At 43.3% G+C, this 54,307-nt stretch overlaps 1 protein-coding gene, 1 long non-coding RNA gene and 1 other non-coding gene across 4 annotated transcripts in view; all 3 read right to left on the bottom strand.

Annotated features, from left to right (window-relative positions):
* Window positions 1-3,391, bottom strand: part of LOC142047739 (uncharacterized) — an 87,584-nt gene extending 84,193 nt beyond the window's left edge. Inside the window, exon 1 of the long non-coding RNA XR_012657012.1 lies at window positions 3,382-3,391. This is a non-coding gene — a long non-coding RNA (uncharacterized LOC142047739). The remainder of the gene's footprint in view (window positions 1-3,381) is intronic.
* A 5,472-nt stretch (window positions 3,392-8,863) lies between these two features.
* On the bottom strand, window positions 8,864-8,946 carry TRNAL-CAG (transfer RNA leucine (anticodon CAG)). The gene has a single exon. It is a non-coding gene; the product is annotated as a tRNA-Leu (tRNA).
* Window positions 8,947-12,947: 4,001 nt separating this feature from the next.
* Window positions 12,948-53,381, bottom strand: TTF2 (transcription termination factor 2). Of its 2 annotated transcripts, none has more exons than XM_032783077.2 (23): window positions 53,264-53,381; window positions 52,868-52,979; window positions 51,511-51,597; window positions 47,277-47,343; window positions 44,914-45,945; window positions 43,575-43,701; window positions 42,548-42,748; window positions 40,769-40,926; window positions 38,193-38,274; window positions 37,748-37,864; window positions 35,654-35,804; window positions 35,271-35,376; window positions 34,062-34,252; window positions 32,781-32,934; window positions 30,252-30,343; window positions 27,503-27,588; window positions 26,655-26,782; window positions 23,665-23,835; window positions 22,341-22,399; window positions 19,238-19,391; window positions 16,582-16,664; window positions 13,996-14,070; window positions 12,948-13,311 (listed from the first exon to the last, which is right to left on the bottom strand). In XM_032783077.2, the coding sequence occupies exons 1-23, from the start codon at window positions 53,289-53,291 to the stop codon at window positions 13,167-13,169; spliced, it is 3,606 nt and encodes a 1,201-aa protein (XP_032638968.1). In that variant the 5' UTR covers window positions 53,292-53,381; the 3' UTR covers window positions 12,948-13,166. The 2 variants fall into 2 exon arrangements, with proteins under 2 accessions (XP_032638968.1, XP_074928478.1); XM_075072377.1 differs by having other exon boundaries at window positions 26,655-26,779; window positions 53,264-53,347.
* Window positions 53,382-54,307: the final 926 nt, after the last annotated feature.

The raw sequence follows: 54,307 nt of genomic DNA, 5'->3' as shown, positions 1-54,307 counted from the left end.
TAAAAGTATCCTCAGTGAGCATTGCTCAGCTTCTTGAGACAGGACTATTCTCAGGTAAAGAGCTCATTAAGAAACACTTAACTGACAATGGACCCTTGGGAGATGGCAATCATAACATCTAGAAGCTTTCCTGCGAACATTCAAACAGCAATTAGACACAACTAGGTAGGTTGACTGCAGAAAGCTAAACAATCATGACAATTTGAACAGAACCAGTTGTGAACAAAACTACCATCTTGTATTGCTGGTGATTTTTGCACAGGAGAACAAAGAGGGTCCGCCAGCTAAAGAAAGACATATAGAAAGGGCCCTGGAGAAACACTCTATTTTTGTTTTCAAGGTGGCTTAAAGAGAAGGCCAATCAGTCCACCCAGGCAGACAAATAGCTGAAACACCCACGGAACAAGGGACAGTGAACTAGGCGGTTGTGAACGTGATTGCTGGACACCACACATCTAGAAATCGAAGTTCATCAGTTCTAGTGAAATGGAGCTTTCTGAAACATCTTGGGTGGAGACTTTCCATTCTTATAAATCAGATTTCTTTGTGTAATAAGCTAGACTTACTGCATAGATATATACGGGCTCAAGAGAAGTCGAGCACACAGGGGACAGTTCCAGGGGGGTCACTCTGCTAACCCATACCCAAAACACCTGTCACATGCCAGGATCCTCACAGTCTATTACTATGAATTATTAACCATGGAAAGATCATCCAAGCATACAAAGAATCACACCGCACGCGGCAGCCTAAAGAAATACAACCCACCGATAAATGCCCCGACTAATCCAATTACATATAAAATAGATAGCGGGTCAAATTCTTTTCTTCCACGTCACAGACAGACGAGCATGGAAATCTGAGATCTGATTTGGACTCAAGTGTTCTCCACTGAAACAACAATCCACCTCCCAACATGCCAGACAGCGACAAAGACAAGCGAGAAAGATATGTTAGAACATTGAAGAAAAAGGAGATTAGATATAAAACAGAAAATAAATCATATGCCTCTATACTAGAAATCACATGGTCCCCTCACTATTCTCAATATGTTGTGACAAGAATGTCCATCAACTCATCCTCAAAAAGATATACCACTGGGAACTGGAAAGGCTCACAAAAAGGCAAAAAAATCTAACCTAGGGTCCTATGGCAAGATCTCACATACTTAGAGGCACGAGAATTCTAAAACTGGACTTATTTCAAACTTGGAAAAGCCCAGAGGTAAGAACCCGAAGCATATATTTCACGCGATATGTCTATAAAAATCAAGACGCTGTTAGGAAGAACGAAATAAGGAAATGTTATTTACTCCTACAACCACCACAGCAAAACTAGGATCCACCATGAAACCAGTATACTAAGCCAGTATCCCTAAACCCTCAATGAGAACTAATAATTACTCACACATTAACGCACAACTCAACCGTGTCGACACCTCCTCTTGCTAGAGGCAATGCTTTAGAGTGAGCAGGCCCAGGATCTTTAATCGGGTCAAAAAAAAGAAACAAGATTAGACACTCTTGATATCCGGAGGCACTCGGCCACACCTAATACCGCAATGAGCCATTAACCACCAGCGACGAGACCAGTCCTAGAATTTGTCCCTAGCCCAGCGGATTACCCACACACTAGGGCGCGTAGAACACGAGAGCGCGCTACAGGATTAGAAGTGATAATGACCACACCCGCCTCAAAAGACATTATAGCGAGGCGAATGAAACAGCATATTGACGAAGAGAAACGGCCATGAGGATGGAACACCAGAAGATTTGCGAGCCAATGCATCAGCTAAGAGCGTTAATTGTATAAAGCTGAGGAGAGTGCGCGAGAAAGAAATCCCAAGATAGGAGCGAACTTGCGCAAAGAGAAAGGACAGACCCTGTGCCGCTACTACGAACATGGAAGAGTGGAACGAGAAAGCAAGTATCTGTTCACCATGTGGACATACAAAGCTTCACTATAACTACTAGGCCATTTTCACATGCTGGGTGGCGATCGAACAGAAGACAGAAGAGAGTGCGTAGTACATCCTCGTCATCCACTGAGGGATGAAAATAACTTTCGCGAGCACCTATCGAGCAGCACAAACCAATGAATACTGAGCATGACCCTCCCCACAACCAGCCATTCATAAGAAAACCACTGAGTGTCTGGGACATTGGTAACTCTGGATCAGCAAGCAGCCCTGAGTCCTGCAGCACATCGCTTTGATTACACCCTAAGCACATTCGGAAGCCTTGAGAGATGGAGCACAGAGAGCGAGACTCTCTAATAAGGGTACAAAGACAAAATTGAGGGAATGCCAAGAACTAGGTGACAGAGCCTAAGAGAGATGGCACATCGTGGAGAGGAACCAGAGGCAGAACGGAACTGCTTCATTCACTATCTAATAAACGAGAGGCAAAAGATTCACGATGACATACACACTAAGAGAGAGGTAACGTTACTCAGACCAGATCGACTCTAGACGATCCTGTATAGGCCACACTAGACAAGACGACTCCAGCACCGATGCCCCTCCTCTTCCCTGGTGAAACCTTACTACCCACTGCTCTCAGATCACCCTCCGATACGGCCACAACCCGAGAGGAGCTACCTCGCAAGAGTCAGGAATCCAACCACACCAGTACCTATACTGCCACTTAAGTCACAGCCCCTAATTCGTTGGGGGAGACGATGGAGCCCACCACAAATCTCTCTGGGTCGTACTCGACTACTGGGAGCGAACGCCCACACGCGGAGCGAGAACTGGGTAAACCATCCCCTCTACCTCTCGCGTCTTTGAGAGGCTCGAGGAGACAGAAGGAGCCTTGCTCTCCAGCAGATAATCCGAGACCATACCAACCACTCATAGCAGAAGGGCAGCAACACTCATACAAGAGATCCACCAGGGAGAGGTCCGGACTAGCCACCACCTTCACTCTATCTCCGAAGCCATCTGGAGATGAAAGGGAGGGGAAATTCTCTACTTCATACGAAACTGGAGGCAGCACCACTTATTCATATCGCACTTAAACCCACGCAGCTTCTCTAAGGATTCGTTGACAGGCTCCTGACACCTGGGACGATCTCGGTACAGATATATTCACTGCCTACATAGAAGGAGTTGATTTTTCTGTAATCTCAACACGATATTTAGCGGATTCACCCCCCACACCTATCGTCGTTCAACCAGCCCATCAGTTATCTAGAGCAAAACTACAAAATAAATTAATACACACTCCCACATCATGGATTTGCTGCGTCATTCCACAGGCCTCCATCCCTTCCCCACCCCAACCAACTGTGAATTTTCCCTATCCCGGTATCAACAACACTACCAAACCAGATTGGTGCAAAACACATTCTCCATCCTAAACCAGTGTATTTGCCTGTAACCTCTCGTCCCGCCAGATACAAGGAAAAAATCCACCCATCACCCAACCCACACTACCCAATTAAATAATCCCTACGACCCTGGCTCCTCATGCAGCCATTCTCTCCCTCTCCCATAAACATGTGATGGCCGCATGAGCTGGACCACATGAATCGTACAATTTCTGTGGAGCCTGGACAGGGATGTGAAAAGGAAGTGGCTGAGAAGGATGTAGATGGTTTTAGTCATTTCACATCATGCATGCCCCCTAGCATCTTTCCTGCAGACAGGAGAATCACTACACATTCTGCCAATGCTGGGAATGCTCAATCTCTTTATACAGTCGTAGACCTGAACCCCTCCTGCCAGGCTAAGCCCACAGACACATTTTTAACCTCAATTCTCCCATCCCCACAACAAAAGTCTCTGAACACAAGGCCTAGAAAAGAGCAACAACCCAAGGAGTTCCACTGTGGAGGATTCTCTCATCCACTGACCTGTCAACGAGAACAACTCCAAACACACACACATCAGCAGGGAGGAGGAGAGAAAAGTCAGGAAATCGGAACCTCTGACCATCCTATTTCTGTTCACAGGGCCTGGCAGAGAAGAAAAGCTTAACATTAAAAGGTCACTGATCCACAGCACAGAACCCCACTGGGATAAAAAGCAGAAGAACATGCTAAGTCGCCACGGTCTCCAACCACGCCAAACACAAGGACGCTGCCACACCCGAAAACTCCAGGACACACAGAAAACCCGACAATATCACTTGAGATCTAATATAGTAGCCACAAAAGCGTTTCGAGCAGCACACTACCTTCTTTTAGCTCACTCGTGGAGAAGCAGAGCTAATGAGAGCCCTCCTCCGAGGGAGACATTGCTAGATCTCATTTGATCATCTGGAATCACACCCTTGTCTTCCATGCAGATGAACCTCTGGATTGAACAAATGATCTCAATAAAACCAGAGTTTCAGAAAAAACGAGTCTTAATGCTGTGGAAGAGACCACTGTGATAATGCTGATCCCTTCTCACTCCTTCACCTCCCCAGCATCATAGGACCCACCACGGACTCGAGGCAAACCAGCCATTATACAAAAAGATATATTTATAAAACATACCCAAATCAAAATAATTTCCCTATGGAACAAGACTTCCTGCAAGTTCTTTCAAGAGCATGGAGAACGCAAATCATGTTGATATCACCCCATCACAGTGTTTGACATAGTCGGCACACAGCCAACCGTCCACCATAGCGTCGAACCTAGCACTGCCGCGGCCGGAATCGCCCGGGAGAGTGACTTAGCGAGACAGGATTCTGGCAAAGCAAGCACAGCGATCGAGAAGAAGCGAGGGTCGAGAGCAAACCCCAGAGGCCCGCGCCATCCACGAGGGCCCACCCAGATTACCCATAGGGACACCATCCGCCAACACCACCACAAAAGAAGCCCCACACACAGACCAACCAGAGACCCATTCACCTACCTCCCACAAAGGCGCACCCCCCTACGAGAACTGCAAGTTCCCCACCGAGCCATCAGCTAAAACCCACTGAACCAAGCCCTCACTATACAGAATCTGCCCCAGCCACATCCTACTGCTCTTTGGGCATCCACCACCCTTGAAAACTCCAAGCCACTCCAGAAAGATCCCTCCTGATGCTTTACCCAGCTCAAGAACGAAACACACAACAAACACAAAACAACCACCCTAGGCCTACACAGGATTTCTCACATACATAACCTGTGACACTGGGCAATCCAAGCAGAGAAGACACCCACACAGGAATCATTGCAGCCGGTGAAAAACAAGACAACTCCCCCTGCGGCACAGGCACCAAGCCGATCTCCATCTAACGCCATCCTTGTTGCACCACCTCCCCAACGCAGAACACCCAACAAAACACATTCGCCGCCAAGTTCCTACACACGCACAGGCCACACACAGAAGCAATACCCACCTCCAGGACCACAACACTCAGCTCAGGGCAAGGCACCATCAGAACACCCCAATACCTCAAATCGACAAAACCCAAATCAAATAATAACAGGAGTACTCTGCCCTAGATCCACACAACCTCAGAGACCACCCAAACCCACCTACCCCAACACAAATAACCAAATAACCGGCCTATCCAGCCTCAGATGCACCCACCTTAAACACCACACCCAACGACATGCCCCCTTCCCTCCTCCCTCTCAACAACAGTGAGTTAGCCCCCATAACAAATCACAAGTGCGATGAAAATAATGGATAGGAAAGTTATCCACTGGCCACCCTAAGCTAAGAGCAAATACACTCATAGGAGAACAGAGCAATCAACTGGGAAGTGTTCTGCTTTTAAACAGGTTAGAATGGAAGCCACTGGAAGCGGACCAAATAGCAAGCATAGGTAAGAAATGGACCAATTGCCCCACTGTCACTAGCAAATCAAATGGCATCCTATGCGATCCCACCCAAGGTGGCTAACACTCTTAGCACATTGGGAAGTCCAATCAGGAGGGGTAAGCCTCAGTGGTTTGAGCATTCTGGTCTGTCTGAGAGCAAGTTTACATACCTAATGAGGGAGCCCACATAATAGAGATCTGCGCGCGCGACAAACACACCAAGTACATCATCCGGTTCCTGCTAGTGAGGAGCAGAGGCAGCGCACTGGAACTCACAAAACAGTCGACCGTATTGCAGGAGTCCCCTCCAGTCCTACAAACAGGACCGATCAGGCTATATCTACACCCAGCCATGCGATATTATATATACCATTCAACCATATCATAAAATTAGAACTAGACACAGAGAAAAAGTGGGAGACAAAATGTCCTAGAGGTATTTTAGAATCGACCTTTGAAGATTTGCCAGAGAAAACCAATATGTTCACAACTACGTAAAATATATGACCAAGCCCATAAGACACAGCAAAAACCACCAAGCCAATGATGGAAAAATTTTACAATTCTTAGACTAATGAAAAATAAAACATAGAAGCGGGACCAACGTGGGGAACCGCTATATCAAGCACTGGATTATTATGTGAACTGTCCAATACTAAAACACACAAGAGTGAAATCGAGTTCTCCTCCACTTCAAGACCACCCATAATCACACCGGAGCACGCCTCGGAGGAGGACCCTTATAGAGAGGAGCTGAATTTCAAAGAAGGCACCAAGGGAGGGGGAGCGATGCAGCACGAGGCAGACTGGAGAGCAATCACTGGACAAATGAAAGGGCAGCTGCGAGGGCGCCGATGATTGGAGTAACGTCGATTTCCGTCCACACTAACGGTAATCCGATATGTTAATATTGAATTTAGCGCTACTCCTCTCTTCGGGAAGGAGTGCAGAAATCGATTTACAGAGCCCTTTATATCGATATAAAGGGTGTTGTAGTGTGGACGGGTACAGCGTTAAATCGATTTAACGCTCTTTAAATCGATTTAAACGCGTAGTGTAGACCAGGCCTGAGCTGCTTCACTAGGCATTTTCAAATCAGACCTTGTCTGGGAAAGTCAGGTGGTCGCTAGCACTCAAGCAAACCCTGAGCTAGAGAACGAGCTACTGAAGTGCTGTTTCACTGCCTGATGATCATTTGTATCCCAGCCAAACGTTACTGAGATAACGTTTCTCCTAGCCAAAGGTTTCCTTTGTCCTTGAGGCAGCAGCAGGGGCTTGCCCAGCTGTGACTATTGTCTCCTTACATAGCAGGCTATACATAGCTTAAAGCAGAAGGCGAGAAAGGAATGAAAGGTGAAGCTAGGATTGTGAACCTAGGAGGAGACTGAAATTGTGTTTTGGTCTTTCCCAAATAAAAGACAAATGAAATTTTATTTCCTGCTGTAACCAAATAACACAAAACGTGCCCAGCGGATCAAACCCTCGAGTCATTATTAGCACAACACTTTAACTAATCGAGTTATCCAACACGTTTCTGTCGCTGCCCTGTTCAGCTCGCAAGAGGGCAAAGCTGTTTCTGGTCTATTTGCTTGGAATCAGGAGTGATGTCACAATGGTATCTGCTGGGGATTTTCTATTACTTTACTAATCATGAATGGTGAGAAGAAAGTGAATACGGAAGGGTTATTTTTCACATCACATAACACAAGAAGCCAGAGCCACCCCCTGAACTTAATATGCAGCAGGTTTAACGCATACATAAGGAAGTACTTCACCCAATGCACAGTTAACCTACGGAACCCATTGTCATGGGATGCTGTGACAACCAAAAGTATAACTTGGGATCAAAAAAAGAATTGGATAAGTTCATGGAGTCCACTGGTGGCTATTAGCCAAAATGGGTAGATAGGCAACCCCCCACTCTAGATGTCCTACTGACTGCTAGAAACTGGGCCTAGATGACACAGAATGGACCACTTGAAAATTGCCCTCTTCTGTTCACACCCTCTGAAGCATATAGCAGGATACTGGTCTGGTTGGATCATTGGGCTAATCCAGTGTGTCCATTCTTATGTTGCGTTTAAAATGCTCAGACTTTTTAGCCCACAGTTCACAACCTGAGTGAAAACATTCTCACCTTTCATGATGTCATAGGCGTGACCACTCATTGTTAACTGCATTTAACTTAACAACCCTCCCCAGCCCATGTCCTCTAACGGTGGCAGCAGGTCAGGCAGCCATTATCTCATAACCTTTCCCCAGCATTCCCTAATACCAATGACCTCGCAGAGAGCACCAGTGGATTATGAATAGCCATGGCTGCATGCTGCGTTCCCTGAGCACAAAAAGCTGATCCTGCTCCAATCCCTCACCTAGAGCTACCACTGTGTTTCTTAATGCCTCTCTCCATAATACAGACGGTCTTACCCTCCCACAGCCTATTCTCTTGCCTTAATGCAGAAGTCACACAGCCCATTTGGCACAAGCTAGCCTTCCAAATACAACCCTGCTGCCAGGGTTACACTGCTATTGTTATTTGAGAAGCCAGCTCGGGCATATTTACCTGATCTGCAATTGCACCTCCTGACTTCTGTGTAGACATAGCCTCAGAGACAACTTTTTCCATGCTGGTCCACCAGCTTTAGCTACCGTTGCAAAATAAGAACCCATATTTTAGCTGATGTACCATTGGTATAAGTGCCAAAGTAGGTAGCAATTAGCAGATGTGCCTGAGTCCCTGGTGAAGATCTCAGGGAACTGTCAACACTAGTGGATCAACAGTGGTCCAACTTACACCATTAATGGCCAGTGTAGAAAGACAGTTATTAGTTTTGTTGTTGTAAAAACGCCAACTGAGAGCTAGGAAAACCTATAATTCTACTTCACTTGCTTGACTTAGATTGACAATTAAAAGTTCTCTCTCTCATTCTTCTTATTTTACATCAACCATGTTCCTTCAGCCAACATTCTTGATGCGAAGATTTTAAAGAACGTGGAGGAAAATATTAAATCGCATTTCTAGAGTGACAGATTTCTATATTCAAAACATTTGAAATCTTATAATATTGCTTCAGAGAGCAAATTCAAGGAAAAAAAAAAAAAAAAAAAGTTCTCTTGTCAGAAGTGGGATTCGAACCCACGCCTCCAGAGGAGACTGCGACCTGAACGCAGCGCCTTAGACCGCTCGGCCATCCTGACGGCTATGAAACAAACAGTAGCTCTACAGGTAGAAATGTTTAATCGGTTCCTGCTAATTATATTTTTCTTAGCACGTAGATTCCTCAGCGAGCTGTGTACTTTTTTCTAAGCTCCCTCCCTCAGTAGAAAATTCTAGCAGGGCAGATTTCTGGGTGCTGCTGCCACTTTGTGACCTTCTCCTCTCACACATTTCTATACGTCTTCTGGAGTAACATACAGTGTAGATGAGCTAAGAGGTGAAAAAATTATCTTAAAGATGTATCGCGTCGTAAAAATAAGACAGTTCATTGTGGGTTCCTAGCATAGAAGATGTTAGGGTTGGTTTTGTCACTCACATAATTCATACAGGCATGTTGAGGGCCCTACCCGGCATGATTATAGCTCACGGGACTTAGATACTTGGGATGTGAAACATTCAGTGACATTAGGAAGCACTTTTCCTTTTGGGCTAGATAATTGAGTACTTTCTGCCGTTCAGAGCACGGGGGATTCAATTCATCCTTCAAATACAGTAACCAGTCACTTCCTGGCACATATTCAGTCATTGCCACCTGCAAATCGTTACTTCCTATAAGTTTTGGTACTGATTTAAGGCGTTTACTTAAGACCTTTAGTGATTGTGGCCCTGGCATGGACTAGTGTGTTCTGTATTATTTCTAGGTAACTGCAGAAAAAGATTCCAGGGGAGTACTATCAGGATTTTTATTATGAAGAGATCACTTATCGACAATGTAGATAGAAAAATGAAGACAGCCCTCAGAGCCATTTCAAACCTACAATTAATTGAGCCTTTTGTTTTACAAGTAATAAAAAATGAAAGCAAGATCACGTTCATAATTTTTCCACTACTATTCATTAGAATATCTAGATAACATCAGGGTTCCTATACATGGACTGACATTTGTGTTACTGACAGTTTTAGAAAATAAATATCTTGCTCCTACCCTTTGTGCCTCTAACATAAAAACCTGTTTTATGATGACCATTACTGAGGACAAAATCTAAAAAGTTAGGATTTGATTGTTATTGCCGAGTCCCATCACCATTGTTTACTCTCTACTGCTCCTTTAATGATATTCAAAGGCTGCATCTTTTGCCTGCTTGTTTTTTAAACTGAAATATAAAGAAAATCACATTCTCAAGTTTCTTGTTGCTGGAGGACTTTGGCATCTTGGAAAATATCACTACAGATCAGGGCTGCCCAGAGGAGGAGGAAGTGGGGCAATTTGCCCCAGGCCTTGGGCCCCGCAGGGGCCCCCACAAGAATATAGTATTCGATAGTATTGCAACTTTTTCTTATGGAAGGTGCCCCCAAAATTGCTTTGCCCCAGGCCCGCTGAATCCTCTTGGCAGCCCTGCTACAGATATCAACCATAGCTCTGACTACACCTGAAGGCTTTCCAGCCACTAGCTGAGTGGGGAGAGGGTCTTTCTATTCACGACTCCCCCAGCCAGTTGCTAACCTTGTCAGGCAGGTCTTCAGTGGCTCAACCCTCTAGCTAGGTCACATGTAGTCAAAACAAGACACATGAAGGTGTAAAAGGTCCAACAGGGCCTGTCCCTGTGCCCTTGTTACTGTCTTTACTCCTGTTTCTGGGCTCAAGCCTCAGCCTCTTCTGAGCTAGCATTAAGTCTCTGTCTGCCCTTGTATAGAGCACTGCCCCCAGGGCTTTCTCCCTAGAGATTCTCTCAGTCCTGCCTTCACTTGGGCCTCTAAACAAGTCTTATTCCCTTCTTGGGGCTTAGCCCACCGTCAGTGGCTGGTGGAGGGACCTGAGCCTGCCCAGCATTCCAGGTCCACATCCAGGGACTATACAAGTATTAGCCTGTGCTGCTTCCTTTAACTTCACTGCTGCTTCTGCACTCCCTGAGCCACTTCCTCTTCAGCCTTCCCTCAGGGCTAAAGTTCTTCCTGACAGAATGCCAGTGTCACCAGAACCCATCTTCTGGTTCTCCCTTGAGCTCCAGCAAGGAGCACCTTCCTCACTCCTCTGGTCCCTGCCAGGAACTGATTTACTCCTTTTACCTCAGCCTACTTCTTTGCAGACTTTCTAGGCAGGCCTGGAGCACCCACCTTCACTGCTCCTTTTTCTGAGGGGTGTGGCAGGACTACATTGCTTCCAGCAGGGGGCCTCAAAGGGGAGGGATGTGGTAGGATCTGCTCAGGCCCTGCAAGGCTTCCAGCAAGGTACACCCCAAGCCATCACAGTTTTTAAGAACAGCCCAACTAGGTCCTAGATAATCAAAACAGGATACAATGTAACAAAAGAATGCTCAGTGTGTGTATCTAGAAACATCCCTTAAAAAGGTGAGGCCAATTACACTAGGGTAATAACCTCTCCAGGGAAAGGAATGGAACTTCCCTGATTGGATATTTTTAGTTTACCCTGAATACACCCTTGGGACCCTATACTGGCAGGAATAGAATCAGACTTTCCAAGTTCCTGTGATTTTAATCCCTATCTCCCCACTTTGCTGGAGAGCATACATAATTTTAAAAATGGAAACATTTTCCCTGAAGACTCTGGAAAAGTCAAACAAGAGATGCGCTGTACTCCTTGTAGGGGATTTAGGGATCTTTACATGAGGGGGGTTATATAAGCCATTTACCCCTTTCTAACCCTACAGCGACCCCACAGCCATTCTGCAGACAGGTCAGAGCTCTTCCCCTCTGGATGGAGCTCTGGCCATGCATTCAATGTGCGTGAATACTGATAAGGGTTTGCCCCCATCCCCTCAGGTAGCTATAGGGAGGGGGGGATGGAAAAGCACCGCAGTTTTTTTTGCAAATCTCATATTATATGGGAACAGGTGTGGCGGTGGCCTTTTCTAGTACCTCATAGGTTCTGAGGACTCTACAGGCTGATCCTCTAGAAATCTAAGGATCTAGAGAAGGACTTGAGCCAAAGCCAACCCACACAGCTTCTAACAGAGATCATTAGAGACAACAGATATTGCTCACTGTCATGTGACGCGGTATTCATCTTTTATCACTTTGACCCATCCATATGAGATGAATGTGAACAGGAAATGAAATGCCAGTTTCATATCAGTGCTCCTGTGCGCCACTTATTACATGGTATGAGAAATAAACTATGTCTTTGGTAAAAGTGGAGACAAAATCTGCTGAATTCTTCAGTCTGTAAGGACACTTGTCAAGAGAATTGGTGGTGACGGTTGCAGGCGTCTTTGGAAGTTGGATGCCAAAGGAAACGTGCAGTGGAGAGGAAATCAAAGTGTATGCTGTGTGCATGGCTTTGGAAGTGGGAGAGGAAGAACAAGTGTAATAAGGTAGGAGGGTTTGCCTGAAAACCCCATTCTTTAGCAGATGATGATCCTAGTAGAAAACACACAGCAAAACACACTATTGCAAGTAGCTTATTACTGCATCTGCTATAAAGTGGGAAGGACCTAGGATGTAGGCTGATCAGTCCTCAGGGAGGAACCCTGTGAGCATCCAAGCCTGGTCTGAAGTTTACATTTCATTTTGATTTCTTTGTACGAGTGTAACTGAAACCCAAGGAGGGGGTAAAATTCCTGCAACTTGCATGTATTGTGTTTGGAGCAGGGAGATGCTACCTCTCACTTAGATATAAAACAACTGCTTGAGAAGTACAAAGGAATATAAATAAAATTTGTTAAGTTTTAAAAAGACAATTTTTAGTTTAGGTCTATTGCTTTATTCTCCTCCTCCTCTTCCAATTTTGAACCATTCTACTCACTTCTGTCATTTTCCTTTTGGCATTTTTCTCTGAAAAACATTTTTCCTTCCTTCCCATTCATCCCATCCTCTTCTCCACCCTCTTGCTCTTCCCTACTTCACACTCCTTTCCTTTTTGCTCCCCTCTGCTATCCCATTTGCTCTCAAGCTCTCTCTCATTCTAATATGGGGAAAAAGAAAATCTTCTTTAGTTTGGGGGCAGGGATGGGGGGGAGAAGGGAAGGGGTTAAGCACATTTCTCTATAATTAAAGAGAAAATTTGACTCATAAGTATTAAAAGAATCTATTTATAGTTTTATTGGTCTTTACTGTATACTGCTTCTAACCTGAATATAAAACAATTCAAAAATCCAGGAGCTTCTCCTCCTGGAGCAGTTATAACAATTCCAGTTATTGTTCCCATAAGAACTAGCTACTTTAAATACAGGCCCTTTGTTGAAAATTCCTTGGTTTCCTCCAGGCACTGGACTGTGTTCAAGCTATTTGCTGTAAGAGGCAGTTAGATGCCAAAGAGAATTTTGAGGTCGGCCAGGGTGAGTTTGGTGATGGAGTCTCCTGTGCCCGACAGGACTTGTTGAGCCAGATCTTTCTTCTTGGTTTGGAGTTGTGAGATCTTTTCTTCCACTGTCTGCTCACAGACAAACCTAAAACCCAAAGCACCAGATCATCCTAATTTCTGGAAACATCAGCATTTCAAGCTTCCACCCCCTTTCAACTTCCAATTACTCACCTTGTTTTCAAGAAAAGGGGAGCAAATCATTTTCATAGCACCTCTCATCCAATGTCAGACGCACACTGCAGCCACCACCATTTATCTTACTAAATGTTTATAGGTTTGTAATTTGAAACTTAAATTTTTTAATTATAAGGAAAGAAATCTGCGTCCTGACTAATCCCTCCTTGAATCATCGTTCTTATTGATATTAAGAATTTCCAAAAGTAGAGGGCCACATTTGGAATCAAGAGTTTGAAGACCATATTAAACACATGGAACTATATTTGTCCACATAATGAGTGTCTTGATGAATGCAAATGGGCTGATGGCTGAATTGCACTCAGCAGTGGAGAGACTCAAGGCATTCATCAAGCCATTAAAGGAAAAGAGCAGTATTGGGCTTCCACTTGTTGAAAATCAATTTCAGATCAGCAAATCAGGAGGCAAATTCCAGAAACATTCATACAACGCGGCCTCTGTATCCTGTGCACAGCCCTGAAGTTCAGAAACAAACATCAAAGCAAGCCCATGTCACCCTTCAAAGCCAAGACTTTATAAGGCTGTTGTCTGTCACGTGCACTGCTAACTCAAGTTTAGAACAGCTGACCCTGACCTGTGTATCACCACATCATTCTTCTGCCCCACTCGGTATATACGGTCACATGCTTGATCTTCAAGCGCAGGATTCCTGCAAGGTAAGAAAACTGCTCAGATAGTCTAGTGGCTTGTTAATCTTAGAAACAATGAAGACAAGTCCTTATCCTCAGCTCGTGTGTCCCTCTCCCCATTATTCCCTCTATACAAGAAACGTGACCTCCTCCCTAGCTCCCTTACTGTTCTGATTACCAGACAATGCACTGCAAATCAGATTCTCCCTACACTTCTGCTGAAGGTCTACCACCTTCCTCATTGCCGTTTGCATTACACACAGGAATTGCTATACCAGAAATCAGACCAGTGGTCTATCTAGTCTCGTTTTTCTGTCTGATCATGGCCAGTACCAAGTGCTTCAAAGGAAGGTACAGGAAACTGCATAATAAATAATAAGGCTGGTTATAAATTAATAAATCCTGATTTTTTTAATATAAAAAACGGACAATTTTTTCAATAATATTTTAATGAAAAACGTATCCCTCTGTTTCACCAACTCCAGTGGACAGTTAAAGTATAACCTACCCATGATAGAAATGTCTTCCTTACCTTTATTGCTTAGTAGTTGGCTTATATCCTGAAGATTAAGAGGGGTTTTGTTTGTTTGTTTTTTTAAAGCTAGCTAATGCAACTATGGATGCTGTAATTATCCACATAAATGTCAAACAGTTTGGCATCCTTAGCTCTTGCCTCAACATCTAGTGGCAAAGAATTCCAGAGGTTAATTGCACATTGGTAAAAAATATAAGTACTTCCGTTTATTAATTTTTAAATTTGATGTCTTTCAATTGCATCGACTGCTCCTTTGTTCTTGTATTATGAGAGAGGGTAAGCTGGGACAGGCTGATTTACCTTCTCCGTACCATTCTTTGTTGTGTTTCTCTCTACTGCATCCACTCATTCTTCTCTCTAAACTGAAGAGTGCAAATCCTTCCAGTCTCTCTGCACCCAGGATTTTTTCTATGCCTTTTATCATTTTCTCTCTAGGTATCTACAAGACCATTCAGTTTGTAAACTAGCTCTGAAATCCATTTATTTCTTCTCTATCCCCCCCACCATACACTTTTTTTTTGGAAATGGTATGGCCAGAACTGACCAGTCTTCCAGAGGAAGCTATACCACTGACTTACATAACAAAATTTTAATGTTCCTAGGGTTGCTCTGCATTCTATTCCTTATACGTCCTAACATTTGGTGGCGTACTTTCATTAGATGTCACTGTGGCAAGCTTAATTCTTTTTCCCCCCCAAGCAGTTAGCAACTTTGGAACCCTGCAACTTGTCTGAGTTGTTCAAATTATGCAATGCACGTTACCTCACACTTGTCAATATTAATGTTCATCTATCATTGAGTTACTATTCATTTCACTGTGTTAGATCTCTTCAAAGTTCCTTAAAAAAGTCTTCTCTAGTCTTAGGTAAGGATCATCTCTCACATATTTGTACAACACTTAGCAGAACGGGGCCCTGATTCATGACTGGGGCCTTTGGGCACAACCATAATACAAACAATAATTCTACTAAAAGTCAGAATGATAGGTCCCCTACAGTCCTGCAATATAAGCAGCTGATTTATATGAAAGATTGCATATTGTGGAAGAAGCGAAAGAATTGACAAGGATTTGTAGGGGATCTTAATGCACGTCAGTCTGTTAACAAGAGTTAGGCCAGCTGTAACCCTAACGACGTGAGATTTGTAGAAGCGAGGATAGTGTGAGGCGAGTAGGAAAGAACTGTGTGAGAAGTTATCACAACCTTGCACTGATAATCAAATACGTAGACTGGCACCCAGAAGTGAGGAAAATAAGATAGCAGGATGGCCTATGCATAAACAAACTGCATCTGTTGCTCATCACTGTCTGTAATATTGCTTGCTATTGTCTGTAACAAAGGTATAAATGCTTGCTGTAATTGTTTACCTGTTGAGAGACCTGTCCGGGACTGGGGCAACCCAGTGTCCTAGGGCACTCCCTCCCTCTACTGCAATTGCTGGAGAAATAAAGTATTTGCTGCACCCAAACAAAAAGCGAGAACTGAGTTTTTCCTCCGACAATATTTTTGTTAGTAGCTCTGACACTCCATTCTCACATTCCTACAGACCTCTCCAATCATGGTGATTGGCTGCTTTCTAAATCTGTCACTTATCAATTTGTTCCAAAACAAGCCCCCTGGCCTCAGATATTTTTATTTTCAGAACAGATTACTTCTGGAATTGGCACCTCTCTAATAGCTTTTGCGGTAAAGACTAAGCATTTATCCTCTGTACTGTTCTTATCCACTTAAATAGTTTGTTTTAGCTATCAAGTGGGGCTTTACTGCCATTTTTCACAGTACTGGGTGTCAGACTGGCCATGAGTTGAATTGTTCTTGAAAGTTTCATTTGAAAAACATTTTGCCTTGACAAAAAAGTAATTTCAGGAATGGAAAAGCAGGACTACGTGTTTTACCATTCAACCAGATACATCCTTCTCTTGCAGTTTGTGAGCACTCATGTTACCCATGCGGAAGTAAAGAGCCAGTCTACCCTCAAAGTTTCCATCTCACTTTACCAGTGCATGTCAAGAAGGAAGAGGTGGTTTCCTCCAATTAAGTTAAGGCCAACGCCTCCAGCCAGGAGCGAGATCAACATCACCTTCAACAAAGAACAATAAGTCAGAAAGACAGGTTACTTTCATAGATTCGTAAAAGCAGCAGAGAATTCTGTGGCACCTTATAGACTAACAGATGTTTTGGAGCATGAGCTTTTGTGGGTGAATACCCACTTTGTCTATTAGTCTATAAGGTGCCACAGGATTCTCTGCTGCTTTTACAGATCCAGACTAACACAGCCACCCCTCTGATACTTTCATAGATTCATCTATTCCAAGGCCAAAAGGGAATGTTGTGATCATCTAGACTGACCTCTTGTATAATAGAGGCCATTGAACTTGCCCAAATTAATTTCTAGAGCAGATCTTTTAGAAAAACATCCAATCCCGATTTAAAAATGGCCAGTGATGGAGAATCCACCACAACTCTTGGTAAATTATTCCAATGGTTAATTACTCTCACTGTTCAAAATGTACAGCTTATTTCCAGTCTGAATGTCTAGCTGCAACTTCCAGCCATTGGATCCTGTTATACCTTTCTCTGCTAGAATGAAGGGTCCATTATTAAATATTTGTTCCCCATGTAGATACTTTATAATAAAGCCACCCCTTAACCTTATTTTTGTTAAACTAAATTAAATAGACTGAGCTCTTTGAGTCTATCACTATACGGCATGTTTTCTAATCCTTCAATAATTGTGGCTCTTCTCTGAGCCCTCCCCAACTTATCAACTTCCTTCTTGAATTGTGGGCAACAGAACTGGATACAGTATTCCAGCAGTGGTGGCGCCAGTGCAAATATAGAGGTAAAATCTCTCTGCTTTAAGGGGTCCATTCACAAACAAGTTAATGCCCCATTTAATCTAGATTTTGGTTCAAGACAGATTACACCGACTGCCTTGTCTGTGTATATTTAGTGCAGCAGAACTTGGATTGACAACCCTGGAGACTGACCCTATCTGCAAGACTGAACAGCCTAGAGAGCACTAGGGCAGGCTTCCCCCATGCATCACTATATTTCTCCTGATTGGGAGGGATGACCTCTAAGTGTGAAGGAAGTTCTGTTACCATCCATTTTGTGAGTTTTGGCAATGTGGATCTCCTGTGCACTAAGAAATGGATCAATACCTCCTCTAACTCATCTCACTGATGACACTAACAGTCAGATGGTAGAGATTAAGAGACGACTGCTAGATCGGGGGACCTAATAACTGCTTGTCTGAGGGAAGCTGGTATCTTGCACTGCTTTAACATCTCCACCAGCAGGGGACCCAGTACCATTTGGTTTGAGGTTACAAACTGCAAGGAGCAAAGATCCATTTTGCAGATATCAGCCTGTGGCTCTCCCAAATCTCCAGTAAGACTGTCTCCACTAGCACTTGTGGGTAAAATTTTTGTCAGTTAGGGGTGTGAAAAAACATCCCCCAGACTGACCTAAGTTTCACTAACAAAAGTGTCGGTGTGGAAAGTGCTATGTCAGCGGGAGATGCTCTTCTGCTGACATAGCTAACGCCGCTTGTTGGAGATGATTCAATTATGCTGGCAGGAGAGCTCTCTCCCATCGGCATAGAGCAGCTACACGGGAGACCTTACAGTGGTGCATCTGTGCCACTGAAAGGTCTGTAGTGTAGACATGGCCTTAGACTAGTTAAAATGTCATCAGATTCATTGTGGCATTTGCCCCTTCCAAACACGGATTTACACTTGAGGGAACAGCCAGTCCAGTTTGAATTGCAGAAACTTCCACAAAATGTTTAGAAAAAATAATCTGCACAGAGAAGTGTTCAACCTGCACTCAGACTACCCAGCCATCTGAAGTTCCAGTAGACAGAATTTCAGAAGCTGTCATAGATGAAATGGAAATCTTCCTCTCCCAACTGCCATGGCATTGGATTTTTTTTTTTAAATTTTGGCCCAATCTGAATGAACCAGTTACAAATGTCTCAATTGGGTCACTCCATTTTAGACAGAGATGAAGTATGAATTCTCCCCCACCAACTTAGCATCCTTGTCCTCAGACTTGGATCAGCACGTGAAGTCTAACAAACACTGTAGTGTTCATTTGGCTCTGTTTGTAAGTGAACCTAATATCCACCTCCCTTCCATAAATCGGTGGTAGGTGACTGAACAACTGAGGTTTTGCATGAAGTACCACATGTACTGGGAGAAGAGGCTGTAGGGAACAATCCTACAATGGCTCCCATGTCATGGGAGTAGCATGACCCAATACATCTTTGATGTCATCAATCTGCGGTGGGGTAAGCTAGGAAGAGTTTCTGCCTGATGTGAATTGCCTATCTCACAGGCTCCCAATCTTGCAGACACAGTTTAATGTTAACAGAGACTTTGGTATGATTGGGTACCAGCAAGCCTTTAACTTGCCTGAGAGCCAGGCATTCTTAAAATGGAAGATTAAAGAATAACACAGAATAGTGTCTATAACAGAAGTGCTCCCATTCACAGACATCTGGCTTTTAAAGGTACATCCTCCCACCACAAACACACATCTTGATGCCTGATATAGAATCTGGCCCAGCAAATCCAATCATAAAGAAAAGTAACTACCCCAGCTATTAATAGCTGCATTGAACACAGCTTTCCTGATCCCAGTTCATACCCGAGGCCCTTTGGGATTGTTATTGAACTCTTCCACCAAATCCATCCTTTGCTTAGGATTGACAGAGCCATCCACTGTAGCATACTTCAGCCCTTGACGCTCGAGGTGCACTGCCACAATCTTCAACATGCTAGTCCACTGAGATACAATGACACTGAAGAGAGAGAGTCCAAAACAAGCATCAGATACATTGTAACAACCCTATAACGGTAGTGTCTTGCCCCCAACACATTAAGAGTGAATTAAATCTGTTTATCTTAGGGTTTAACCTATCACCATAATGTGAGTGTTTCCCACCAAAATCAACAGCAAAGTCCCTAGAGGGACTTTATGGAATCAGCCTCTTTCCTTTTTGGGGTCAAAACTCTGCTTGGAGTAGGTCAGCTTTTTATATTTTTTTTTGGGTGGGGGGGGATCTAATGGTAGAAAGGTGCTTGTTGCATGTCATTCTTATACTGGAAAAAGCTTTTTGAAGGCAGATTTGCAGTGTTCCCTACAAGACAATCACACTCAGGATTCACCTGATCTAGTCTGGAAATTTATTCTATAAGTGGCTTAGGCCTGGTCTACACTACGCTGTTAAATCGATTTTAACAGTGTTAAATCGATTTAATGCTGCACCCGTCCACACTACACTGCTCTTTATATCGATTTAAAGGGCTCTTTAAATCGATTTCTGTACTCCTACAAAACGACAGGAGTAATGCTAAAAATCGATATTACTATATCGGATTAGGTTTAGTGTGGACGCAAATCGACGTTATTGGCCTCATTATTTTACAGTAGCTACCCACAGTGCACCGCTCCAGAAATCGACACTAGCCTCGGACCATGGACGCACACCACCGAATTAATGTGCCTAGTGTGGACGCACACAATCGACTTTGTAATATGTTTTATAAAATCAGTTTAAGCTAATTTGAATTTATCCTGTAGTGTAGACGTAGCCTTACATTCAAGATGGAGATGAGGTATCTGAGCAGTGACTGCTGCTGTGCATTCTAGAAATCCAGAACTGTATTATCAGACTAGCAGACACTTGATTTGCATGTGCCTGCTGCTGTGCCTGGAAGTCAGGTAAGCACATGGGCATACACAAATCAATTTCTTCCTCATACATCGGAGTGTGCTTTTTGCACACAAATTGTCAAAAAAAAAAATAATAATAATCAGGCATCAGTTTCCAGCTGGAGCAGGCAGTGACTATTCCTTTTTAGTAACAACCTGACCAAACAGCAAGAGTGACTAAATGGCAACCTCACCTCCAGCAAGTGGCCATTGAGCACAGTGTGTTTATTCTGAGACAGAAAGACTAAGCAAGCTGTTTCTCATTGCAGTCAGAGATCTGTCCATAAGACTATTCTGACACACAGTCTAGAGATTTCCCCCTCCTCCCCCCAAGCCTGCACCAAACTGTTCTAGAACAGTCCATTGCAAAGAGTTTCTCCGGTATTTTCAGATGTGTGACCCTCTTAATAGAATGCCCAAATCCTGCATTTAGATAAGATCTTTGGCGCACCAGTCAGGTATTCAGAAGCACAGGTGCTAATCTCAGCATATGAATACATATTTCTGAAGAACTGTTACGATTGCTCCTACATTCTATTCTAATGGGTTCTTAGAAGGCACACACCACTGTGGGATCTGAACACTTACATGCACCATTTAGGGATTAAACTGAACCAGTCTTCCCTTCTCCCACCCATACTTGCTCTTTGGCACTTCATATAATAAAGAAAATTATCTCCCACGCGTTATAGATCAGGGAGTTCCTCCCTCCCTAAGGTCTCTTGTGAGAGAATCAGATGGCTTACTTGAAAGATTCTGCCCCGCCATGTGTCAGTCTTGTGTCCTCCCACACACCAGACCTCCTTGCCTCACATTGTAAATCACCATTTCCCAATGTGAGATACATGTCCCCCTGGGAAGTGGGGAGGACTGGCTGGAGGGCCATGGAAGACTTACACATTAAGATTTGTAGCAGTTCAGCAACAAGATTATTTTCATTTTCCTGAAGTGGGGCTCAGCTTTCAAAAGTTTGGGAAATGCTGACTTAAGCACAGATTTACTCCATCCCAGGATTTTTTAATTTTATAAGAATTTTCTCCCAGATTCTTCGGTATGACCAAAATAATTCTATTATACCCAAGAGAATATTGCCCACCTGGTTTTCAGATCGCCTCAAATACTCTCCACACACATTAATCCTGAATTCACATCCACCTAGTTCCCCAATCACTTTCAAAGTCTCTTCTCCAAATCTCCTCTTTGAGCTTCCTGCGTGCTTTCACACATGGCTGACAACCTGAAATGTTGCAATACTGGGGTGTAGTGGGGTGGTTTCCCAACTCCAGTGGAAAAGGGTCAAAGTCAGCCCTGGGAGAAGGTTGGGGCTGAGAGCTGCTAAGCTGGACTGCTTGGGGAAGTGGCCACAGCTGGGCCACGCCTCAATCAGGCCACAGCTGGCCTGTATAAAAAGGCTGTGAGACAGAGACCCAGAAGTCTCTCTCTCCAGGCTGGGGGAGAGCAGGGCCTGGCTGCCTGCAAAAAGGGTACTGGGAGTGAAGCAGTGCTGGGGAGAGCCAGAGGATCAGGGGAGCTCCAGGCTGGCAACTCCCCTGGCTGCAGGGCATAGTCCAAGGCCCACAGAGGTACTTGGAAGCAGGCAAAGGCAGCAGGTCCGAGCCCCCTTGCCTATGAGGAGTGGCTTACACTGCAGTCTGCCCCAGGGAGCAGGGGCTTAGTGCTGACTGGCAATAGCCCAGACTGAGGCAAGGTGGAGATCAGAGGGTTGGGGGTTCCCCAAAGAGAGGAGGCCCTGAGACAGTAGGGGATATTCCCAGGGGGCAGCCCCAGGGTAAAGGGGCACTGGGGTCCAGGAGGGACACAGGACCAGCTACAAGCAGGACACCAGCCTGCAGATGGCACTCTGGGTCAAAAGAGCCAATTCCCTGAAATGACCAGCAGGAGGTGCCGCAAAGGTGAGTCCTGCACCTTTACATGGTGACATTTCATTTTTGAGGGGGTTCTGTATCAGATCTTACCCATTCTTCCCCATGCCCACAAAAATGCACCCCAGAAAGAGAGGCATTATCACACTTACCTCTTCTGGAATTTTGAGTGACTTTGGATAGTCTTCAGTTCAGCCAAGAGATGCGATAGCTGCAGGAAAAGAAGTTAGTCTACTTGCTGTGGAGCCAGAAGGCAGCCTGCACTTTAGCACTGGATACACAGAAAAGGCTAAATCCAGACTTAAGTGAGGTCTTCCGCTTGGCTGCCTGAGATAGCTTCACAGGATGTTAACTGATGCTTTGTAAACCTGATTTTTGCCTTCATATACAAACTCACACTATTTTAAAAAAAGAGTCAGTAATCCACAGACACTTGGTTTAGGTAAACCAATGGCTCTCAACCTTTCCAGACTACTGTACCTCTCTCAGGAGTCTGATTTATCTTGTGTACCCCCAACCTTCACCTCACTTAACAACTTGCTTCCAAAATCAGACATAAAAATACATAAAGTGTCACAGCACATTGTTACTGAAAAATTGCTCACTTCCTCATTTTTACCATGTAGTTATAAAATGAATCAATTGGAATAGAAATATTGTACTGACATTTCAGTGTACAGTAGAGGACTATAAACAAGTCATTGTCTGCATGAAATTTGAGTTTGCACTGACTTTGCTAGTGCTTTTTATGTAGCTTGTTATAAAACTAGGCATATCTAGATGAGTTGATGTACCCCTGGAAGACCTATGTACCCGTATTGATATGCATACGCCTGGTTGAGAACCACTGAGGTAAGTTACATTGAGTAAAAAATGTAAGTGTTCACTATATGATGTTGCAAAAGGGTAATTTAACTCTGCAAAAGCAACTAAGTTGTAATTCGCCTCTGTAACTTTTTACTATAGCTACTGTGACTTTTAGAGAAGTCTTATCTAGTAACAGTAAGAAGACCACAAGACATGGAAACCATGATCAGAAATCAAGAGTTACAAACATTTTGTAGCAATCAAACTTCCCTTGTAGACCCAGGCTAATATTGCTCCCCTTCTCCCACCCGTTATCTAAAGGTTTTAGAGACCACTTTGCTGCCACCTCCTTTCCTCTGCCTAGGAGCTCTGTACTGTCTCAAGGGTCTAATGTTGGAGACAGGCATTGAGAGTCCACCAGCATGGTAGATCCTGTGTCCCCTGGTGGCTTTGTTGCGGTACTCTTCTCTTATAGCCTCCTATGCAGTTTAACAGGATGGAAGCTGCCAGAAAAGGGTTCATCTGTATATTCATCTACCCATGCCCAAACTGCTGACCCACCCACCTAGACAACTAAACATATCAAGGTATCAGAATTCACTTAAAAAAATACAGGAAAATGCTGAAATCTAGACCTCCCAAGATGTGACAGAACCACAGCCAGCATACTTTGGTGCTTTCTCTGGTGATGTCAAAGAGATCCATGCTGAAAGCCTTGCCATTGAGATAGACGGTAGATTTTGGGTCGGGACCTTGGAGTTCTGACAAAGTCAGAGCACTGAGGTGTTCTTCCAGGGAAAGAGAGAGGCCTTCACCGTTCAAGTTAGCTTGGTCCAGGGCCTGCAAAACAGTAAATAAGCAGATATAGTAAGGAATGAGAGCCACATGCACACCAGCAGACAGTAACCAGAAAGCATCATCATCTGCATACTATTAGCAGAACTTCAAGCATCGCTTAGGGACCATTCTCTTTCCTGGGCTGCACACCCACAAGATGGAGCTGCTTCTTAGAGCATGGCTTTATCTTCTGCTTATATCTCCAAATCACAGTTGAAATACATAGTTTAGAGCAGTGGTCTCCAAACTTTTTTGATCGCACACTATCAGTAAAAAATTTTTTTGAGCACACACCCCTTGCTGCGCCGGCTCTACTGTTTTTGCCAAAGCTCCCTCCCCTCCACCCCAAAAAGCAGTGCTCCTCCTGCTATACACCCCCAAGGATCCTCTTGCGCACTCCACTTTGGAGACCACTGGCTTAGAGGGTGGTGAAGCAGTCTATAGCACTTCACCCCTGAAGCCTCCCTATAAGATGGGAACGCTTTAGCCCCATTTTACAGATGGGGAAATTGAGATGGAAGAGAACTTGTCCAACGTTCAAGGGGGTTGGTGTTGAACCTGGGAATGGAACTCATAAGTGTGGCTTACAGAACTTTACCATGTGATCTGTACTGGCAACTTTTATCTTAAATCTGAAAGGTGAAAACCACAAGAAATTATGGCCTAACATGAAAGATGCTGCAATCCGCTCCATATTACACAAGTCAGGTGTGGCGCCTGGCCTCTTGGCAAGTTGTTCAGTTATGGAGGCCACATCTGCAATGTTCAGTGCTTAACCAGCTCTTTAATGCAGCCTATTGCAGACCTAATTCTTTGTTTTAGGAATTCCTGGTAACAATGCCCCAACTTCATTTTGCATACATGCCAGTACCAGATGGCGCACACGCCCCCACCAGATCAAGGATTGTGGCGTTCACAAGCATGACACTTCAGTAAGTGACCAAGGTCAGCAAATAAAAGATCAAGTCATGGATGGGGCAATATGACTCAATGTGATTCTGGTAAGACTGCTTCTACAAGAAAGACTAACTCAGGTAGATTCAGAGAAGAAAAACAAAATGATTAGTTTACAGAAAAAAATTAGTAGCCAACTAAACTGGCTAAGACTAGGAGCGAAGAGAGGACACAATAACAGTGAAATATTTGCCAAAACACACACCAAGGATAGAGAAGAATTTAAGAGAAATTTAAAGGAAAAAAGTATGGGCTGAACATCAGGAAATGTTTCCTATTAGGTTGTTGCTAGTTTCTTTCAAATATTCTGCAAAAACTGGTTTGGTTCAAAAAAGAGCACACTTCTCTACCTTATGAGTTTACTGTGATACTGGCAGACCAGGTGCCAGCTCATGGCCAGGCCCCTACACTTCACTGAACACTGACAAGTGCATAGTTGGAATCAGTATGGCTCTCCTGTGTGTTAGTATTGTTAAAATAGGAATTAGATTCATAAGCATGTGTTTAGAATTACAAAATGTATACATCTTATTTATAACTTCTGTATGCCATATTGTAAGGTTATAGTAAGTGTTTGCATTGTAATCCTCTGGAATTGTGTAAGTCAAACAGGAAAGGAGCATTAATTAATGTAGAAATACTGGCTTCCTACAGAAGGTGTTAGGTCCTGCCCCCGAAGAAGGTCCATTGAACCCAAATGAGCCATTGTGAAACAAAGAGGGGAAGGAAAAAAAAAAAAAAAAAAACAAAAAACTTTGATTGCTCCCCTCCACCCCCATGAAGAGGAGATTTGCAGGTGGATTCGTCCCATCAGCTTGAACTCTGGGGGAAGGGAACAAAAACCACTGACAAGAAAGAACTGTCTCTGTATGCTGCTTGAACTTTGAGGGGTGAAGATTTCTAAGCATAAGCAAGAGATCCACAGCTGGGTTAGCACTAGAGAATTTATAGAGCTTGCTTATTACCGCAGTTTCTATTACCTTGTGTAAGCTAAGACTAACTCATTTGTGTGTGTATATTTACCTGCTTGTAAATAAACTCTTATTTTTCTTAAGAAATCTTTAGTTAATTAATTATAGGATTGGCTACAAGTGTCACCTTTGATAGAGGACTGACCTGGGGTAAGTGACTGGTCCTTTGGGCTTGGGAGTGTCCTGAATATTATTGTGACTTTTGGAGTAAGAGACCATCTATCACAAAGGCAAGTTTGCCGGTGTGACAAGACAGACTGGAGTACCCAAGGACACTGTCTGTGACTCTTAAGGCTGTCACAGCACTTGAGGAGATTACACTTGATACTTGGTTGGTGAAATCTAACTATAAAACTCACAACCAGTTTGGGGTTGGTGCCCTGCTTCTCCAGTGTCTGCCTTGAGGTTGGTTCTTATGATTGTGAGCCACTCCAGCCAGCTTGGATATTTGTATATTAATATGAATCGCCCATAAACTTACTCAGACAGCCCCCAATCCTAATCCTACCGCAAAATCCTAAAGTCGTTACTTACCGATAAACTAACCACTGAAACGCAGCCACCTCTGGGTTGGACAGCAACATGATAACATTTTAATACATAATGTGGCCAATTAAAATGAAAGGAAAATGTGTAATCTGGCCAAGATGCTGGCACTAAAGTCCACCCCCCAGCCAACCATGATGGGGAACTGGACTGACCTCAGAGGGAAGAATGCTCCCAAATGAGTTACCAACATAAACCTCCTCCTGTACTTGAGAGTTCTTTGGAAGTTCCATTCAAGGAATTAGAGATCTGACATGTATAGGCAAAATTGCTCTGTGCTCTAATCAAGTGCTTCTAAAAATGATTCATTGTACAAACCACATTAATCACAGTACAAGACTGCATGATTACCACTTTTAGTAAAGAAAGATGGCAGCAGCACTGGCGGAGTCTCAACAACATGGACAAGACATGGACAGTACTTGAGACGTGAGAGTCACTTTGGGAATCCTTTCGACTGGCTCCAAATTCTTGTACTACTATTAGGAAGGAAGAAAATACAGAAAGCATTCAGAGGCATATCAAAGCAGCAGCTCTACCAGTCAGTCATATTTCAACAAGAGGAAATGAAAAGTAACAGCAGTTTAGCATGAAACTTGTGTTTTGCTGGGCTTGGGATGTTCCTACACAAGAAGCAAGAGATTACATAAATTATGTTTACACTTCTGTTAAACTTTTCATTAATCTTCAGCACCCTCGTTGAGTGGATATTGTACCCATTTCAGAGAGGAAGAAATGGAGGCCCAAAGAAGTTAAGTGACTTGGGCAACACCACAGTGTGAAAAGGACATGGGAGTCCTGAATCAGTCCCCAGGTCTAACCACTACAAGACATTGCTCACACCATCACCTGCCATACCAGTTCTTTGCTGTAACTTGCACCACACCTCCTTTTTTTACCCAGAGCAAACAGATATGCAGCATACAGAGAGCCCTATAACTTAAAGGTGAGCCTGGCAATAGCACTGCCAGAAAAAGGCTTTGCAGACACACACCAAACCTTCCCCCTGCATATTCTATAGCAACACTCTTTACAAGGGCAGCAGTCAAGCTGTTTGCCAAAGAAGAGCCCCAAGGTGCTGAGAACTCAGGAGTCATAGCTCTCACTCTCTGCTCTGCTGTCTCTTAAAATTAAGAGAGAATTTCCTCAAATTTAAAAAACCACTCCCCGCAGAACATTTCTGCAGCCTCTATTCTAACCTTTATCAAATGGGTTAGCACCAGAGTACTCTTTGCAATGATTCTTCTGCTCTTCTTGTCTCTTTAAGTAGGACTGAAGTGTTGACCTGGCAAAAATGAAATACAGCAGAGTTACGCAAGGGAGAAATTAGAGATAGGCTGTGTCTAAATAGTTGTGTCCCACAAACAATTTACAATCTAAGCCAGTGGTCCCCAAACTTTTTACCTCATGCCTCCCCTTACCCATGTCCACTGCCCGCTCTCCTAAGCTGGGGCTGAGTGCAGGGCCACGGCTCCAGGAGTGGGGGATGCAGACAGGGGTAAGGGGACGAAGTTGGGATCACGGCGGGGGGGAGGGGGGGAGAAGGCCTTGGGGCCAGGAGCAGAGCCTCAGCCAGCATCTAGGGCCAGAGGGCACTCCCTCCCCACCCCCTGGGGAGGCTAGCCCAGGCCCCAGCCCCACCCCAGAACATTCCTCTAGACCCCCCTCAGGGGGATGGGATGCGCCCCACAGTTCAGGGACCTCTAAGAACTGGAGTGAGGATGGAGAAACAAGATGAGCTTCACCAGCGAGCAAGTTATCACGTCTCTAGTTAATGCTATTATTTTGTGGTTCACCTTCAAGGGAATCCCATGTCAGAGTTTCAGACAAACAAGTAAGGCTGGAATGGAGATCTGCTTTATAAAGCATGAGAGGAAGAATGCTCACCATCAAAAAATACTCTAACCTCATTTTTCTAGGAATGCAAGGCCCAACAGATAATGTTTTGTGCAAAATACAGATGAACATACTCTGGAGAAAGATACTCAACTGAAGGGAAAAACCTGGAATGTGGTGATGCTGAAAGAGAGGTAGTGGCAATAGTGGGCAGCAAGTTAGAAACTGGTTTGTGACAATGCAATTTTGGGTTGTGTACACAGAAGCTTGTCACGATGCAAGGAGGAGAAACTCCCTTCTATACATAGTTCTTTGGCGCAACAGCAGCTGAATACGGCATCCAAGGCAGCAAAGGGTATCAGTGGGTTGGACGGACTGACTTGAATAAAAATTTAAAAATATGCGTATTTATAGCTTGGATAAACAGGCCTGGGGAGTTAGAGCATAGTCTTCAACTATTTGATGAGCATAAAGACCACTGACAGAGAAAAATTAGCCTTGTTGAGACACAGACCTTTTGGAGGCTTGTGGAGGTGTCAGAAGGTAGAAGTCCTCCAGAACAACTGGGACCATGGAGGACATTCAGATCATTAGGAAGGGTCTGGCAGAGAGGGACTGAAGACAACTAGGATGTCACCTGCAAAGTTGCAGAAGTCCAAGAGGCTTGTCTACATTATACTTTTCTGGGAAACTGTGACAGTCTGCATCCTTAGGTTCACCACTTTTACAAAACTATGATAAATCTTGGACAAATTATGCCTTCTGAGGTATCATTTGAAAGCTCATAATCTCCTGAACATTACTGTTCTGGTAAAATGTGTATAAATATTGTATGTAAAGTTATAATATTCTACTGTATGACTTTACTGAGGCACGTTCCTAGTTTAGGGAAACAGCTTCAAACTAGTTCCCCAGAGACAAAAGGCTAGCCAGCACCTCAACCAGGTGTACACAATCAAATGGACTATCACCTGATTAAGCGGCCATTCTTTGGCAGGAAGAAGGCTGAGAGTGAGAAATTTACCTCTTGGCAATGGAACAGCTGGGGGTTCCCATGGAAACAGGTATAAAAATGAGGAAAAAAGTTATAAAAATGAGTAACAGAAGCCCCAAATCACTTCTCTCCTCTCATGGCATCAATAATGTTTGAAAGACAAAAGAAGCAAAATTGAACTAGGAGAGGAGTCCTGGCTGGAGGTATCTAGCCAGATTACTGTCTGCATGTTGTAAGCGAAACCTTTTTGCTTTACATTCATTTAGCTTGCTAAGTTAAGTATTAGCTTCCATTTAACCTTTTATTTCTTTGTAACCAATTCTGACTTTTATGTCTCATTACTCTTAATCACTTAAAATCCACCTTTCTGTAGCTAAACTTGTTTTATGTAAACCCATGTGTTTGAATTGAAGTGTTTGGGAAATGCCATTTGAGATAACAAGGTATTTGCATATTATTTTCTACGAATGAAATGATTAAGTTTATACTGCCTTGTACTGTCCAGAAGGAAAGAGCAGGGCAGTACAAGACGCACATGTCTGGGGACAAGTCCGGAAGTGGGAATTTGCTGGTGTCACTCTGCAATACAATTCAGGGGTGGCTGGCTAAGAGCACTCATAACTCACCTGAGAATAGCTTACATGCTAGAGGCTGTGTGAGAGCCGTCCAGGAGTGGCTGCTCTCACAACAAAGCAGTGTAAAAGGCACCCCAGGCTGTTTAACAGTCCAGTACCCTGGGTAATGTCACAGAAATTTCTCACCATTTTACACTGACATTCAGGGTGGTAATACAAAGGGCACAGGCAGTCAGAGGAGTTTTTAACCCCTGTATCATTGCAATCTGCTCCTAGCAGTGTTGAACAACATGGGGGTAAAAACACCAATGATCTGTTTATACTAGTGATCCCATTGTTACAACAAATGTTGGAGCTGTAATGATGGGACTGCCAAGGTAGGAGGAGATTTCCAAGAAGCATATACACAGTCAGATGTTATTTGGAAAGCAAAATTTGCCCAGACAGTCCACTCCTGGCTTAATAAAATTTCACTGTAAGATGAAAACAAGAATGGGAAAGGATGGGAAGTCAACATCTTCCCGCCTTCTCAGACACTCATACCTTGATCTTGCAAAGAGCACATTGTACACAGACTGCTCATCTTCTGAGAGTTTTAACAGGTGCAACTGAGTGTGTCGCTCAGGCAGAGATACCTAGAGAGAACAAACAAACAGAGTCAGCCATTTACCAAGTAAAGATTTCAGAAAGCCCCATGATCACTGTTGATTCCTGCAGCTTCATTGAACCCAACACCACCAAACATATGCAAGACTCTGCTGTCTCAGAGATCAAACAGCTTGTCTTTCCCCAGGCCAGATGGCCCAGGACTGCTCTGCAGGCAACATGCTCAGCTCCTTGGGAAGAAATCTTTCACACTGCTGTGGATAGAATGCTGAAGCCCGTTTGGCCTTTTACAGAGTAGTGTTTCACATGGTCCTCCCCACAACATTCAAAGAGTCAGGGAATAACCACAAGATGGCAGCTATGAGCCAACATATGACAGAAGCCATGGATCATCAGGTCTAACAGGATGGCGCTATATTCTAAAATGGGTCAAGCACATCAGGTCCTAAATGGGCAGGATGTGATAAGGATGGGATGAAGTTTCTCACCTGATTTCAATCTTATATATATCTTTGTTCACTCAAGATTCAAGATGCTAAGCCATGTAGAGCATTCCCTGTTGGCTCTGCATCCGCGGATACAGTAACACCCCTAGGCTCCTCATCACAGCCACAGTAGTTAACAAGCGAGGCTGATTCTCTAACTTGGGCAGAGTTAGTGAATGTTCCCTCTGTGTAGATATTCACTATGTCCACTGAAACTTAAACATACTATTGGATAGGCATCCCTACAATCCACATACATGCATCCCCAGCCATGTTCCCTGAAGGTTCAACAGCTAAGAGTGAACATGCCTAACTTGGAGGTGGGGTGATCGTTCCAGAAACAGATGCCAGAGAGATTACTCAACGTTTCTCACCTCAGGCAACAGTCCCACCCAACTCTAGGCCCAATGCCATTGTGAAAACCCCTCCCCCAAGCCTCATAGTAGCATCTTGTAGTTCATCCCTCCAGATGCCAAGTTCCCTGGCATTCTTCACTTAAGAAATAGCTAAGTTAAGGGTGAACTCACCCTTGCCAACTCCAAACATTCAAAAACTATGAGTCCAGCCCTACGAAAATAAAGTGAGTAGAAAAGTAATGCTAGGGTGTTTTGTTTTTTTGTTAGCCTTCTGTTTTTCATCCCTCCTTAGGCTATACTTGCTTCACATTTTAATGCTTTTCTCTGCAATCATTAGGGCCAGAAACTTACTTATTTTAAATTAAAATTAAGACTCTCATACAATATCATGATTCCAGGAGCTGAGGCTTTAGGAAAAACACTACAAATCACAAATCTCCAAAAAAAAAAAAAAAAAAAAAAAAAAAAAAAAAAANGTACAACGGATTGGGAAACACAACTTTAGAAAGTCAGGTCTCACTGAAATGTCAAGAACTTGGTAGTGGTGATGCCAGAATAATACTAGTGTTTACTGATCTAATGTCTGCCCTGTACACTTGAAAAACATGCAAACTGAATTTGAAAGCACTTTAAAATGTTGACCCTTGTAGATAACCTAGTTTTTCTTAACTGTCTTCAAAATCCAGAACTAGCAGAATGGTTTATAATGAAGAATATGAGTTCTGACATTGCTTTGAAATCAAAGACCTAAATTACTGGCGGAATGTCTTCATAAACAAATTGAGGGTGGGAAGCGTGACATACTTACTGGCCTTCACTTTCTGTGGCTCCCAGCAAGCCAAATGCATTTGATAATCACTTTACATTAATCTTTAGATTTACTTTCTTCCATAAAAGTCCTAAAATGCTTTACAAGTAAAGCCTGGGCAAAACTGGTGAAAAATTCTGTGTAACATTTTTGTGATAGTTTGTTTCATGCTACTTGACTCCTCAGAACTTAATGAAATTCTGAGGGCCCAAAAGCTTTTCACATATAAGCTTGTAAAATCCAGCACAACATTTAGATGTAGCTTTTTTTTTTTTTTTTTTTTTTTTAAATAAAAAGGGTTCTGTATGCTGAGATTCCTCTAATGGATTATTTGGGGTAACGAATTGCTGTCTTAAATTGTACGTAACGATGCAAGGCCATCTTTGGCATTTCATTGCTGTTAAAATCCCAACAGTAGGAATGGCTAGCCTGAATAAGATAAATTTGAAACTTGATTAGATCTCTTCTCAGAGTATCCAGGCTCACCATTCTGACCTGGCCATTTGTTAGATGTAAGAGTTCAGTTCACTGATTCTCTGCTCTGTAGAATATTTTAATTGATAGGAAATTTAACTTCATTAGGCAAACAATAATATATAATAAGCTTTTTGTTCCATTTTGGGAAGCTAGGTTGCTTTTCCTGAAGAGGAAGCCAAGCCTCCTAGCTGGTGAATGATAGGGTCTGGTCTTGCATCCTAAACTGCAGAACAAAGGGAAAAAACAGTTGTAGAGTGATAAGCCCATATATGAAAAAATTACCATCTGATGGAGGGCACAGCTCACTTTCCCACCCCCAGAAGAGGAGAGAGGTCATTACCAGGGGCTTGCCGGTCAAGTCCAACTGGTCCTTGGTTCTCCGCAATAAGAGACTCCTGGTTAAGATACTCAATCTCTCTCCCCCTTTCTTTGTATTGTTATCTACCTGGTTCTTCCACAGCTTGAATTCATCAAAGGGAGAGCAACGCAGAAACCTATCAGGAGAGGAGAGAAAAGACAATACATGTAAGTTTAAATGAAGTTCTTTGGTTAGTCTCGAGAAGATCAGAAAAGAACCGGATTGCTTCCGATCCAAAACAGCCTTGTGTTCTGTTTACATCAAATTCCCTCAAACAAAAGCCCACAACAGTAACTGAATCTATATTCCGACTTAGCACTGACATCTTTATACACTAAAACAACAAACTGTCTGATGATCAGAGAAGTCTTACTCCCAATGGTGCTGGGGGCAGTGCTACTGGCTCAGCAGGGGTCACCTCCTCTTAGTTGGTATATTTCTGAATACCTCACTTTAAAAAAAAAAAAGGCAAAAAGAAAAATAGCATAAGAATTTGCCAAAAGGCATCACATTTAATGCTCCAAGCTCCCATCTCTCCAAATTGGACAATCTGTTCATCTCAAGTTTCTGGAAAAGTTTCCCTCCAATCACCAAGCTTGAAGTTAAACGCAGTGATTAAATCAGATACTTTTGTAAACAATTAAAAAACAACAAGTGTTCAACCCGCTTATGCCCCAACTAGAGCCACTTTTTGCAGAACCATCTAAATTCATAACTCATTTGTTGGAAACTACTGTAACAAGGACACGCTCCCTCATTCTAACGAAGCCCTAGCAATGCCACAGGAGAGTAACAATAACTATCAAATGAACACAGTTGTCCATTAAGGTCAGTGCCATGGTTAGTTCAGTTCTCCTGTAAGAACAAAGTAGATTGATAACCAACCTAACCCCCTTGATTATGAAAGCAAAACTATAAGCAATAGGTCAATGGACCAGGATACAGAGCAACTAGGCTGTGGACCACCTTATCTGCAGGTGTAGAACCTAATGCCATACAAAGAACTACGGTAAAAGTACTGGCCTAGCCAAAATCCATTCACCCGAGAGTTGCTCGGTGGTATTGAATTACTAAAGAATAACTGGATTGGGGATCCCCACCACTAGCAAAGTTACTCTACATCAGGATCTTTGGTTTAAATGACTGGACGATGCCTGTAGACAAAGCTACGGTTACCAGGGTTCTATTAAGCATCAAATGGGTAGTCGTGTTAGTCTGGAACTGTAAAAAGGGTTATATTGTTTCCCCATGTGGTCAGCTCACCTGAGCAGTGAGTACATATCCAGCAGGTTGTTCTGTATAGGCGTCCCAGTGACAGCCCATCTGGCACTGGCTCTCAGTTTGCACACAGCTATAGAAGTCTGAACTTTGGGGTTTTTGATATTGTGGGCCTCATCCAGTATAATCCGAGCCCAGGCTACTCGGAGCAGAGGTGAGCAAGGACATGACATATCCTGGAGGAGAAAGGAGGCTTGAATTTATAATTCTATATCAGGCTGGGGGCGGGGGGACCCCCATCCTGGACAGCCACAAGTCAATACATTCTGGGGGAGAGGAGGGAGGCAGGAAGTTTTTCCCTGGTGGAAGTCTCCACAAATCTGAGCAGGTTTAGCAGCCACCACTTCTATTGCGGGTCTCTCTCCACCCCTTTATAACATGCACTTGTTATTTGAGTCAAGAAGCTCTGCAAAACAGTCAAGAAAAAGTCTACCAGCCCAGGATCAAAGCATCCTTGCCTGTACTTTACCGTGATTATGGAGGATAATGAAAAGTGCATATTTTAATATCCTGCCCCAAAATATATTCATTCTGGACAAGCAGAATTTTGCCAGGTTATGACAAAGGGATAAATGTAATGCACCCCAAAAGATAAATCCCATCTCATTAAACACAAGACATTAATCCACGAGAGGAGATTTTACATTTACAAGTGTGTGGAAATACATAGATCCAGTGGCTACGGGAGACATATTTGGGTCCCTTGTGCATACAGATGTAAGGAATAAATATTATATACAGAGTGCACCCAGGGAATTGAGGTGTACTTCATCTATACCATAGAGTCAATTGAAAGGAGTTTTGACTTTAGGGTATGTCTACATTGCAAGAAAACACATATGGCTGGTCCATGTCAGCTGACTCCGGCTTGTGGGTCTTAGGCTGCAGGTCTATAAAACTGCAATGTAAACATTTGTTACGACTATTAAAAGTAACATGATTTTTGTAACCAAAATAGGATACTCTACTTTTTCTGTTTACTTTGTGCACTTGACAACACAGCATCTTCAGTCGGTTCCTCCTGTTTGTACAAGTCTCTCAAAGCAAGAGGAGATTAAAAAAGAAATACTTTTCCACGTACAATAATCTTAGGTGTTTCTTGTAACAATAATAGGTTGAATAACTTCTCAATCTAGTATGATTTTTAAGTCTCTCTGTATAAAACAGCCCCCTTGTCAACTGCATGTATCTCACCCCCACATCATGGTCCTCAGCAGGGACCTCTCCCTCTTCCTTCTTTGTGGGAATTTCCTTGGAGAGAAGACTGTAGGTGGTGACAACAATGTCATATTCAGAGAGGCTGTACAAAAAAAAAAAAAAAAAAAAAAAAAAAAGGAGGAGATGCTTGTCACCAAGGATTCCTGATGGGTGTCATTTCTGCAAGCAGGCAAAAGCAACACTCAAGGATAAACATGTAGGATGCTGTTCTGTAAGAGCCAGTGCTTCAATCAATCCTGACTCCCTATGCCTCCTACAGTTCTACTATTGGGGGCTTCTCCCCAAGACAGCTCAGCCAATAAGACTCCCGCTTAGCGCTTTGCTTCTCCTGCGCAGAATTGCCCTGGCTTTGCACTTACGCCTGTACTTGCTTGTTCCGGTTGGGTCCATGGTACAGACAGACCCTCAGTTTGCCACTGCTTACATGTCTCTCGACCTCCTTTTTCCAGTGGTGGATCAGGGATGCTGGACAGATGATTAAAGTACCTCGGGAGAGGATGACAGCGGAATCTTAAATAGAAAGACCAGAAAAGGAAGAGGTTTCAGAATCTTCTCATTAGAGTACAATTAAGATGGAATTTCCCAACCAGCTGCCTTGACGTTTCAAACCTATCTATTTAGAGGAGCAGGCCCACTTTTCCCATTCACATGGTTCTGCAAAGTAGATGTGACTGTCTTTAAGCGTTTCAGTTCAGTGTATTCTTGTAGTTGTACATTTTGGAGAAAATCTGTACAATATTAAAAATATCACATGTAAAACAATATTTTAAAGATCAGCTTATTTTTCATGTAGTTGACATACATTCTTTTGTTGCTATTTAGTATTAACAAAAATGTCATGCATGAAGCCTCACTAATAATAAAAATAAGGATTTCAATATGAAGCAATATGAAGCACTGAAAGACTAAAGTGCCTTATTATCACACTTCATTATTTCTGTTTCAGCATGCTGAAAGTCTAGAAAAAAGCCAGAATGTGACATCTCATGAAAATAGTCTATGCAAATATTTAAGTTTTGTTTTAAGACAAAAAAAATCCCAGTAACATTTTTGGGAGGAATAAAAAAACCTCACAACAAATTAACTGAGAATGGAATTATCACTCTGAGGAAATAAATGAATAATGAATGTTGATATGTACACATGCACAGAACTGGATACACTGGTGCAATCAGAACTTGAAAAGTCTGCAGGGGTGGGCTTTTTCCCCCCAGACTGTAGGAGGATGTATGCAATCTCTACTTGGCTTTAGTACAAGATATGCAAAACATTACTTTGTTTTGAAGCATAGAAACTAGGTATAGATTAAATACCCATAGGGAATTCTTTCCCTCACCATCAGAGATGGAATGGTGTTTAGTTCTCTGTATCACATAGTGCTGGCACAATCCTCCTTACTGAGATTCAAGGTGGGGAGGGGGATTACACAAAAAGAATCCCACAAATGAACAGTCATTTGGATCCCAAGACTATATCCAAGGGTAAATGGTAATAGATGAGTTCTATAGCAGTGCTTGGATTTCTCACAGACACATCCTTCGCAATCTTGCTAGGACTTAGACCAGTGGTCCCCAACGCACTGCCCGCGGGCGCCATGACACCCACGGGAGCATCTTAATGTGCCCGCATCCTGGCCCCCAGGAGAGCACCTGCCAAAATGCTGCCGAATTTCAGCGGCATTTCGGAGAGGACGCCTCTCAATGACAACACTTGCCGCCGACAAGTGATGTTATCAAGTAGTATCGCTCCCGAATTTCAGCGGGGACGCCTGTCAATGATGTCACTTGTCGATGGCAAGCGGTGTCACCGAGAGGCATCCCCACCGAAATTCGTCGGCATTTCGGCAGGTGCTCCACCGCCACAGTGGTCCTTCGGCTGGCGCCCACCAGCCAAAAATATTGGCGACCACTGACTTAGACTAACCAAATTGCATAATATCCAACAAAGATTTAAGACAGACCTATAGTTCCTACAGACAGGCGGGCAGGCCATGATCACACACCCAGTTTCTAAACTCCACCCAACTGAGGGGCACATTTAAGAGCTTGCAGAAACCCCAGGGACAAACAAAAGGGGAAAATGTAGCCTTCCGATATTCATGTGCAACTCACTGACTTCAGAAGGAGTTACAGATCCAAGGGCAAGACCGTATATTACTTGAATATAATGGAGCAGTAGGCATTTGCCTTAATCCTGGCTAAATGGAGACAGACTACAAATCCCAGCATTCACATCTCTAGCCTGATTGAGTGGAGCACTATGATCCCAGCATATACCTTCTGTAGGCTGCATCTCCAGAGCTACCTGTAGGGCAACCACTTTGTAGCACACTGTGGATCAGACTTTGGCCAACCAGGTACCACAACACATGTTGCCCACACACAATGCACATCTTTTAGAGAGCCCAGACATTTGAAGTGCTAGCATTGTGTTGCAGTATAATTGTTTTATACCGTGTTTCGACAGCCACATTTCTAATTTCTTCTCTTTTCCTTTCCCCTTCTCTAGCCTTTTCTGGGCCAGAATGAGTGCAATCATTGTTAGAGTCTTCCCCAGGCCCATATCGTCCGCTGGAAAGAAAAAGTAGAAGGAAAAAGTCACAATTACCTCATGGAACGAGTATGCATAGCACAAATCTATGCTGAAGCATCTCAAACTCACAAGTAACACAGTATGATATTTGTTGATCTTGAAGAACTTATTACCGCAAGCTATGATTTGCTATGGGCTGCTAACTCATATTTGGATGTGATACAAGGAAAACAGGATTCTCCAAGAAATGGAGCCTGACTAAAATACAGCTTTCACCAATGCCACCATAGTGGAGAATTAATTACAAGACATGTTTCTGCCAGTATAAATGCATCCGAAAAGGATACACTGCATCATGTTGCTTACCCAGAATTCCTCCACATGGTCTCTGACTCTCCCTCCAGAGTAGCCATGCAAGTGCTTGCTTCTGGTGCAGCAATAATGAGACCTGAAAAGATTAGGTACAGAATGTAAAGTGTAATTGCAGTTCAGAGACCTTGCTCTCAGACAATTCTGTTCTCAATGCAAAGTTGGTCAATAAATCAAGTTCTGTTCTAGTGAAACTCTACACTCAGCACTTGTTTGTATTGGTTTGGAAAGAAAGCTGACAGACATCTCAGAGTGGTACTAGTTACTCTGAGATCAGACTTTTTGCAATAGGAAGACACTATAAACGTTATAAGACAGCCTAACTTGTGCTAGTACTTCACACAAAAGCTGGAAGAAATTTTTAAATGTATGATATTTGTAAAGAAATATGAAAGATATTTTATGAGCACAATGTCATTTTAAAAGCTTTATTTTACTATGAAAGCTCACTATCTGAGAAACAGATCTATACAGTGTAGGAAAATTTAAAAAACAATAAGTTTTTATCCTTAGGAATCATGTCTAGCAAATAATGCAACTTCTGACACAGTATGTTATATTATTGTATACGCATCCAAACTAGTTTATTATATGACCTGTAGTGGAAATCTGAGGTGTTACTGAGAGTAAAGGAATTTTTTCATGACTAACTGCATATAGCAACAATCAACTCCTAATAATGTTGGAGGAGGTCAAGCCTGACTGACTATTTTTTATTCTCTTAGTATTCCTCTACTATCTAGTGTATAGGACTGATTTCTGTACTTGTATAAGGCAAAAGCTGTTTTTAATAAAACAGACCAGCTGATTGTGGCAGAGAGTTGGCAATGGCATCGCTATCAGCATTTTTATAGATGTCAATGACAATTAAAACTGTCCAGCAGGGACAGATTTTCTTGTGGATCCCCATACTCTGTTCACGCAATACTATGGCAAAAAGGGCTAATATGATCTTTTGATATATAAACATGGGAGTAGTGAGTCTGAGGATGATTTTATCTCTGTACACATCACTGGTGAGGCTGATACTGGAATACTGCTTACAGTTCTGATATCCACATTTTAAAAGGTTTCAGAGGTTAGTCTGTATCTGTAAAAAGAACAGGAGTACCTGTGGCACCTTAGAGACTAACAAATTTGAGCATAAGCTTTCGTGGGCTACAGCCCACTAAAGAGCATGTTGAAAAGTTAGCTTATCAAAAAGATTGAGAGGTGACTTGATTACAGTGTCTAAGTACCTTCACAGGAGAAAAATGCCCCAGGTATTAAAGGGCTGTCTATTCTAGTGGACAAAGGTGTAACAAGAACAAATGGCTTGAAGCTGAAGCTAGACAAATTCAAATTAGAAATAAGGCACAAGTTTTTAAAAACACAGTGAGGGTGACTAACCACTGGAACAAACCACCAAGGGAAGTGGAGGGTTCTCCATTTCTTGGAGTCTTCAAAGGATGGATGCCTTTCTGGAAGATGTGCTTTAGTGAGGTTATGCTTTGGGCTCAATACAGAGGTAACTGGGTGAAATTTAATGGCCTGAGACATACTGGAGATTAGATGATCTAATGATCTTTACAGTCTTTAAACTCTATGAAATATGAACTGCTAAAACGTTTTGCAGCACATAGCTGCAAAATTTGGGAGCTAACTGTATTTACATCCTTCACTGTCTATTCAGCAGAGAGTGCTCTAATCCACAACACAGCTTGAGCTAAATTCTGTGGTAGATTAGAGTACATACAAAAAGAATAAGAAGTGGGCAGATGAGTCTAAGGTCAGCACAGAGGATCGTAATTAAGGTGATGATCAGAAGAAGAATGAGTAGCAGAAGAACTGTGAAGAGGAATGTACTACTCATGCCATGTACACACAGAGAACTTCAGTCGCTAGGCCTGCCCACTTGACACCTTTCACTAGTGCCAAACTCACTATTCAAACCATCTCAAGTTATTTTCCTGTGGGGGGGAAAAAAACATGTGATTATGTATTAAGAACTGTATCATAATATACACACACACACACAAGGGGGCTGAATTTTGGTTGTACAGGCAGCCTTAATCTGACATTTCCTGACTGTTGAGTGAGGGACTTTACATCCCAAATAACATTCTGACAGCATAGTTTTTGTGTGTAATATTTAGACTAGAGCAGCACCCACAGAACCCAATCAGGATCAGAGCCCCATTGTGCTAGGCGCTCTGGAAATACATACGTAGACATGGCCTCTAGCCCAAAGACTTTGCAATCTGAGAGAAGAAGAAAAGTGGTAAGGTTCCAATGTAGCTGACAGAACTCTAAAAATCTTCTGGTAAAACTGAGGATTCATGTGTCACTCACAGAACTGCAGTTTGATCTTCCCACATAAAAAAAAAAAAAAAGAAGTGAAGGACAAAGTTCGTTTTTTATTGATGCACCTCTTGGCTTAAGTGGAACAGTATACGTAAGGCACTACGTTTGTCTAGGAATAGGTAATACGTTGGAATGATCCATTTTATAGCATAATCCCTGACATTATGTTTCATAAGATTACATGAAACTGTGAATCAAAGTGATTACTGCCTCCCTTGCTACTGGCTCACCTTCAAACCAGATGGGTCCTCAGCCACAATCTCCTCTGTGGGGCAGGATTCTAGAGATCTGTGAAGATGGTTAATGGCATCACTTGTGGCACTGTGCACAGCACTAAGTCGATTTTCAGTCATTCTACCTCCATACAGCCCCTGCACACTGGAGTTTGCTAGGAAAAGACACATAGTGAATGAGGACTGTTTATAGCGCTAATTCCCACTAACAGGCTCAGAGGCTAAAAGGCCTGGTTAAATGGCTACAGGCTCTCAGAAAACACCACAGTGCATCCCCCAGTAACAAACACGATCAGTGTGGATGAAAATTGATCGTTTTATTTAATTAATGAATATTTTTTTAATTTAAGTTAAATAGGTTTATTTTTAAAAATTTAAATGTGAAACTGACAACCTAGGTTAAAGCTTAAATCTATTAAAATCATGTAAAATTAAATACAAAAAATATTAAGCACTATGTGTTTGCTGCCAAGGAGGGAAGGAAAAAAAAAAAAAAAAAAAAAAAAAAGTCAAACCACTGAACTAGTGAAGTTACTGGCTAAGTCCCTGGAGCCAAAGTTTGCTGAAGAAGTGCTAAACCAGCTTTTGTCATTCTGCAGGTGCAGAGAGAATATTTTCTTCATTGCAGTTTATTCAATTAGTTCATTCAAACCTTAAGAAACCAAAGGGAGTTGAAAAAGCAGAAATGTTTGTTTTCCCCTCTTCCAATCCATGAATAAACACTAGGTGTTAGAGGATGAGATCTATTAGCTTTAAAATCTGGAAGGACATGGTGTCCAGAAACAAATCAGTTCAATTCACTAACTACAGATAATACTTCCCTTGTTTGATAAATCAGTTTTAAATGCAAAACATGCTTTAATAAAAACTTTGATGAACTTTTTTTCTTATGTATCCGGAACATTTTAGTTTTATTTAATAAAAAATAAAACGGTGCTTGTGTATTTGACTGAATTTGAACTTCCATCCAAACAGAGTAACACAAATTGCAAGTAAAATTAATCATAATCTAGTAAAGAAATGCATAAGTCACCATTTTTAATAAAAATGTAAAAAATTAAGAATCTGAATAAATGTAAATTAAGCTATAAAAATGCTTAAATAAATGTGTATAGATATAGAGAAAAAAGTACAAAGTGTAGTGTAAAAGCTATATTTAATTGCAAACAAACATGTTTTAATGGTTACCAACCAATAAGAATCCTTTAGAAAAACAAAAAGTACAATGCAAAACAAAATTACAACTGATTATTTAAATCAAGATTTCCTGCTTGCTGATTCAAATAACCTTGATTTAAAGCAATCCACTCTGCAAGGAATTAGTATCTGATCACACCGCCTAATTCCCATCTGCAACGTAGAGCTAACTTTTTTTCGTATACGTTATAGGCTGCCAAATTCACCTACCCACGAGTTCTCCACTTGCTTCAGGATGGAGAATAGCATACTGGGATCTACACTCTGCTTAATGAAGGACCATGTCAGCAGCTTGCCAGAAACCAACCTAACAAAATAAAGCAAAGTTTCTGACTCCCTGATGTACCCTGATATTCCTTCCATCAGGATTTACTCCTCAAGATACCTCATTGTACTTTTCTCTACACTAAGATTCTACAGAAGAAAGCAACTAGAAATTTACTGGAATAAGAAGCTCTTGCTCATCCACAGAGTTTAGGATTCCCTCCAAACTGGTGCTTGATTATGGTACCTAATCTGAAAAAAGACAACTGCTAGCCAACAGGTAGGCCTAGTTTCTTGCTGCCAATCCAACCTTACCTCCGTAGACATGACTGTAGTATTGACTGGGTCCCAGAGAGGGAGCTGAGCTGCAGCCATGCAATCCTAGAGAGGTTTTAGCAAGAGAATCCTGGAATGGCTGTGGGTTTTTCAGATGCACAGTCCCGGGGGGTTCATTGGTCGTCCTGCTGAATGGGTTGCACAGAGATTCTTCCCGATTGTCACTACTCACACTGTTGCCTGTTTGAGAAGGGAAACATTTAAGATTAATGGCTCAGCAATGGACTTCAGTCTCTCAGTTTTAGGTCACTATTTAAAGTGTAGCACAGAGGAGAAAGGACCAAAAGGTTTCACTTAACCAAGGACCATTCAGTGGCCTGAGACATGAGAGTCTCATTTCTGTTCCCAGAGGATCTGGTCCATGTTACAAGGGATGTCCTTCTTGATACTCTCAGCATGCACAAGTGCCCAGGAACAAATGGCCCAGTGAATCTGAGAGGTTCCATCTCATCGACAGATGATTAATACAGTTAATTAGGTTAGTGAATTAACATATGGGATTTATGAGGAAACTCCGAAGTATCCGCTCAACCACATCTGGCCACAAAATGGCAGATGAAGTTTAGCATATTGTACACCTGAGGCAAAACAGTTTAAATGCCTTGTACAAAAAGTAGGGTTCTCAACAGAAAGAACAAGTTAATTCTTAGGATACTGGTCAGTTAGACACAGGAAGTATACATGACTTGCCTTAAATCATAGTCAAGTTACTGGCAGAGCTGAAACAGAATCCAGAAATTCTGGAGTCCAGTCATGTACTCTAGTCAATAGAGAAAACCACCTCCCAATTAAAATAAATCAACCAACCAACCCACCCACCCTCACAGGCAAGAGAAATTTAGTATATGCCTTCATTCATTTTCAGTTGTTTCAATTAATATAGTGTGTCCAGCTTCTTAGCATTCCCATGGCTCTACATATGCAACACACTACGTATGAAATTGTACTTTTTATAACCATTGTAACTGGACACACCACTTGGCAAAATTCTGACCATCCCTCTTACCCTTCTCTGCACTTTCTGCTGTCGAGAGGCTGAGAGCACTGAGCGCAGCTTCCAAATCCTGCACTTGCTTTAATAATCTTTCACCTTTGTCCGGCAGGGCCTGAACATTCACTGTCGCCAAAGTGCTCTGAAAAACAAAACCCAGAATTCACGTCTTATTTACTTGGTACTAATATCCACCACCAACTACTTCCAACCAGTCTCCTCTACACAGGACAGTCAAAAAGTCAGAAGTAAAAAGGGTAAAATTTGCATTCTAGGAAGTTAGATATTTTAACCTAATTCTGCAATCTCCAAAATATTTGTAAGTGTAAATGTAGTTCGTATAAGGGTTATATAAATCTCTTGAGCACCTTTAACCAGAAAATAAGTTAACTATTATTAAATTTTAGGGGAGGGGAATTAGGAACCCCTGATTCCCTAGGATTATGAGAAGGGGGACACAACCAGCTTAGTCTAAGGATCTCAACAGCTCTCCAGGGCACTCAGTGTAGATTGCTTTCTTTATTTGTTATTTTTACTCTTTTCTACACCATGTTATCCAACAGAAGCAACAGTTCTAGCAGCAAGGTCTAAATTCTCTTTTGACTTATGCATGATTGACAAAATTTCTAAGTTTTCAGATCTTTATTATTAGTGATTATGAACAAGACCGAAAGAACACAGCTTGTTTTCTCCATCCCAGAGTAAGTGTGCAAAGCTGGAATCGTAAACATTCTCCATGATGTCTTTTTAATGAGAATCATTTTTTCAAATTACCACCACACTTTTAAAAAAAGTGAACCATGGCTGCAATTTTGGGTGCTTCCCAGAGTAGCTAGACAGACATGTACTAGCTCTACTCCAGCTAGCACACTAAAGATAGCACTCAAGCTAGTCTCTCAAGTACAATCCTGCCTGACCCTAGGTACGGATTTGGGGGACTAGCCCTAGCTGTCACCGATCCCACTGCAGCCACAGTTATTTGTAGTATGCTAGGTCAAGTAGAGATAGCACGTGTCTACCCACTCAGGAAAGTGCCCCCTCAGCTGCTATGTAGACACAGCCTAAGGTGCAGCTCATATGTTCCTACTATGTTGCTGACATGGCCCTCAGAGAAGAAAATACTAGGTACCCCCAAGCTAGAGGATATGAAGTTCTCTCACAGTGTTTTAAGTATATATATATCCAACTGATGTGTGTCTGGCCTGAGTTTTCAGAAGCCTGAAGCGATCACCTTTCTCTAAGCACTCCAGAGAGAAACTGCTCGGTAGGAGTTATTGATTCTGACGGGGTTGATGCAAACAGCTGCCTCGAGAATGGGAAGAGGCAAAGTGAAGCGTATAATAGAAACAACAACCTTCTTCTGTTTCAGCTGGACTGTAAGATGGTTCTGAAGGGCTTTGGTGTCCAGGGTTTCTTCCTTTTGCAAAGATGTTGCAACTCCTGAAGAAGAAGAGAAAATCCTTTGTTCACTCTTCCCAGATCTCTCACGAACTTCCCCCTGTTGCAAATCCAATACCGACCCATCAGGGTAGTCTTTGCCCAACTCGGAAGAAACAAACACAACTTCACCTTCATCACTGTTACTATTTTGATTTGCACATTTTCGCTCCCCTGGCACTATTCCTGCCTTTGATGGTGTTGGCTGTGCCACTGGGCCTCCTTCAGAGGGCACTTGGAGAAATGCTGATAGTATCGACAAGCCTGTAGCCTCCTGGGAAATCACACACTCTCTGGGTGTCATGTTCTTCTCTCTAGCCTTTCCACCAGAATCTACCTTCACTTCTATTCCTTTGCCCCTGTTGCTTTTTGAGTCGTCCTTTCTGAGCTGCTCCTCTCTCGGTGGCTCAGTGCTTGCTTTTTGGCTGTCAAGGCTTGGGGATGAAGGCTTTAGTTTCCTTTCTTTGTGCAAGGCATCTTTCGCTGGCTTCGCAAATGCCTCCTCCTCTACGTGCTCCGAGGATTTCTCAGACTCTCCACTGGTGCCATCTTTCTGTTTATCATCCGAAAGGTTTCTCTCTTTCCGAGTCTCAGACTGACTTGATTTAGCTCTGGACCCTGTTCCCTCCCCAGATTCTGTGTCACTCCTCTTCTCCCCAGACTGTTTTTTCTTAATCTTCATTCCCACTGGCGGCTCTCTTTCCATCTGAGATTCAGATGTCAATTTCTCTTCCTCCTTTTTATCTAATGCCTGCTCTCTTTTTTCCTTCTGTTTCCCTCCTTCAGTGGTATTTTTCTCCCTGTTGCCTTCACTAAGCAGCTTCCAGGAGGACAGTTCACAATTCTTGTCTAGAACTTTGAATGGATTTCGCTCACTATTGAGATTATGGAATAGCTCTGATGCATGCTGGGATTCTGCATTTACTGGCGGTTTGATGGCTTTGGAATCCTGCAAAATATGTAAATAAAAATTCATTCTTCAGTAAATGAATTAAGAAAGAACATTACCCCATCATACCCTCAACCATGCCATAACCCACTCAAGAAAGAGATCAGATTCTGTGAATATCACCTTTCCCATAATTCCAGCTAAGCTACGTCAGAGCCGCCTGTGATGGGTTAGATAACAGAAACCCCCTTGTGTAGAATCCAGTCACAAAATGGAGATTCTGAATCACATGGGCAAGTCACATGCCCATGCATGACTCAGGACTTGCAGGTAGCAGCCATTACCCACATGCTACCTTGAACGTCCTCAGGTAGACTTCTTATGTGGATTGGAGTATTCCAAGCTCTTTCGCTGTTAAGTGCTTCCTGAATGAGCACTTAACTTGCACATTTTTTTCCCCAAGAAGTGACCAAATGTTCTAACTAAGGTCTTGGCTACACTGGCGCTTTACAGCACTGCAATTTTCCTTGCTCAGGGGTGTGAAAAGACACTCCTGAGTGCAGCAAGTTACAGCGCTGCAAAGTGCCAGTGTAAACACTGCCTCAACGCTGGCCAGCGCTGTAAGCTAATCCCCACGAGGAGGCGGAGTACCTGCAGCGCTGGGAGAGCTCTCTCCCAGCACTGGCGCTGCGACCACACTTGCACTTCAAAGCGTTGCTGCGAGAGCACTCCTGCAGCAGCGCTGTATGACTGCAAGTGTAGTCATACTTAAGGCTACTTAGAAATCAAGCAAGTCTACAGCCAATGTTCATAACATTCATAACTTCAAATACAAAAATGATACATGCATAGAAATAGGATTAATACATTCAGTAGATCATAACCTTTACGGAGGTATGTTACATGGCATATGTAGCATAAAACACATTCTAAGCATATTTCCATAAAGCCTTATGGGAAGTACCATCACACCGCCATCCTTCTGTTTAAGCACTAGTAAGCACTTGGCTGTAGAAGGCACTATTGAGAAGCATAAGGCTGATTCCTGGCACCCACTGACCCTCCCCAGGGACTAAGCAGAATGTCTCATCAACCATGCAGCCTCTGGGAATGGGGATAGGGAAAAAGAGAAGAGACCACCACAGCTGGATACTGAACGCAAGTTGCCCACAACGCAGAGTACTCCCTGTACTTTGGCCTGTAAACAGAGGCCCCGGCATGCAATATTTCAGCTTAAGAACAGCAGATTGACACCTTAAATCAAGATGGAGCACTGCATACGGGAACCCATAGCCCTTTGCAGGTAGAACTGCAGATTGCATAGTGGACAAATGTAAACAATTGCACACTGTGAGCAGCAGATAGCTTAAATATAAATGACACACATGTACCTGCCATGGGATGCTCCCACACCACCTCTTCCCTTCCATCTTACTTTTAAGGCATCGATAGCATAGCCTAGTAGACCATAAAAGAAAACATAAGCTGTGAAAGCAAGTTATAACACATACCAGTAAGTTCTGTCACAGAGGATCTTTACAAATTCAGTTTGCACAAGCAGCGTCCCAGACAGCCTCTGGATCTGCACTTTACAGGGATTTATATGCATTTAGTATATCACTTAAGATCTCTGGAAACACAGACGAGATCAAATTTAGTAACTGCCCAATGCACAGCTTTTTATAATATTAAAATCCTCTGGAAACATTCGTTTCCTCTGCTTATAGTTCCTCTCTTGCTTTGAAGCAAGAACTGAAGGTGTGGTGACACAGAACATTCAACACGATTCAGTCACTGATTATGATCAAAGTGTTGGAAACCCCTCATGCGTTTACCAAAGCCCAAATTTATTAGCCTTTTAAGAGACAGGCTGTGCAATGCATTTCTTTGAAGCTGAGGGGGAGGGGAGGAGTTAGGCTATGGAATAAGAGAGAGGCTTCTTTTTTAAATTGGCAGCTGACAAACAGCTCTGTGAGATGCTTTTATTGGATTGCAGCTGTTTTCTATTTAATCGTGAATTTTAACTGAATACATGTTGAAAGCTTATGTGGGATATAAATATAAATTATTGTACCAAAGAAAAACCTGTTATGATAACATAAGGTTGTTACTAGTAAATAATTGGATCACTGAATAGAGTAAGTTGGTTCTTAATATGGAAGGAGCCAAAATTTTAAAAGATTTTGAATAAATTAATGAAAAGAGGGAAGAACAAAGATAAGAAACCCTTGTTTAAGTTTTTCAAGCAAGACATTGGGAGTCAGAAAACTGGATTCCGTTCCACCAACTACTTGCTTAACCTCTTAAACTCAAGTTTCCAAACTGTAAAAAGAGATAATATCGATCTCATAGGAGACTGCACAAGCAGTTAACAAAAATGTGTTAAATCAAAATCAAAACTACAAGTAGCATTAACTTGCATTTAGATGTATCTATATGTGAATGTATAGATACAATCAATCACCTATATGACAGAAATGCCCATGTGACAAATTGAGGAAGCATCTATTTAATAACACACCTGTGTGCTTTATCACATAACTATAACACCTGCCCAATAATCCATCTCCCCAGGATTAATTCTAACATTTCCAATTGCTGAGCAGCTTCAAACAGTTGATGCTAAACAAAAACCATCAACCTGACAAAGAAATGTTTCCTCTCCACCCCAACTGCAGAATTTCCCTTGAAAACCATACATGTCTGAGGCCTACGATGGTCCTGGGCCAGCAACAACTTTAGTGTCCAATATCCAATGGCCCAGCAGGACTAGAAATGGGATATTGACATCACTGAAGGGGAGATCTGAGCCTTTCTAGGGGGACCTGGCTCTCATTTTTAGTCCTGGGCTGGCCAGAGCTAGACTAAATTCTGACATTTTTATGTGCAGGATTCTATTTTACGTCATTTTACATTTATTAGTGTTAATTCTCTCTGTCTGAGCTCAGCCCATTTGGACTCATGCTGACTAAGATACAGCTTCACAGGCACAAGGATACAAAGAAAAAGTACTATGATTTTTTTAAAATCTCTGTACTAGTCCTAAAATAGATTTTCCTGTAACGTGTCATACAGAGACTACATGATGCCATTCTATAAAAGTTATACCAGCACTCGTATTTGATGATCTAGATAACTCAGAAATGGCTTTACCATGCATGATTAATGTGATCATCACAAACTCATTCCAGTAAAATCCTTATATCACATCACTGTGTACTATCTATACAAACTATATCTAGCCAGCAGAAACTAAACTTTGGGTACGACTACACTACGGGATTATTCCGATTTTACATAAACCAGTTTTATAAAACAGATTGTATAAAGTCAAGTGCACGCGGCCACACTAAGCACATTAATTCAGTAGCGTGCATCCATGGTCCGAGGCTAGCGTCAATTTCCGGAGCGTTGCACTGTGGGTAGCTATTCCATAGCTATCCCATAGTTCCCGCAGTCTCCCCTGCCCCTTAGAATTCTAGGTTGAGAGCCCAGTGGCTGATGGGGCAAAAATCATTGTCGCGGGTGGTTCTGGGTATGCATCACTCATTTCTTCCTCGGGAAAGCAACGGCAGACAATCATTTCGCCCCTTTTTCCCTGGATTGCCCCAGCAGACGCCATAGCACGGCAACCATGGAGCCCGTTCAGCCTTTTTTTTTTTTTTTTTTTTTTTTAAACAGTCACCGATGTGTACTGGATGCCATGGACAGAGTGATACTCCAGCACTACACAGCATATTCATTTGCTTTGCGTGATACCAGAGACGGTTATCAGTTGTCTGTACCATCTGCCTCACCGTAAGTTGGCAATGAGATGAAGGTTATCTGTCCCTCTGTACTGTCTGTTGCTATCATGGTGCCCCTGGCTGAGATCGGCCGGGGCAAAAGCAAAATCGGAATGACTCTGAGTCAATCCCTCCTTAGTTCTAAAAACAACTCAATCCTGCTAGATATAGGCAAGTGTACTAGAGACCAGTGTATCAGAGAGCACAGCTGCTCCGTGTCAATCCCGCAGAAATGATGAGCTACAGCCATTCACCTGTTGCTCCCTCTTCCCCAACCTTCCTGGCATCAGGGCAGTGTCCCCCCCATTTGTGTCATGAAGTAATTAAGATGCAGGAATAGAAACATGACTTGTTAGTGAGATAAAGTGAGGGGAGGCAGCCTCCCGTGCTGATGAAGTCAGGCAGGACATTAAGCGGTGTGGAGGAGAAGAGCCCAGCATCCCACTGCAATGATAGTCAGGCAGCACGGAATCTTCTTTACACTGAAAGGGAGGGACTGATGTAGCTCAGCCCAGTTGCTTATGATAGGACGGTTACCGCCGTCTGTCCATCTATTGGAATGACCAGGAATCGTTCCTATTTTACCCAGGCGCCCCCTCCGGCCAGCCTCATTCCAGCCAGCCGGGGTATTCAGCAGTTATCAAGCATTGAGCACTCCCAGGTGATAAGGACGGTTACCATCTACACCATCTGCCACCAGGGAGGGGAGAAGAATACTCCGCTTCACTGCGTAGCATCCCATCTACCAGCAGCATTCAGTAGACATAGGGTGACATGAAAAGAAGTCAAGAAATGATTTCTTTCCCTTTTCTTTCACGTGGTGGTAAATTGAGGAGCCATTCCCTGAACCACGTCGGACAATGTGTTGAACTACAGGCATTGGAGCTCACCCAAGAATGCAATACTTTCAAGACTGCTTGTGGACTGGATAGCTGGATCCCAGTACCCCTCACTTCATGAGCGTCCATTTGAGTCTCTGGCTTCCGTTACGCTTGTCACGCAGCACTGTGTAGCCTGGAGATTTTTTCAAACGCTTTGGCATTTCATCTTCTGTAACGGAGCTCTGATAGAACAGATTTGTCTCCCCATACAGCAATCAATCCAGTATCTCCGTACGGTCCATGCTGAAGCTCTTTTGATTTGGACTGCATTGCCACCCGTGCTGATCAGAGCTCCACGGTGGGCAAACAGGAAATGAAAATCTAAATTTTGCGGGCTTTTCCTTTACCTGGCCACAGCATCGGGTTCAGATGCTGTCCAAGCGGTCACAGTGGTGCACTGGCGGATACCGCCCGGGGCCAATACCGTCGAAATGCGGCCACACTAACCCTAATCTGATATGGTAATACTGATTTTAGCGCTACTCCTCTCGTTGGGGAAGAACAAGAAAACGATTAAAGAGCCCTTTATATCGATATAAAGAGCGTTGTAGTGTGGACGGGTACAGTGTTAAATCGACTTAACACTGCTAAAATCGGTTTAAACGTGTAGTGTAGACCAGGCCTTTGTTGGGAGCTGCTTTTTGTAGGCCTTGTGGTGTCGAACACACATACAATCCATCCAATTACATCTACAATTTAATATTGTAAGATTCATAGTGTTTTAAAATGATGCCAATTTCAGTACAACAAAAACTTCCCACCTCAATCCAGTTATTTACATTCTATTCTCTTTGGAACTGGAAACTGCCATATTTGAAAAATAATGTGCAAACCTGCAGAAATGTATGCACCAAGCACTACAGTGATTAGGCTGTGATGCCACAAGAGGGAAGAGTTATCCCAGCTTTTCAAATTAATGAGAATGACATGCTGTACATGTTCCCTTTGGACAAACCTACTTGTATTCTTCTCTGTCCTGTTGCTGAATAAGAACTTGCAGCTCCACCATATACTTCTCATGGATCAAGCAGTAGGAAGCAGGAAGACTGAAAGTGGGGGGAAAAAGAGATTTGAGCTGCCTGAGTAAGAGCAACAGAAACAAATGCCTAAGGCAAAATCCTTTGACAAAGATCTCAAAGACTCCTTTGCTCAGAGACACAAAGGTAGGTTGGGTTCACAGAACTACACCTCTACCCCAATATAACACTGTTTTCGGGAGCCAAAAAAACCAAAAAACTTACTGTGTTATAGGTGAAACTGTGTTATATTGAACTTGCTTTGCTCCACCAGTGCGTGCAGCCCCGCCCCCGGAGCACTGCTTTACCATGTTATAACTCAAATTTGTGTTATATCAGGGTAGAGGTGTAATAGCTCATTGTCAGAGCCCCCCAAATAGCACCAAATGCACTTAAAATTAATAAAAGGGCTAATCTCGTCTCTCTCTCAGTTTCTAGCACTTAAGATACAGAATGCCAATTACGTAACAAAAACTCTGGTTTTTGTGTACCACTATTAGCCTGGGTCTTCTATATTGTTTTGGTACAATTTACAAAGTGGGTAGTCAAGGTGGGAGACAGTTGAATCTCTGGTTTCTATATAGAAAGATTCAGAGGTACAATACTGCTATTACTAGCTAATCTGTGGGTGAACTGCAGGATGGTCTATGTGGCTACATCTACAAATCACAGTGGTTTGTAGCCCACGGTGAGTGTATATGATGTATATGGGCATCCGAGTTGAAGGTATAAAGGCTAGTTGAAGATACGGGTTGCCATTTGGCATCCTGACAAATCCCCTTTACCTTGACTACAAAAAAGTTGATAACTGTTAATCAGTTGGTGTGATCAATCTGTTGGCTATCATGACAACTAGTATTATCTCATTGTTCCTTTGTATTTCCCCCATTTATTTGTATCTCTTATCTTAGTCTTAGACTGTGAGCTTTTTGGGTCAGAGACCATCTTTTTTATCTGTGTTTGTACCACAGGTAGTGCAACAGGTCCTGGTCTATGACTAGAGCTCCTAGGAACTTTGATAATACAAACAACAGGGGATTAAGATATGTTTCTGCCTTCCCATTAAACCATTCCAAACTCTGATTATATGTTTAGACAGCACTGCCTCTCAGAACACACATACAGCAGCTGTCTTTGCTTAGTAATGAATATTGTTACGAAGTAATCTGAGAGCATCTCCAACATTGGAAAACCTAAAGTGACACACGCCGCATCCCAGGTTAAAGGGTGCCAGCTCAGCATCACCCCCCTGAGCGGGGTACGTGCGCAGAACAGGAACATCCCCATCTGCTAAACCTACTGTGCAGGACGGGTGAATCCGCACGACGCCTGGTCCCGGACCCCGCACACGTAGAAACTTTTCCCTTTGCCGGGTCCATCGCGAACGCCTGTTTTTAGGAAACAGAGAGACCCTAGTGGGGAAGAAAAGCAGCCTTGTGAGACCGGCCCCAGCATCCGCTCCACTCGAGACCCGGGCTTAGGGAGCGTCTCAGCCCAGCGACCCCCTCAGCCCCCGGAACTCCCCCACGCTCAGTTTGGGGACCCAGCCCCAGGGACGCCCCCGGTCTGGAGCCGCCCCGCCCACAGGAGGCCTCCCCAGACAGCCAGGCCTGCACCTCGCAGGGCGATCCGGGGGATCCCCAGCCCCCGACCTCAAGGAGCCCCAGCGGCACGTCACGCGGACTCGGTCCCTCACCGTGCCCCGCGCACCGAACTGCCTCCATCGCCTGGCACCAAACCACCGTGCCAGCCGGGAACGGGCAGATACTCCGGATATAGCGATCTTAAGCCACACCTCCATTCAGCATACAGCCAATCCGGCATATTGTCCCCGCCCATCAGAGAAACATCGGCCAATTGGAGCGAGGCAAGGATGGGAAACCAATCACAGCGGAGCATCGCCCCCCCTTTTCGTCTTTCTCTCTCTGCGCGGGAACCAGCTTTCGAATGCTGGGGAGGAAGTGGCCAAGCTGGGGGACAGTTCATTGGTGGGAAGGAAACCAATGAGACCTGGCGAGAACTCCTGCTAGTCATTCCGCGCAAACAAACCACGTGGGAACTTTAGCCTCGGCCAATGGGAGTAGGGAGGGGGGGTGTATCTGCCTGGCAGGGGCCAGTGATGCCCGTCGGATCCCCGAGTTCAGGCCTTGTCCTTGTTCCCCTCAATAAAGAAACCGGGTCCCCCTGCTCCAGTGCGTGATGTGTCACCTCAGCACACACCTTCCCCAACCCAGCTCCTGTGCAGTACGTACGGCCTGGCCTTGCCCTGCCCATGGCAGGCTACAGTGACCAAATAGCCCAATTTTCTACGGACAGTACAGAATTTAGGGTCTTCTTCTTGTATAGCTCCTATTACCCTCCACCCACATCCTCATATATCAGACTTCCTGTTGGCCACCTATGCTGACCTTGGCCAGTGCTTTTCTCTAACTACACCATCTTTAATCTGACAGGGGAGGGAGAGGATATTTAGCACCGCGCAAAATCTCTAGCCTCCTAAAGTCTCACGACTCGCCGGCGGCCACAGGTATTTCTCAAGTCTCCCCAGTACAGTCACAGGTAAAATGCCGAGCAAAGGGAAAAAGACAGGAAGCCAATCCCATGCCTCTCTTCCTCCACCCCTTGCCCAAGTCCCTCCCCGTTTGTCTGGCCCATTGTCCTCATGCCCCTGGCCAGCCTGTTTCCCTTTGCCACTCTGAAACGTGGCCCCACGTGCAGGCCCCCGGGGCGGAAGCAGGGG

Source organism: Chelonoidis abingdonii, chromosome 1, assembly GCF_003597395.2.
Source record: "Chelonoidis abingdonii isolate Lonesome George chromosome 1, CheloAbing_2.0, whole genome shotgun sequence".
In the NCBI taxonomy this organism is placed as follows: Eukaryota; Metazoa; Chordata; order Testudines; family Testudinidae; genus Chelonoidis; species Chelonoidis abingdonii.
The sequence above is the reverse complement of the archived record's forward strand: the minus strand, read 5'-3'. Positions and strand labels throughout refer to the sequence as shown.

Excerpts from the sequence above, each read along its gene's own strand:
- TTF2 (XM_032783077.2), bottom strand. The coding sequence starts at position 53,291 with ATGGAGGCAGTTCGGTGCGCGGGGCACG. Across the intron at positions 47,344-51,510 it reads CAGGACAGAGAAGAATACAA|GCTATGCTATCGATGCCTTA; the intron begins GTAGGTTTGTCC and ends ATGGTCTACTAG. Across the intron at positions 26,783-27,502 it reads TGCTAACCCATTTGATAAAG|TAGTACAAGAATTTGGAGCC; the intron begins GTTAGAATAGAG and ends CCTTCCTAATAG.